At 41.6% G+C, this 71,534-nt stretch overlaps 2 protein-coding genes across 12 annotated transcripts; both read left to right on the top strand.

Annotated features, from left to right (window-relative positions):
- The first annotated feature begins 4,020 nt into the window (after positions 1-4,020).
- Positions 4,021-8,898, top strand: NTN3 (netrin 3). The gene is made up of 7 exons (XM_072597612.1): positions 4,021-4,316; positions 5,055-6,011; positions 6,390-6,578; positions 6,816-6,965; positions 7,340-7,390; positions 7,531-7,605; positions 8,166-8,898. Exons 2-7 carry the CDS (start codon positions 5,105-5,107, stop codon positions 8,504-8,506), a joined length of 1,713 nt encoding a protein of 570 aa, XP_072453713.1. The 5' UTR covers positions 4,021-4,316; positions 5,055-5,104; the 3' UTR covers positions 8,507-8,898.
- A 4,468-nt stretch (positions 8,899-13,366) lies between these two features.
- TBC1D24 (TBC1 domain family member 24) lies at positions 13,367-54,204 on the top strand. Of its 11 annotated transcripts, XM_072597641.1 has the most exons (12): positions 13,392-13,473; positions 19,198-19,296; positions 23,061-23,155; positions 38,373-38,487; positions 39,174-39,247; positions 44,924-45,937; positions 46,801-46,818; positions 49,208-49,366; positions 50,755-50,818; positions 51,614-51,709; positions 51,982-52,204; positions 53,155-54,204. In XM_072597641.1, exons 6-12 carry the CDS (start codon positions 44,973-44,975, stop codon positions 53,310-53,312), a joined length of 1,683 nt encoding a protein of 560 aa, XP_072453742.1. In that variant the 5' UTR covers positions 13,392-13,473; positions 19,198-19,296; positions 23,061-23,155; positions 38,373-38,487; positions 39,174-39,247; positions 44,924-44,972; the 3' UTR covers positions 53,313-54,204. The 11 variants fall into 11 exon arrangements, with proteins under 11 accessions (XP_072453726.1, XP_072453772.1, XP_072453742.1 ...); XM_072597649.1 differs by lacking the exon at positions 19,198-19,296 and having other exon boundaries at positions 13,397-13,473; positions 39,174-39,252; XM_072597660.1 differs by lacking the exon at positions 19,198-19,296 and having other exon boundaries at positions 13,402-13,473; positions 23,066-23,155.
- The last annotated feature ends 17,330 nt before the right edge of the window (positions 54,205-71,534 follow it).

Raw genomic sequence — 71,534 nt, forward strand, 5'->3', positions numbered from 1 at the left:
GATATTAGGAAGCTAGAGTCCATCTAGGAGGGCAGTGATGCACGGTGGTGGTGAGATCTGGGCAGTCTGACACATGAGGTTCAGCTGAAGAAATTGACAATAGTTAGCCTGGAGATAAGCAGACTTCATGGGGACATGACAGCTGCCTTCAAGTGTGTGAAGGAGAAATTACATTTGTTTTGCTTGGCTTTCAGATGGCAGAACTGGGGAAAATGAGTAGAAATTGCATAAGTAGAAAAGAAAAGCTCCCTAATATTTAGTTCCTTTCAAAATTAAAACAGGCTGCCTCCTGGAGTAGTGGATTCCCCCTTATTCAAGGTTCTTGACAAATGCCCAGTTACCACTTCCTTCCCATCTTTCCTGTCTCCAGTCAATCCTTCCTACAACTGCCAAAATAATCTTAAAGCTAAAGCCTATCATATCAGACATCTCAGGGATTAGAGATCTAATAGTGATTAGAGTGTTGGCCTTGGAGTCAGGAAGACCTGAGTTCAAATCTAGCCTCAGACACTTAACTAGCTGTGTGGACCTGAATATGTCACTTAATCTCTTTCAGTCTCAATTTCCTTATCTATAAAATAGGTCTAATAATAGCACTTGAACATATGTAAAGCACTTTGGAAATCTTAAAGAATCTTATAGCTGTACTAGGTATATGATTGTCCTCAGTAATCTTTACTAGCTCCTTATTGGCTTTAGCACAAAAGACAAACATCACAGCCTGGCACTGAAGGCCCTCTACAATGCCTCCAACCTACCTGTCCAATCTTATTTTATATTGTCTTTTCCACACACTCTAAATTCCAGTGAACTGGATTTCTAGTACTTCATTTTGCATCTGCCACCTGTTTCTATGCATTGAGAGGAATCACAGTAGAATGGAAGGAGTATTGTAATTAGAGCCCAAAATTCAAATCCTGACCTTACCACCTTATCCACCCTGCAAGACTGGGCAAATCACTTAACTTCTCTGTGTTTCAGTTTCTTCACTTGTAAAATGAGTTGGATCACATGCCCTCTAATATCCATAAGATCCTATGAATTTGTACAAGTTGATCTTCCTTCCTGGACTAGAGTCCTCTTCCATTCTACCTTTTTTAATACTGACATTAATTTGAGACTTGGCTAAAATGCTACTCCCCCATCAGCCTTCATCCCTCTGTTGTTACTGCTCTCCATCTCATCAAATAACCTTGTATTTTTTTTGTAATTTTAATACTCCTTTCTCCCTACAACGGCAATATGTGAGCTCCTTGAGAGTACCTCTATGTAATCTCCTCTAGCACAGTATTTTGCACCTAGTCAGCATTAAACCAATGTCTGTTAAATTGGATTGGATTCCTATCACAGCTATCTGAAAATGGAATGCCAAGGCTGGGATGTAGTGAGTACACTCTCACTAGAGGTCTTCAAGCAGAGGATGAATGACTTATCTTATGATGTTTGTAGAGGATATGGTCAGATATGGTTTGAATAAATTGGCCTTCAAAATCTCTTCCAATTCTGAGACTCTATGATTCTGTGTCAAGTAGAAAGAAGAGTTTTTGACCAGACTACACTAGTCCCATTCTAGTTACACCCAAATACCAAGCATTCTCTGGCCAATATCATAAGCTTCACCTCTCATGTATTCTCTACTATGATTCCTAGAGTGTAACTGGGGGAAGGTTGAAGGCTGAACCTGATGGGATTAGGAAGCAATATGCAGGGCTATAGCAACAAGGTCAAAACCACACAGATAGGGTAATAGGCCAACAGAACTAGGCATGAGGAGCTCTGGACATTTGTGGTACTGAGCAAATCAACAAAGCGCAATCTAGTGCTGCCTACTTTGTGCTAGGAACAGTATTAGGTCTAGAGGAAGATACAAAGTTGAAGAGGGAAATAAGCCCTACCCTCCAGTATTGGAATAAGACATGTGAACAGATAACTCTAATAGAAAATGATGGGGAACTTCAATGAAAAAGGCATCTTTGGGGGATCGAGGAGGGAGTCAAAGAAGACTATGAACCCTGATATGGACAAAGTAGCCCCTGAGCACGGCCTTGGTGGAAAAGAATTTTATTAAGTAGAGACTGGAGGTGGAGAGAGGACAGAGTCTATGCCAGGTGAGAGAATGTGATATACAAAGACATCATCAAAGATAGGACTGGATTTATGAACAGAAAATAGTTTGGCTGAAGAGCAGAATGTGTAAATATTAGTAGAGGAGTACATGAACTAGGCTGTAAAGGTGAGTTAAAGCTAGTTGGTGGAGAGCCTTGAACTGATATTTTATGCTGAAGATAGTGGGGAGCCATTAGATGCATTAGAGCAGAGGAGGGAAGTGATTAGGTAGCTGACTTTGTAAGTGATATGAAAGCTAGATTGCAGGGCAGAGAGAGGAGGCAGAGTCCAATTAGTAGGCAATACTAAGAATCCATTATGGTTGAACAAATTGGGATGGAGGGATGTTATGAAATATTCTTGTGCTATGAAGAGTGATGAATAAGAAGAAACTGGAGACACTTGGGAAGACTCCGATGAAGAGAGAGTAAAGATCCATGAGAACAATATACAAATTACTATAGTGTTAATATTGGAAGACAAGAAGTCTAGTAAAATACAATGGCCAATACAATTATCAAAGCTAGAAGACATATTCCTCCTTTTTGTTGACAGTCAAGGGATCGTTTGGGGGCAATTTGTAAGGCAGTTTCGGTGTTTTGAAGGGAAGTGTCCTACCAAAACAAAATATTTTAATATATTGGAAAGATTATAATATTCTAGAAGTAATTAGGGCATAAACTAGAGTAGTTGTAGTTGGAGTGGAAACTTCAAAGAACTAAACTGTTGAGTGTTGTTTTTTTTCCAACAAAACTCAACTTAGCCTTTTCACTTAAGGCTATCTAATCCTTCATGCCTGTAATATGTACATTTTCATCTACATGTCCAAATGCCTGGGTCTTCTTTCAATACTCAGCTCACATCTTTCAGGCCCCCACAAGTTTTCTATCATTTTTTGAATATTCCTAGAATGTCTTGCCTCTCCCTAGTCCCTTTGACTCCTAGCCTCTTATTGTATTATTATACTAATTTATGTCCCTCTCATGGCCTCTTCCTCCCCTCCATCCCCATGCTCATTTCTTATTTTTGCTTTCTCATCATGAAGAAAATTGCCCGGCACACTGTAGGATTTAAATGTTTGCTGAGTTTAAATCGGGTAAAGATGGAAAAGATATTTTAGGAGTAAAAATGAGTAGAACTTGACTGGGGATTAGATGTCGGGAGTTAGAAGATTTCTCTGAGTTGGCAGAGCCAGGATACACAGGGCACTGGACAGAAGCACCCTGAGATTAGTACCCAGGCATGTGGGGCTGAGCCATGAGGCTCCAGAATGGACTGAAGGAAACTGGATACATGAAGTTTGGACAGGGGAAGATCCCTTTGGAGTCAGGGATTAAAATCTCTAAGCGTGGGGTCAGGTGGGTAGGTGAGCTGGGACCACTCGGCCACTTTCCACCACTGAGATTTTCTCTTAATTTGTAGAGGAGTGAGCGTACAGGATTCCACCTCTGGCTTTACTAATGGATGGCAGGGACATTAGCAGCCCCACCTAAGCCCCTTCCCCCTCCCCAGTCTGTCTTCCGAACACCTGACCACCACCTCACTCCCCACTCCTTCCTGTCAAGCCGACCTTTCAGCCAGTCTTCTTCCCCCATCTCCCAGAGGATGCGCCCCCTTTCGCGCTCCCTCCACCCCCCCACCCCCGCTACCCAGCACCAGAGACACAGTTGCCCGGTGGCCTCCCCCTACGCAAAGGGGCTGGAGTCTGGGATGGAGAAGAGGAGGGGGACCGGGAGGGGCGGGGCGAGGGTTAAGGGCGGCGCGCACAGCCCCCTCCCTGGAGTCCTGAAATCTGCTTCTGATTTCCGCGGGGAGACTGCGGCCGCCCCTCCTCCTTCTCCCCCTCCCCTCCTCCCTACCCCCCTCCCTCAGCTCCCTGGTCCCCCTTCCCCGCCCCTCCTTTAGAAAGGGCTAAGCTCCCCGCCCCCTCCCCCACCTCCGAGGCTCCCCCTCTTCCCTAACCCCCTACTTCCCCCACTCCCCGCGCGGTTTCAGCTCCCCCCTCCCCCAGCTGCCCGCTTTCCCTCCCCGCCCTCTCCCGGCTCTTGAAGCAGCTGGGCTGGACTGGGCTGGGCTGGGCTGGGGAGGCTCGGAGGAGACTGCCGAGGGACCAGGCGGAGGGAGGGAGGAAGAAGGGTGCAAGCCCCAGACCCACTCTTGGGGGCTCAAGGGAGATCCGTTTTGACCCCCGCCCCTCCAACCTGCCTCTGGTGAGTCCGACTTGCGGCGGCAGCAGCAGCTGGCGTAAGAGGGGGTGGGGTGGGCGTGGGTGGTGGGGTTCTTGTCATCTCTTACCCTGCTCTCAGGCCGAGGCTAGGTGAAGAAAGTTTTCTTTTGCTTTGACCAGGGTGTGTCCCCTCAATCGTCTCCGGCCCCTCCCATTCTCTCCCCCCCACCCCCACCCCTACACACACACCTTTCTCCCGCTCCCGCCCATGTCTCGGTCTGTCTCCGGATCTCCGTTTGTCTCTTAGTGTCTCTGTCTTGCCGTGCCTCCGTTTTCCGGTTTCTGCCTTGCTGTGTCTCTGTCTCTCTCTGTGTTTCTGTTTCTCTCCTCTCCTTGGGTCTGTTTGTCTTGCTGTGTCTGCCTTTATCCCTGGGTTTCAGTCTTCTGTCTCCCGTTTGTCTCTGTTATCTCTCCGTTATCTCTCCTTGGTTTTGTCTCTGTATTAGTGTCTCTCCTTCCATATCTCTCTTGTCTGGCTGCATCTCTCTCCTTTTGCCTTTGGCTGTCTGTGTCTATATTTGTGTGTGTGTGTGCGCGCGCGCGCGCGCGTGTGTTTCTCTGTCTATATCTCTGTGTTTCTGTCCTTGTTTCCCTTGCCCCCCTCCCACTGTCTTGTCAATATGAACCTCCCATTCAGTTTCCACTTGCTGCAACCTAGGAGGGCATTCCTGATATAGGGACCCCTTCTTCTCTGACTTCACCCCTCTAACCTACCTCCTAGCCCTGACCACGTCCTGCCCACTCAGCCAGATCCCCTTAGGGACCAGGGCCATGCTGGGACAAATGCTGTGGCTCCTGCTGGCTGCCTGGATGCTGGCTCCAGTGCTGAGTGCTAGCCCACAGGTCCCAACAGACCCCTGCTATGATGAGGCAGGAGCCCCACAGCGCTGTATACCAGAATTTGTCAATGCAGCCCTGGGGCGTGAGGTGCAGGCTTCCAGCACAGACCCCCGGCAGACCCACCCTGCAGCCTTCCTGACAGATGCAAGTGCAGCAGCTGACCGTACCTGCTGGCGCTCAGAGACACTGACTCGGACTCCACTAAATGTGACATTGACACTACCACTGGGCAAGGCCTTTGAGGTGGTCTACGTGAGTCTACACTTCTGCTCAGCGAGGCCTGACTCTGCTGCTGTCTTCAAGTCCCAGGACCATGGCCGCAGCTGGTCACCACTGCGCTTCTTCTCCTCACAGTGTAACCGAGTATACGGTAGGCCAAGCCGGGCTATGGGACAGGCCCCTGCCCAGGCCTCTTTGGGCACCATAGTCCCTCGAGGCCCTGAAGCACTTTGTTCTGAGCCTCCACCAAGGACTGGTCCCCTCCTAGCCTTCAGCATGCAGGATGGCCTCCCACCTGGACAGGACTTGGATTCTAGTCCTGTACTACAGGACTGGGTCACAGCCACAGACATCCGTGTGGTGCTCACTCGGCCAGTGGGGCCAAGGGCTACAGAGGGTGGGGTTGTGGCACCATATGTTTACTCTGTGGGTGAACTCCAGGTGGGTGGGCGCTGCAAATGCAATGGACATGCATCTCGATGTGTGGTGGACACCCAGGGCCGCCTGGTGTGTGACTGTAGGCATGGCACCGAAGGCCCGGATTGTGAGCGCTGCAAGCCTTTCTACTGCGACCGGCCCTGGCAACGGGCCACAGCCCATGAGGCACACGCCTGTCTGGGTGAGGCAAACATGCCATGCCATGCATATCCAGCCCCAATTCCACCCCTGGGAGGGGGACCCTTAAAAGCATTCTGTGTTGGTCTGGGTCCCACAAGTTCCTGATTGCATGACTTCCTGATCCATTCTTTCTTTTATTGACTCATTTAACAAACTTTGGTGCTGGGCCCTGTGACCTCCTAACCTTGACCTTTCCCTCAGCCTTCCCAGAAAAAGTTTTATGGAGGTGAACAATAAAATGAGTCCCCATTGCCATTATATCCACATCCCCAACCTCCCAGCCTGCTCCTTCTGCCCAACCACTTGTCCTAATCCTAGTCTAATCCCCTATTCCTCAGTCTGAGGCTCCCCTTTTTTCCATGTCCCCTAATCCTTCTAGCCTGTTCCTGTAATGGTCATGCTCGTCGCTGCCGCTTCAACATGGAGTTGTACCGATTGTCCGGGAGGCGTAGTGGGGGTGTTTGCCTCAACTGCCGGCATAATACAGCAGGGCGGCACTGTCACTATTGTCGTGAGGGTTTCTACCGAGACCAGACCCGGGTTTTGAGCCACCGACGTGCCTGCAAAGGTAAGACCTCTCCCTAGTTCCTGACTGTACACTCTAAGTCTAAGCTATAACCATACCTCTCCACTCTAAGGCTCCAACTGCTGAAGCCCAGTACTGACCTCAGACTCCTACCCATGACCTCTAACCTTAACTAACCTTTGGCTCTAACCTCTAGCCCTGCCCCCTAATCCTGGCCCTGGGACCCCCAGGGGCTTCTGCCTGCAAGGGTGAGACCATCCCTCATTCCCCTATCTCCAGCCTGTGACTGTCACCCTGTGGGAGCTGCTGGCAAAACCTGCAATCAGACAACCGGTCAGTGCCCATGCAAGGATGGAGTGACAGGCCTTACCTGCAATCGCTGTGCTCCTGGCTTCCAGCAGAGTCGCTCACCTGTAGCTCCATGTGTCAGTGAGTGATCATCCACATACCTGCCGTGTAATTCCAAGGACCCAAGTTCCTAGAGTTCCCCTCAAATTCCTTTGCATCCTGCATCAGTGAGTGGCCCAGTCACCTATGCTCCTGAGGCCCCAAGTGGTGAACCTAAGTTTCCATATTTTGCCCCAAAGACTTGTCCCAAAGACTTCAGAGGTCACCTGTGGTAGTGAGTGGCACAGGTTCCCAGTCTCCCCAATCTCTCCCCAGACTTCAGAGATCCCTTGTGCCCTTGAGTTAGTAAGTGACCCCAGAGCATACAGAATCCCTAAGAACCCTCCTGCTCCCCAGTCTTCTTCAGGAGGTTCTGGAAATCTGCTCAAGCTCAGCTTCTTCCCTCCTTCCCATAGAAATTCCAGCTATGGTACCCACAGGAGTGACCAGCACGGTGGCCCCTGAGGGTGAGTGACAGAGAAGGGGTATAGAGGGGATTTGTGAGGGGAGGACATTTGCATGAGGTGGAGGTTCAAGGAAGGAGTGGGGAAGCACAGGGAAAAGCTATGAGATTTGGGGCTCTAAAATCTTCGTTCCTGGCCCCCAGATTGTGACTCTCATTGCAAACCAGCCAGAGGGAGCTACAGAATCAACCTGAAGAAATACTGTGGAAAAGACTATGGTACCAAACCCTTCCAACACCGAGTCCCCCTCACACACATGAATCAACTGCTATTCCTGGCACTGACAGGTCCCCAACACTAAGCCCTTCCTCAGCCCCGCCCATTCCACTCTCTGGACCCTTAAAACTCAGACTCCACCCCCAATTGTTGGCCCTGCCCATTCCTGACCCACCCTCAAAATTGGCCCCATTCCCAAGCACACATTCCCTTCCTTTCCTTTCTGATCTCTCCTCCCTGACTCCTCTCCCCTACGAATCCAACTCCAGTCTAGTTCCCTCCCATTTTAAAAATCTGCCCCAGTCCTCCTATTTCTTCCCCTACCCCCACATCTCTGCCCTGTTCCCTTCCCCTGCCGGGTCCCCAACCCTAGCCTTGCCCAGCCCCATCCACAGACCCCACCTCCTCCCCACCTAGCCCCGCCCCAGCCAGCACTAGCTCCTCCCTAGACCCATTTCTGGCCTTACCCCTCACTACCCTGGTCCAGTCCATACCCATCCCGGCTCTTCTCCCGACCCCTCTCCCACGTGATGTGACCCCCTCCTTCTCTCCCCCACCCCAGCGGTGCAGGTGGCTGTGGGCGCCGCTGAGGCGGTCGGTTCGTGGACGCGCTTCTCTGTGGCCGTGGTGTCCGTGTACAAGAGCCGTGAAGAGCGTGCGAGGCGTGGGGAGAGCGTCCTATGGGTTCCCGCACGGGACCTGGCGTGTCGCTGTCCACGAGTGCACCCGGGGCACAGTTACTTGATCCTGGGCGGGACAGGACCGGGAACCGGGGTCGGGGAGCGGGCGGGACTTACCGCCGGGCGGGGCAGTCTGGTTATCCCCTGGCGGGATGCTTGGGCTCGGAGGCTCCGGAAATTACAGCGGCGGGAGCGGCAGGGACGCTGTGGAGGGGCCGCGTGACGGGGAAGAAAAGGGAGGGCATCAAAGCAGGGACACGGGTGGGGAGGGGCGCCGCTTGGGAACGTGTGTAAGTGAGTAGGCGCGTGTGTAGGGGCACCCTGTGGCCACCGAATAGGAGAACGGGGCCGGAGAGGTCATGAGGATGCAGGGCCCTGAGAGTGGGCCAGGACCTTGGAGAGAGGGAGTCCTTGCCCGGAAACCCTGCCTGTAAATACTATAAATACCTCGACTGCCGGCGGTCTTGGTCCCGCTGTGTGGTCCTTATTGTATCTGTCCTTTGAGTCATTGTACTGAGCTCTGTATCATTGTATCAGTAGCTGTATCACTTTATGTATAGCTGTATTGCTGTATCCATTGCTGTACTGATCCCTGTATCGATGTATCCATCGCCATGTCGTTGTGTCTAGTGTCATCTGTATCGCCGCCATCCCTTCCAGATTCTACCTCTGTCCTCTCCCTTACAGAATCTTATAACCCCAGAGGAACCTCAGGGGCCATCTATCCCAACCTGTACTTCTGCAGCATCCCTGACCGTTCAAACTTGAAGACCTCCAGTGATAGCTTCCTACCCTGCTCATTCCATTTGAGGGCAGCTCTAGTTGCTAGGAAGTTTATCACTCTCTCCCCACCCCCTCCTTTTATACGGAGCTCAGATCTACCTCTTTAATTGACACTTTTTGATCTTAGGCGGTTTGGTAGCACAGTGCATAGAGCATTAGAGTCAGCAAGACCTGAGCTGAAATCCTGTTTCAGAACCCTTAAGACCTGTATAACCCTGGGAAAGTGGATCCATCTCTCTATAGCTCAATTTCTTCATCTGTAAAATGAGGCAAATAATAGCACCTGTCTGATAGCCTTATTGTGTGAAGAGTAAATGAATCAATTTATGTAAAGCAAAATTGTTACTCTCTCCTAGTTTAGGAGATTTAAAATTAGGAAGAAACAGAAGTAACCTAGTCCAAACCTCTCATTTTACAGATAAGAAAACTAAGGTTCAGAAAAGTGAAGTTTAATGAAATGGAGCCAGGATTTCAGTGATCTTTCCACTTCACCAAGCTGCCGAGATGTGAACCTAGGTCTTCTGAATCCAAACAAAACAAATTTCTTTAGATATTTCAGAGAACCTCAGAGTAGGAAGGGACCTCAAAGCCCATCTAGTCCAACTCATTCCTGAGCAAGAATCTCCTCTACAATATACCCAACAAGTGGTCATCCTGCATTTGCTCAGAGGCTCCACTGAGCCTCCCAGGGCCACTCATTCTACTCTTGGGTTGCTAAATTGTTACAATGTATTTGAAACCAATTGTCATGTCCTCTCTTCCCCACTGAATCTTCAGTCATTCAGGCTAAAGTACAAGTTATTAACATTGTTCTGGTTCCTCTCCAGCTAATTAACATCCCTCCTTAAATATGGCACCAATAACTGACCACAATATTCTGAATGTGGTCTGATGAGAAGAGTTTAATGGAACTATAACCTCTTGGACACTGTGCTTTTACCAAAGTAGCCTAAAATCACATGAGTTTTGGGGGCTACCTCATCACTGTTTTTTGCTAAACTTGCAGTTCACTAAAACCTCCAGGTCCTTTTCCAAACAATGATTGTATAGCCATGATGTCTAGACTCATCTTAAAACTTGTGCAGTTGATTGTTTTTAACCCAAATGGGATTACATTTAACCCAATTAAATTAAATCTTAATTCTATTCAGTCCATCTTTCCAACCTGTCAAGATCTCTTTGGATCCCATTTCTGCTATCAGCATATTATGTATCCTTTCCAGCTTCCTGTAATGCTCAGATTTGACAAGCATGCCATCTAGGCCTTCATCCAAGCCAATTTAAAAAAAAAAAAAACGGTTTATTAAAACAAGCTAAAGAAAGAGCAGTACTCCATTATAGACATACTTCCAGGTTGAGATCTACCCATTAGTCACCACTCTTTCAGCCAAGTTGTTCAACCAGATGTTTATCTATCTAACTATATTATCATTTAGTCTACATCTATCCATCTTGCTCACATGATTATCATGAGAAATTTTGTTTTGTCTAGCTGAAATTCAAATATATTGTGTCTAGGGAGTTCTAACAGTTCTAATCTTAAACTGAGACTATGACTTTGTCAGATTAGGGAAATCTCAATAAGGAATTCCCTCTAGTCAGGGAACTAACATTTATTAACTCACTACTATGTGAGAGGTCCTGTGCTAAGAGAGAGAGAGACAGAGAGAGACAGAAGGCAAAAGATACTTCTTGCTGCCAAGGAGCTTACAGCTTCTCCAATGGGAGAGAAAATGTTCAAACAACTCTGTAAAAACAAGATATATATATATATATATATATATATATATATAGGATAAGGTGGAGGTAATCATCAGAGGGAAGGCACTTGCATTAAGAAAAATTCAGAAAGGCTTCTTGCAGAAGGTGGGACTTTAGCTGAGGCTTGAAGGATAGCAGGGAAGTCAAAAGGAAGTGACAAAGGAGGAGAGCATCCCAGGTATGGGGAAAGGCCAGTGAAAATCCTCAGAATTAGGAAATAGAGTGTTCTGTTCCAGGAACAGCCAAGAGATGCCTATCAACAACTTGTAAAGTTATTGTTGATTGGGCACTTAGAGGTTAAATGTTTTGCCCAAGGTCACATAGCCAGTTGGACAGAACTTAAATCCATGTCTTACTGACTTTGAGGCCTGATCTCTATCCATTATACCATGCTACCTCTAGTATCTAATTTAGTAACCTTGTCAAAAAAAAGAAAGAAGTTAGATTGGCATGTTTTGTTCTTGATGAAGCTATGCTGGTTTTGTGATCATAGATTTAATTCCCAAATGCTAATAACAACAAAAGCAACAACACACACTTCTGTGTCCCTTGTCTCTGTCTCTGTGAGTTTTTAACAGAAGATACCCCTTACCAAACCAAGACTCATTCACATGTTCAATTATTCCATTAGACATAAAAACCCTTCATTCATGCTTCCACCACCATAATGATGATGAAGATTCTCTGAGCCTTCTCAGTAGACTCCCAATCCCATCCTCCCATGTCCTTCTCACAGTTAATCACCATTTCCCATCATGGTCCCCTCTTAGGGCAAGATCCTAGTCCATGAATCCTCTGGTCATTCTCTTGTTCTACTCTCCTTACTTTTGGAGAGATCCCCATCTCCTCCCATGACAATTCAGTGCTTAAAAAATGCTGAGCAGGACAAAGTCTGGGCACATCAAAAATTGCTATTTGGTGAAAGGGCAGGGGTACCATCTCCAGATGTTGGGCAGAGAGCATCCGGCCATGTCTTTCAGCCTATGTGCCCCACCCCAATAGGAAATTATAATTAAAGGAAGCAGAAAATTTTAAGCAAGTCCCCAACATACCCCTCCAATCTATTCTCCCTTTTTGCATCTCTATGTCTATTTCTGTGTCTTTATAAATCTATGTGTCTCTTCCTTCTTTGACATCTCTTTGTCCACATCATTCATTTTGTGATGAGAAGTGGCTCCCCACGAAGCAGCCTAACACTCCCTCACATGTCCAAGGTCACTCTGGTCTAAGAAGACCCTATAATTGCTGTGGGCACTTCAGAGCCTGTGATCACTGCAAACATAATAAGCATTATGGGCACTGTGGACACTGGGCACTGTGGTCATTACAAACACTCTCTTCTTGGTAGAAGTGGTCACCGCAGACACTGCCTACTTCAAACAAATGTTCCCTATGGACACTGGTCAGTGGTTATTTTCGGCCAGTTCCTTTATGATGATTAAGAAGGAAAAGCCAGAAAAGTACAAATGCCAGATCCTGGTCCTCCTCAAGCTGGCTTCAACATACCTTTCCAAACATCTCATATTTTTTCCTTTATCTGCTCTGGTCCAGGCAGATTTCCTGTCCCCTCTTCTAGTCCTGCTCATTCTGGGATCGTGCCTTTACTCACATAATATATGGTATTCCTATTCTTGGAATGGAGTCCCTTCACAATTTCATCTGATGAAATCCTTCTCCTCCTTTAACACGGAACTCAGGAAACATGTCCTTCATGAAGTCTTTCCTTAAACCACTAATCCCCAGTTGACTCTCCTCAAATTTCCTCTAGCACTTTACCTACACATTTCTTTTTGCACTTATCACACTCATCCTTGCACTATAATTGTGCGAATTTTGTTTCTTCTATTAATTAACATTTATTAAACATCTATTGTGTCCCGGGCATTACGCTAGACACTAAAAAGATAAAATCAAAACATAAGTTCCTTGAGGACAGATATGTCATTTTAAAAAATTAATAACTAATTCAATTATTTCCTTTTGTAATCCTATGTATTTTATGCTTTTTAAAAATTATTCTGAGGAGTCCATAGGCTTCATCAGATTCTCCAGTGGGGTCCATAACTCAAAAAAGGTGAAGCCACCTCATTTTGGGAGCTAACAGAAGACCAGAATGTAGTGACTTGCTGAAAGTCACGCGGCTGAAATGTAGCATACTCGGACTCAGGTTTTCCACGTTCCAGTGCAGGCTTCCCTACCACACAGTCTCTAGCTGGAGATTCAGAGCCCCATGCCAATTATCTTCAGGAACTTTTGGAGGAGAAAGGGGGGACAACTGTGTGATAGAGGGCTGTGTCCTCCCCACCCCCTTCCACCTGGGGTCTCCGAGGCCCCTCTCTGTTCGTCCCCCTCCCCACTCCCCAAAGCTTCCACTGCGTCTCCAACCACCACCCACCACGTCCCGGTGGCTGGCTCCCGCAGAGCCGCGCATGCTCTCTCCACGCAACAGCACCCTGGCGAAGGGAAGCATTCTAGTAATGCGCATGCTCGAGCCCAGGTAGTCAGGCTCGCTTTGTGAGAGCCCGTGGGCGGCGCGTGCGCGGCACGGGGCGGGGCGGGGGCGGGGCGAGTTTAAACGGCGCCTGCGCGTTCGGGCTGCCCGCTGTTGGTCCGGGAGCCGAGGTGAAAGCGGACCTTTGGAGCTGGGTGAGGCGCTGGGGGAGCGAGGGGATGGGGGTCTCGACAGTGGGGGTTTCAGGGCTCCAGGTGCCAGTGGGAAGGCAGAGAAGAGGCAAAAGGAGCCCTGATGGGTGGTAGATTGTGTAGGCGTGGCGACGCTTCAGGGGAGCTGGGGGCTTCAGGGGGTCCGAGGGGGGATGTGGAGGCCTTGAGAACTGTGAGGCAAGGAGGGGTTCACAGCAGAACGTTGGGGGGCACAGAGGGCAAGAGTGTTAGCGAGAGACGAGGGGGATATGGGGAGCATGTGGTGTGGGGTAGGCTTGAGAGAAGGTCGGGGCTTCGATGGGGAGAAACGTAGGTGACCAGGGAGCTCGGGTGGGGGTGGGGGTGGGGGAGTCGATGTCGATGCGGGTGGGGTGGGGGGAGGACCCCACGGAGCCGGGGGTTGGCACTGGAGAGGTCTTCTTCATCCGTGTGGGGCGGGACAGTGCCTGGCAGAACAGAGCAGAGCTGTCAGATGGGGCCAGACATCCACCAAATCCTGTGCCTGGCCAGGGTCTGTTGTGGAAACACGGGTGACAAGTGCGGGTTAATCCAAGGAGCTCTGTGTGAGTGTTATGAGTGTTTGTCCAATAGCCTGAAGGGGAAAAGAGGCTTTGAATCAACAGGCTTGAGCAGTTAAATAACTGCACAGTCAGATAACCTATCAGGTCAGGTCATTTGCAGTTTCCTCAAGACAGCAGCTTCTGGGTATTCACAGGACCCTGAAAACTTAGGTGTTGTCCCAAAAAAGCAAGGAATCTCTCGAAACCCTTGGAATCTTCCGAGTTGAGAGAGGCTGATTCAAGTATGAATGGTCAGACACTCGGCATGACCAGCTGCCCTTGATGAATTAGTCAGAGGGTAGGGCTTATTCTTGTGATGCCCTTAAAAGAGAAGATCAAATTCTTTAATTGCTGAGGTGGGGAAGCCCCTTGGATGGACAGGTGTCATATCTAATACCTGCTCCAAGGACCCCATCTAAAAGCAGTAGATCTCCTTCCTTAAATGAGACCAGTGTTCCCCTCAGTAATTGAGAACTGTTGTCAGTCATCTTCTGGTCCTTTTCAGAGCAGGTTTCCTTTTTCAAAAGTTCAGAAGGAGGGACTTATTGCTCTGGTTTCAGAAGTGGGGTAGGTGTTATCTTCCTTCCTGACTCTCCCCAGTGATTTATGTTTAGAGCCTCCAGAAAGAGATAAAAGGATAACCTGGGGCAGAGTGGGAGATTGAGGAAGCAGATGCCTTGATCTGGAGTACGGAAATGAGACCTGAAACAAGAATTAACCTGAAGGGTTAAAAAAAAACCAAAACCTAAGTGATTATGGGTAGGCCTTCCAAGGAAAGCTACTTGGGTAGACCAACAGCAGTGAAAGTTCCATCTCAGGCTGACACTGTGGGTGCTCAGTAGGACTGGAAGGCCTCAGGCATCAAGAGTTGCTCCTTGATTTAACTTCCACATTTTATTTTGGGTTTATTCTTTCCCCTGCCCTTTCAGTGGGGATAGATCTGGTGCTGGTCAGAGTAGATATGAGAATTTTGAGAACTCCATACTTAAATCAACAGTATCTCTGGATGGTAGAATCTAGAGAAATTTTCTTCCTGAGCAGATGGGCTTCTGTAAAACCAAGACTCACCGATACTAGGAAGCTTTGTTTCTATCCTTTATGTATTTACTATTAGCTGTTCCTGGATGTGGGCACAATGCCAGAAACTCATGGTAATCTTTGAGGACTTTGGACAAATTGAACAAATTAAACTGAAGCTCGAAAAGAGGAAACTGTACCTTAATCGGACTGTAAACTATACATACAACTCATACTGATCCTGTCATCCTTGCTAAAATAGAAACTACTTTGGAGACAGAGAGAGATCAACATGCTTTTGGCATTGAGTTTCCTATTCCTGCCCACCTCACCCTGAACTGACTCTCTTATCCTTGGGCTGACACTGATAAAGGCTAGTAGCTCGATAGATAATTGGCAGGTTTTTTTTTTTAAATCATTTTGGTGTGGTATGCCTATTAATGATGAGATTAGTTCCAGGAATGACTACTTTTTCTGACCAGCACAGGTCAGAGTAGGGGCTGGTAGTCAGGCTTTTTTTTGTCTTTATCTTTCATTCCTCTTGGGTCCTTTAACTTAGTCTTTTGAAATCTGTCTTATCAGGCCCTTATAGGACCTTTGCTTTGAGTTTTCAATTTCAGATCTAGAGAATATTCTTTATATGTTTCATTTGGTATCCAAACTCCTTACAATTAATATCTTTCTACAGATTTCACATGGAATTTGTGCATGTTAGCTAATCTCATATTGCTTCATAAAATCATACTTAAAAGAGACCTTAGAAAGCTATCTAATCTAACTCCTTGTCTGATGGATGAATCTTCCCTTTAAGATTTCTGTCAAGTAGTCATCCAGCCACTGCCCAAATTCCTGGAGTGTTGGAGAACTTATTACCTCCTGAGATAGTCCATTTCATTTTTAACAGCTCTAATTGTTAGGAAGTTCTTACCAGTTTGTAGCTGATATTCCTCTCAGTATTTCTACCTGTTGGACTAGGACAAGCAGAATAACACTAATTCCTTTTCTTTGTAATATTGCTTTCACTTGCTGTGTACTAAAATATTTAGATTGAGAGCCATCATTCAAAATTGTGAAGGGTTATCATGTCTCCATTAAATTTCCTCTTAAGTCAAACATTCTTAGTTCCTTAAATAGATACTCAGATAACATGGTTTTGAGTCACCTGCCTCTACTTTTTCATACTTTTTAAAATGTGGTGCCCAGAAATGAGCACAATTAGTTTGATCAGCATAGAGCACAGTGATACTGTCACCTCTCTTATTCTAGACACTATCTACTTGTATTATTGCAGCCCAAGGATCCATTTCCTTTTTTGGGGGGGACAGCAGTCACACTGATTGATATTAGCCTTAAAGTCCAGTAAGCTCACCAGTTTCATTTTACATAAATTGCTGCCTAGCTCCATCTTCAGCATTTTGTACTTGTGCAATGGGTGTTTTAAAACTGTATAAGAATTTACATTCATCCTTAAGAAGTTACCTCTGAAGTCTGTTTCATTGTTCTAGCCTGTCATATCTTTTGAATCCCTATTCTGTTATCTAAATATTAGCTGTCCTTCTCAACCTAATGCAGTATACACATTTTTAATATGTTATGTTTGTTTCTTAAGTCATTAATAAGCCCCAGAGACAGGCTAAGGATATAACTATTCACACATTACTAGAGACTGTCTTTCAAACTGACATTTTTGGGTTAGGTCTTTCAACCAATCTCAGATACATTGAATTGTAGTATCATAACCTTTTTTAAAAAATTTCAACCATGAGAGACTTTGTCAAATCCTCTGCTGAATCCATGTATACTATTGTCTTTGTCAGTTTCTAATAATTCTAATATTTCTGTCAAAAAAAGAGACCAGGTTAGTTTCGCATGACCCATGCTGTCTTATAATATGATTTTTGCTTCCTTAAGTTTGAAAATCATCCATTTGATCCTCTCTTATAAAATTTTGCTGAATGTGGATGTCAAACTAATCCATCCACCAAACTAACCCATCCAGTTGCAGAAGCTGAGATATTTGATTATCCGGATATTATTTGCTCATTTCCAGTTGTATGTTTAGAGACAGCATAGAGTAGTTTAGCAATTACCTTGGAAGTATAATTTGTCCAAGCTAGTGACTTGAATTTATTTAGAATAACTAGGTGGTGCTCTATTATCTCTTTACTTAAATTTCAATTTTCTCTTGACTTTTATTTTTCTGTCTTTTCCAGTCTGGAGATCATTCTCCTTGATAGATGAAACAAGAAAAATTGGAGTTGAGTAACTCTGCTTTCTCTCTGCCATCTGCTAAGATTGCCCCATCACAGGCCTATTCCTTCCTTGTTGCTCTTGTCCCCAGTGCAAGTAAAACATTTGCCCTTTAGCATTTTCTACAGGTCATATTTTGGACTTAAGTCTTCCTGACAGTTTTTTACAGATCCTTGCTTTTGTGCTTCATCTTGGTTTTATGTACACTCTTTCTGTCTCCTATAAAAGTTCTCTTTTAATCCATTCATCAGAGATTCTGTATAACACTACTGGATATTTTAATCCCCTGTCTGAGATGAAAGTCATCTTAACCTTAGTCCAAAACACTCTCTCTCTGTCTCTCTCTCTCTGTCTCTGTCTCTCTCTCTCTCTCTTCCTCACCCTCTGTCACCTGGATCTCTCTATCTTGCTCACACTTGAAGTGCACTCCTGGGTCCAATCCTAGTACTGATCATCATGGAAACTTTGACTCTTTAGTTTCTGACCTAAACCACTTCTCTCTTTAAGCAGCTTGGTGACTCCCTGCTCCTGAGGCCCACCATATTAATGCCAGACTGAGTGAAGATACCTGATCTGCTTTATCCAACTGCAGCTCAGAACCCTTGAACTCAAAAATCTACCAGCTTCAGCCTCCCTGATAGTAGTGATTAGGTATCTACCACCATGGCTGCAAACTCTCAGTTTCATAGAAGCTTGTCTGGTATCAATCTTGGGGGAATCTTTCATGTCTCATTTCCCTGTGTTGTTTTTCTTCCATGTTCAAGATTTTAAAAGATACCCTGATATTTTATTCCCAAGGAAGTATATGTTTTTCTAAGATCTTGTTTTTATCTTAGTTAGTGGAAAATTCCTCTGCCATGATGCCAAGCCAGCTCTTCTGAGATCTTCTGTATCCCAACTTTGTCTATACAGTCTTCCCCAGTTCCTCCGTTTTCCTGGTCTTGGCCTCTTGATCACTGTTGTACTGCCCAGTTGTGCTTCCATTTACTGCACCCCATCAATGTCAACCACACCATCACTGCTTCCTTTGAAAGACAGGTAGAAGGAAGAAAGTGGAATTTTAGGATTAGTTGGCTTTTGTTCTCCTTTGTCTTGCAGAAGCAGAACTATCTGTATGGAGATTGGATTATATCTATATCAAAATAAATTATGTAAGGATACGCCTTAGGATAGGATACATAAAATCATCCCTCTCTGCTTAGGCAGCTTGCTAAGAGCCTGGTAGAACTGATAAGTAAAGGGAGCCAAGCTGTTCCTGGTGCCTCACAGATGAGGCCGTGCTGGGCAATGGTTGAGACGCTAACTTGTGGACTAAGGATCAACCAAACTGACCACAGTGCCTGAATGAGTCAGATGTCTTACAGGTGGGAGAAAAGGCCTGTTATTTCCCCAACAGGTTTGTATTGCTTCAGAGCTCTCAACCTGTATCCCCACATTGCGGTCATAGATTGAAAAGGTGATAGCTGATGGTTTTGCTTCTTCCAACAGATGACTCGCATTCAACAGGAAGGATATTATCAAACTTTGGTATATGTCATGGTCTCCTTCCTCCAGAAGTTATGATTTAACTATATTGAGGCTTGAAAGAAAAGTTCTGTCTTTTAATAAATTAAATTCTAAAGGCAGACTCACATGCCAAACAGTATTTAAGAAGAGATTCTCAAAGGGATTTCATTGTCTTTCATTCTTAAGAATGTAGGGGAAAGGAGGCATGAAGCAAGATGGGTAGGATTTGGATGTGATATGAAAGCTAAGGAACTTTGATAATTCTTGCAATTATAGGATTATTTACTGGGAGCATTCTGTGTCCTTGAACAGAAACTAGTGAGTATTTGTTGAGTGCCTACTATGTGCCCTGTTCCTTGTTACTTGTCTGTAGGATCTCCAGAGGACCCAGAAGATTTTTCTTGCTTTTAACACCATGGGCTTGGGGCTCAGCCACTATTTCCAGTCTTGGATCCTGTGGACCAACCTACAGGTTTGGCTATTAGCTATGTCCTTCCCTTCGTATGAACTTCCTACCTGTGGCAGACCTGCATTTTCTGTGACTAACACCTCATTAGTGGTTATATGTATGTTGTACCTGGCATGTGGCCCTCATTGTCAGCTACCAGCAAAGGGCTGGGAATTGAGTTTCATGGTAATTAACTACCTGGTAGTTACTGTGGAATTCTAATCACTATTAATATTTGAAAAATTTCTATAGCTCATGCTGCAGCATTGAGCAGCATGTATTAATCTCATACATGTGAATATCAGGTTCCTCTTCACTGTTAGAACTTAGATACCTTTTAGTGACCTGGCTGTTGTTTCCTTTTGAGAGCAGCATTCTTTACTTTGGCATCTGCCGTAAGAAGTACCCTAGAGAAGGAAATTTTCCTCCTATACTAAAGTAGTTGACCAGGTCATACATAGTCTTTTGTGAGGTATCTAAGGCTTGCTTGGTTTGCTCTATACTTGACCATTCTGAATCTTTTGTCTTTGAAGATCCCTAACTACCCACAGCCTCTTTCACTGGAAGCTTTTTTATTCATTAACATGGAAGAGGATTGGGCATGAAGCAACTTTTCTGTTTCTTTCCTTGCTCCCAGCTTTTCTCATCTGAAATATCGATTCTTTATTGATAGAACCTCTTTATTGTGTAACAGTCTTCATTTATTTCTTATAAATGATCTCTCACAATTTAATCCTAAAATGGATTTTCTGTAGTAACTAATGGGATTGTCCCCCTTTTAAATTCTGAACTTAATAAGAACCAAGTAAAATGAGAACTTCCATATACATAGTAGAATAGAAAGACAGCCTTGCATGTGAAACTGCATATCTCTACGTATAGCTTTCCTTTTTCAGTTATATAATAAATGCAGCGTGTATCTCTCAAAGCTGTCTTATTTGTCCATTTCCTTCTGGCTTTCCTTCTTTTCTCTTCTGTGAATTTCAAAATTGTGTTTCAAAGATTTTTGATCTCCTTTTTTGGGCAATCTTATCCCTCGTTCCTCTTTATCTCCTCACCACCTACCCCTCCCAAACTGAGGAAAATGAAGAATAAAACCTTTGCAACTAATATGTCTAGTCAAGCAAAACAAATTTCCACATTAACTTAGGTCCAACAATGTATATTTCATTTTGCACCTTGAGCCCATCACCTCCCTGTCAGGTGGTGGATGCGTGCCTCATCATTGGTCTCTTCAAATTGCATTTAGCCATTACAGTGATCAGAGTTCTTAAGTCTTTCAAAGTTGTTTGCTTTTATAATGTGTTTTTATATAAACTGTTATCCTGGTTTTGTTCATTTCACTCTTTATTGGTTCTTCCCAGGTTTCTTGGAAGCCACCCCTTTTGTCCTTTCATATGGTACAAGAGTATTCCTTGACATTTTTATTACCATAATTTATTTGTTCAGCAGTTCCTCACTTGGTGGATATCCTCCCCCTCCCCCTACCTTAGCTTCTAGATCTTTGCTAAAAAAAAAAAAAAGAGAGAGAGAACTACTACAAATATTTTTATAGAAAAAAGTCCTTTTCCTCTTTCTGTGCTCTCTTTGGGGTATAGACCTCTATTAGTGGTATCACTGGGTCAAGGGCATGTACAGTTTGGTAACTTTTGGACACAGTTACAAATTGCTTTCCAGAATATCTGGACTAATTCACAGCTTTATCAACAGTGCATGTGTTCCTGTTTTCCTGACTTCCCTTAACAGTTGCCACTTTCCTTTATCTTAATCTTTTAAAAATTAATCTACAGTTTCTAATTTTTAGTGAGGTGGAGTATTTTTCCATATTCTTGTTGATACGATTTATTTCTTTGAAAACAGCCTGAACAAATTCTTCTCCAGTCTTCTCCCGCTTTAGTGACTACTGATTCTTTGCCTTGTGCCTTTAAATGTATGTAGGTATTTTATTACCTTGGAAAATGCTTTTTGAAAAAAAACAACACTATAGTACCATGCCTCCTCCTACCTTTTGAGGCTAAGTTTATCAAATAAAGTTTCCTATATGTGTTATGTGTGTTGCCTCCTTCCTTCCTTTCTTCATTTTTTTCTTTCTTTCACAAAATTCCATCTTAATTCAAAACTGAGTATAAATTTGCTCCCCTCTCACCTCAATCTGACCTCTTTTCCCATCAGTCTATTAAATCTCTTTTCTTTAAAGGTTACCAGTGACCTCCTCCTTGGCATCTATTGATCTTTCCTTGATTATCAGTCTCCTTGTCCTCTTTCTAGCATTTGACAGCATAGTGCTTGGCTCTTAATAGATATATAATGAATGCTTATTGGTCCTTAACCTCCTTCTAATTCTAATTCTGTGACTTTTTTTGACTTTATGCTGTAGTATAAAGTAGGTGATGCAGTGGATAGAATACTGAACCTGGAGTGAGGAAGACCTGAGTTCAGATTTAATGTCAGATATGTGCTAGTTGTGTGACCCTGGGCAAGTCATTTCCCTTCTGTTTACCTCAGTTTCCTTATGTGTAAAATGGGGGTAATAATAGCACCTACCTCCCAGAGTTGTTATGAGGATTAAATGAAATAATGATTGTTAAGTGCTCAGCACAGTATCTGGCATATAATAAGCACTATATAAATGTTAACCATCATCATCATCATTATACTTTTCAAGATTCCTTCTCTCTCCAGCTATTCATTCTGTACCTTCTTCAGTGGCACTTATTATATCTTTCTTAGTCTTCGGTTCCCCTCTTATACCTGGGCATCTTCTTAGCTGATTTCTTTCCTTTAGCCAGTCTCTTCTCTTCCATATCATCCTACATATTGCTGTGAAAGTAATCTTACTAACATACTGTTTTCTATCCTGTTATTCCCCTCCTCAGAATTCATTTTGGACTTTGCCTAAAGAATGCTTTCCAGACTTCCTTGCCTGGTATTTGAGGCTCTTATCTATTATGCTACTATATTACTATCATGTATCTGGGTATTGTGTGGTAGGCAGTGTGGTACAATGGAAAGAGCATTGGATTTGCATTCAGAAGGTATGGGTGCAAATACCAACTCTGCTACTTACTACCAGTGTGACCTTTGCCAAGGCATTGAACTGGTTGTGGGGCATTGATTTCCTCAACTGTAAAATGAGGGGTTGGATTTGTTGACATTCAAAGTTTCTTCAAGTTCTAAATCTGTAATCCTTTTATTTTTTTACTCTGTTCTCTTCCCTTCTTCTCCCACCCCTACCCCTTACCAATCCTCAACTCATCTCTTCTCTCATTCAACATTCACTGCATTAAAATTTGACTGGATCCAATAGACCTTCTCATACTAATCTTACCCACTTTTATCACCTTCTCTGCTTCATTCATTAAGTACCTACTGTGTATAAATATTATGCTAGATATTGAGAGATATATAAGATTTAGATAAGCCACAATTGAAATTAAGGTAAACAGAGGCATAAAGTTCCACACATGTCCAGTTTATTGGTAAGGCTAGCACTTAGGTCCTCAGCAAGCAAGAAGACCTTGAATAAAGTCAGAAAGATCGTTTTTATGGACAAAAGGAGGAACATCCAAGAGCTAGGAAGGAGCATCATAGAAGGGAAAACAATATGATTGGTTACAAAGCTTGTAGCATCATAGATAGAGGAAACAATGTTATTAGTTACACAATCTGAAACATCACAGGCATTAGATACAGTATGATTGTCTGGAAGTTAGGAATGAGGGGCCAATTACAGCCTCTCCTTCCAACCTGTCACTAAGAAATCTTCATTGTTTGAATCCACCTTCAAGGACAGCTTAGCCACAGTGGACAGCACAGCCGTGGATAGCAGAGCAGACTCCGTGGCATCCACTTGCATCCTTCAAGGAAAACAGATTTCCTTAAGGTAAGAAAAGAAGAGTGATTAGCAGGAGAACCAAACTTCTAAAACTAACTCAGAGGCAGTGAGTAGTTTATAGGAAAGATGAATTTCCAAACTTAACTCCAAGACAAATGAAATATGATTTAAGCTATTACAAAAATGTCAGTGATGATACGGAATGAAATCAATAAGAAAATAGAATAAATTGATTTTCCCAATTTTCACTTGGTTTCATGGAGTTGGAGAGACTGATGATGTGAATTCTCTAACCAATTTAGATTTTAAAACAGAAGTGTACTTTACAAAGACAAAGAACTTTGAAAGATTTAAGAACAAAGAGCAGCCATGATTCCAGTGGTTGAATTCCAGTAATGAAGCGTACTACCCACCTCTTGATAGAGGTGATAGGCTTGGGGTGCAGAATGAGATGTGTATTTTCTGGACATGGCCATTGTGGGAATTTGTTTTGCTTGACTATGAATATATGTTACAAGGATTTGTTTTTCTTTCTTTTTAATGGGGTGAAGGTAAAAATGGAGAGAAAAATAGATTTTCTTCACTTTTAAAAATTAAGTTAATTTTTTAAAAAGAAATGTACACAAGATAGAAGCAAGAGAACAGAAGATGGAAGACAGAGTAAAAAAGTAGCATGGTCCTATAAAAAGTATCAGGATTATTAAACCTCAGAATGATTTTAAGCTGGTGAGGGAGACTAATGACAACGAAGGGGGCTTTTAAAGTTATATTAGAAAAAGGAGGATCAAAGAAGCGATATGACCTTTACTTCAGATCTGGGCATTTTCTCTAGCTGTCCCCATGCCTAAAATGTTCCCTATCTTCCTTTCAACATCCTGACTTCCCTGGCTTCCTTCAAGTTCCAGCTAAAATCCTACCTCTACAGCCCTTCCCAATTTCCCTTAACAATAGTGCCTTCCTCCTGTTAATTATTTTCTAATTATCCTGTGTATAATTTGTTTATGCATGATTGTTTGCTTGTTGTCTCCTCCGTTAGATTATAAACTCCTTGAGGGGAGGGACCATCTTTTACCTTTCTTTGTATTTCCAGCACTTAGCACAGTGCCTGCCACATAGTAGGCACTTAGTAAATTTTTGACTGACTGACTGACTAGATAGACACTGATCACTAACAGCAGAAAGAAGGTGGATCTGCTCAGTTCTTATTTTGTTTGTTTTCTTTGCCAAGGAGAATGATTTTTGTGCTGGAGATGTTACTCTTTTATACTCATCTTCTGTTCAACAGGGAATTGATAACAAAATAAATAAAAAGATAATAAGAGAGCCCTTAGTTACCCTTGATGAATTTCAGTCACCTGCCTCAGAAGAACCACATCCTCATGTCCTAAAAAAAAGCTGGCAGATGTGATTGCAGAGCCATTATCAATGTTATTTGAAAGATCATGGAAAATGGGGAGCCTACTACAACAATGGAGAAGAGCAAATGTCTTAATTTTCAAAAAAGGGAAGAGGACAGAGTCTGCAAACTATAGGCCAGTGAGCTTGACTTCTCTTCCTGGGAATATTCTCAAAAAGATCCTATGTGAGTGCAGTGAATATCTTGAAAAGGAACAAAGAACCATAGAGGCTTCATCAGGAACAAATCATGTTAGAATAACGTCGTCTTTTTTGATAGGATTACTAAACTAGTTGATAAAGGGAATGCTGTGGACATATGTATTTACCTAGAATTTAGCAAAACTTGTGATAACGTATCTCATGCTGTTCTTTTGGAGAAGATGAAAAGATATGGATCAGATGATAGTATAATCTGATGGATTCAGAGCAGTTTGGTTAACAGTACTCCAAGAGTAGTTGTTAATAGTTCAGTTTCAACGTAAAAGGAGATCTTCAGTGAAGTTCCCTAGGGATCACTACTTGAATCCTGTCTTGTTTTTAACATTTTTATCAATGACTTGGATAAAAGCATGGATGATATGTTCATAAAATTTGTAGGTGACACAAAGCTGAAAGAAGACAACTAGCACACTGAATGACAAAGGCAGATTCCGGAAGGATCTTGACAGGCTAGAGAAGCGATATCAAAATCAAATAGAAAAGGATCCCTGAAGACCACATACTGTCTTAGAAAAAAACACAAATTGACATTATATATGTTATATTGTATTTTTATTTTGTTAAACATTTCCTAATTACATTTTAATCTGGTGTGACCTGGTGGAGTTAGTTTGATGCCTCTAGGCTAGAGCATTGGGTTGATTCTAATGAGAGGAAAGTCACTAGAGAAAATGTAAAGTCTAGCCAGTAATTAACTCCATAGGTATAAGATGGGGGAGGCATAGGTAAGCAGCAGTTCTGAAAAGTTACTGGAGCTTTTAGTGGATTGTAAATCATCAGTATGATGTGACAGCCCAAAAAGCTAATGCAATCTTGGGTTGCATTAGGAAGGGCATAGATTCCAAAAACAGAGAAGTGATAATCCCCCTGTACTCAGCACTTGTCTTATGCCATCTGGAAGATTGTGTGCAGTTTTCAATGCCATAGTTTAAGCTTGAGAATATCCAGAAGAGAGCAGCTGGAATGGTGAAGGACTTTGAGTCCATGACATAGGAACTGGACATGTTTAGTCTGTAGAAAAGAAAGCTCAGAGGTGACTTGATTGCTGTGTTTAGGCATTTGAAGAGCTAGATAAAGGGTTAGATTTGTTCAGTTTATTCCAGAGGGCAGAACCATAAGCAACGGAAGTGGGTGGAAGCTGTAAAGAAACCAGTTTAGATGTGATGTCAGAAAAAACTTCCTGATTATTAAAGTTGTCCAGAAGTGGAATGCAACTGCCTCAGGAGATGGCGGATTTCCCCTTCTTGGAAATCTTCAAGTAGAAGCTGTACAACCACTTACCAAATTTGTCATAGCAGAGATTCTTTCATGTATAGGTTGAACTGGCTGAAATCTCTTCCAGTTCTCAAATTTGGTGATTTTGGGATAAGTTATCAGCACACATAATTATAATGGGGGAAGGAAAGGGAACAAATATTAAGCACCTACTATGTGCTAGGCACTGTGCCAAGTGCTTCACAAATATTATCTCATAATGTTATGTTAGTGAGTACACTAGATGATAACCAAATGTCATGGGAGAGCCTGGGCGGAAAGTCATTATCAGCCAGGCATGTGTGACCAGGGCAGCTGGAAGAAATAAGATTTGAGTTAGGTTTTAAAACTTGGTTAGGAATTTGGCCAGCAAAGGAGAGCAAGGGAATTCCAGGCATAGGGAACAGTCTGAACAATAGCATGGAGCTATGAAGGTGCATGTCATTTTCCAAGAATAGACAATTTAATGAAGCATATTGCTTATGTAAAGGAGGTAATATGAGGTTTAGAAAGGGACCAGACTGTAGAGTGCCTTGGATGGCAGTCAAAGAACACTGAACTTTGGTGAGGCAGTAGAGAGCTATGATTTTTTGTAGTGTCCAGAAGACCTAGTAGGAAGTTATGGCTCTCATTTAGTTGGGTGGTAATAAGGGACTGTACTAGAGTAGGAGCAGTGGGCATAAAGAATAAATGCAAGTGGTAAAAGTAGATGAGATGGTTATTAGTTTGACAAAGTGTGACCAGCAGGAAAAATGGTTCTCATACAGAAGGCACATTTGGCCTTACAGAGATCACTAATTTTTGGTAGGATATGCCCCTGACTGCAGTGTAGCCCTGAGAGTGTATCTTTTTTTGAAATAAACAAGATAGGTAAAAGATGAGGAACAGCATTATATGCACAGTGTATGTTTTCATGTGAAGAAAACTTAAGAACCAGAAATGGGAAAAAAAATTTTTCCTTTGCTGAAATTCAGTTCAATTTCACATTTATTAAGCACCTTATAGATATCAGGGATGCAAAGACAAAAATAAAACAGTCCCGGCCATCAAGGAGTTTATGTTCTACTGAAAGGAAACCATATATACATAGATAAGTAAATACAAAATATACACAAAGTAATTTGAAGAAGGGGACTCTAACAATTAAGAGAGTCAAAGAAATCCTCTTGGAGGGAGAGGGCAGAACTTGCATTGAAACTTGAAGGAAGCATTGGATGGAAATGAGGAGGCGAGATCATTATAGGCATGGGATTGGGACATATAATGTTGTGTAATAGAAGCATTAAGCGGACCAGTTTGTTTTGAATGTACAGTGGATGAGGGGGGAATAATGTGAAATCAGCCAGGAAATATATAGACTGAAGGCAGTATTATGAGGGGCTTTAAATGCCAAATGGAGACAGTTATATTTTATTCTAGAGGAAAAGAGAGCTATAGATCTATTTGTGCAGAGAAATGACATAATCAGATTTATATTTCAGGAATATCAATTTGATAGCTATGTGAAAGATAGTTTGGAGATGGAAGAGACAAGTCAGAAAGAACAATTGGGACACTTTTGCAGTGGCCTAGGTGAGAGATGGTACAGGTCTAAATTAGGGTGGTTGTGGTATGAATGAAAAGTCATGGAAGTAGGATTGACAAAGTTTGGCAAGTGATTGGATGTATGGCATGAGACTAAAGAATCTAGGGTGACTCCTACCTTGCAAACCTGGGTGACTGGAAGAATGGTGGTGTCCTTAATAGCAGAGAAGTTAAGAGAAAGAGTGACTGTAAGAAAAAAAAGTTGAGTTCAGTTTTAAACACATCTGAAATATCTGTGTGACATCTAACTGAAAAATGTCCAATAGGCAGTTGGACAGGCAGAGAGACTGGAGCTCAGGAAGGAAGTGAGGGCTGGACCTGTATATTTGGGATATGCAAGGAGTTTGAACCCATGGGAGATGGTGAGATCACTGAGATAAAGTGGAGAACGAGAAGGTAAGAGGACTCAAGAGAAGACTCCTAGTATTCACTTCACGCATAGGAATGGCTGATGAATGATGATATAGTAAAGGAGATTGAGGAGTGGTCAGATAGGTAGAAGAAGAACCAGATGAGGACAGTGTCATGAAAACCCAGGAAGGAGAGAGTATCTAGAAGGAGAGAGTGGTCAGCAGTGTCAGTACTGAGCAGAAGTCATTGGATTTAGCAATAAAAAGATCATTGCTGACCTTGGAGAAAGTAAAATAGGTCATGCCACACTACTTTCCCTTCTCAGACTTTTTGATTAGGAATATGTAGATGGGTGGATGCAGAGATTTAGGCTAGACAATAGGAAATTAGATGAATTCAGAACTTACTGAACGACTGAACCCCAAGGTTCATTAATGGTTCAGTGTCAGCTTGAGGGTGTTCAGTGGAATTCCCTAGGCATCTATGTGTGACCCTATGTTGTTTAACATTTTTATCAGTGACTTGGATAATGAAATAGATGAAATGCATCAAATCTGCAGGTGACACAAAGCTATCACAGTGAAGCACTTTATTAGGAAAGGGCACTGGCCAAATCTATTAAGACAAAATTTATGTTCTGGTTCAAAGAATTTAGGAGTACAAAATGGGGGAGGCATGGCTACACAGAAATTCATCTGAAATGCTCTTGGCTTAGGGGACTGCAAACTTGTTATGAGTCAGTGGTGTGATGTGGCAGCCACAAAAGCTCATGTGATCTTGAACATCATTAAGAGACCTAGTTTCTAAGAAAAAAGGAGATGTTAGTTTAGTTCCAACATATTCCACTTTGGTCAGATGGTATTTGGAATATTATGTTCAATTCTGGGCATCAGACAAGTTGAGGGAGAACAACTGGATACTGAAAGGCCTAGAGTTCATGCTATATGAAGACTGGTTGAAGGAACTGGGGTTGTTTTTCCTAGAGAAGAGAAGTTTTAGCAGGGATATGATATCTTTCTTCAAGTATCTGAAGGGCTGTCATATGGGAGAGAGATTAGACTTGTTCATCTTGGCCTCAGAGACTAGAAATTGGATAGACGTTGCAGAGAGGCAAATTTAGGCTTAAAATTTTTATGATAGAGCTAGATAAAAAAGTAAAATGGATTGCCTCAGGAGATAGTAGGTTGTCCCTCATTGTAAACCTTCAGTTAAAAGCTAGATGAGCACCTGCCATATATGTTGTAGAGAAGATTCTTGTTCCGGTTTAGATTGGACTAGATGGCCTCTGAGGTCCCTTCTCTTTTGGAAGTTCTGTCAATCAGAAGGACCTAGCAGATATCAATGAGTTGTCATACTCATACATATTCTTTTGTTTTGCTTGTTTTGGTATGCCTTTTTTTCCCCAGCAAGTCAGTGAAGAGATTTCTTTCATACCTCATAGCATCCATCTGCTACATTCTGTGTCCTAATGATGGGTACTTTGAATGATTAGAGCATATTTGTGGGAGTAAGTTGAATCTGGTTCTCAGAATACCATCCAACAACGATTCAGTCAACAAGCATTTCTTAAGTGCCTACTATGTGCCAGGCACTTGTGCAGAGTGCTTGAGATGCAAATCCAAAAAACAAAAAAAGACTGCAGAATGGAGGATAACAGCACACAAAAGGAAACTGAAAAGCATGTGGGGGAGAGGGAGTTGGGAAAAGAGAAGGAGGAAGGAACATAATGAAGAGTCCAAAAGTAAGGTGGTGAGAAAGAGATGAGGCATGAGTACAAGACTGTTTTGACCTTGTAGGATAATGAGATTTCCCAGTGAGAGGGTTTCTGATGGCCTGATGAAGAAGTCCCAAAGAGTTCAGCTGAATGGGAAATGAAGAAAGAAAAAATGTTTCCTGTCCTATTCTCATGACTCGCCTCTACCAATTATTTTCTATTTTTCCTACATTTAATTTGCGTATGTGTGTGTGTGTGTTTGTTTATATTTGTTTTCTTCCCCATTAGATTGTAGTTTCTTGAGGGCAGGAACTATCTTTTTTTGTATCCCCAGTGCCTAGCACATAATAGGTGCTTAATAAATGTTTACTGATTAATTGATACTATGAGAGATGAAGGACCAGGATTACTTCTCTTATGTCCTCCTTGTTATTTTCTTATTAATTAACTTGTTCCAGTCTCAGTTTCATAGTCACCAAATCTTAGAGTTGGAAGGGCATTTACAGGTCATCCAATCCAGCATCCCTATCAGAGGGTTCATCTAGCCTCTACCTACTTTAAATGTTGGAGAGTTTACTGCCTCACAATTAAGTCAGTTTCTGCTCTTTCTTCATCTGTGCCTCTCAATACCTAGAATGCCCTTCATCTCTGACTTTTGGAATCCTTCTGTGATAATAACTAGTATTTGTATAGCACTTTAAAGTTTGCAACATACTCTACTGATACCTCATTGTATCCTCACAAAAAACCTGAAAGGTAAGTGTTGGAGGTAGGATTTGAATTCACGTCTTCCTGATGCTAGCTAGCTCCAGCACTCTGTCATGCTGCCTAGCTCAGATGCCTTGTCCTCCATTTATTTTTGGTGCCATATTTTAGGAAGGACATTGATAACCTGGAGAGAATCCAGAGAAGGATAATCTCAAATTCTGAGAGTAGAAAGGGACCTCAGCAGCCATGTAGTCCAACTTATATGCAAAATGAGGCCCCACTATGATATGCCTGACAGGCAGTTGCCCAGGTTCTGCTTGAAAAATTCCAAGGTGAGGCAATCCATAACTCACTTGTCTAGCAATGTGCTAAGCTTTATAGATAGAAAGAAAGACAAAAAACAGTCTCTCTGCTTCCAAGGAACTTACAACCTTAAGGTGGGAGACAACATGTAAGTAACTGTGTACAGCCATATATACAGGATAAATTGGAAGTGGTCTCAGAGGTAAGGCAGAAGGCAGGACTTTAGCTGAGACTTGAAAGAAGTTAGGGAAACTAGGAGATGGAGATGAAGAGGGAGGGCATTCCCGGTATGGGCCAGTAAAGACAACATGATGTTATATGACATATGTCTCTACTGGAAATTTGGAATGAAATTCAGGTTCCTGGGGGCTATGTGGGGCTACTGGAAACCCTGGCGTTAAGTGAGGAAAGAGCTGAACCTAGGTAGCGTATACATAATGGTAGCACAAGAGGTCTCACAGGTCCTTAGAATAGAGCTATCAGGAGTTTTCCTTTCTAGTGACTATGTTGATAAAATTCAAACTCATATGTTTAGAAAGGATGAAGTTTTGGGTAAGATGGTACTTGGCTCCCACAACTTGTAGAGTCTTTTTGTGTTTTCAGTTTCTACAGCTGAGTGTGGGGGTGGGGCATGGTGGAGCCAAGATGGTAGAATAAGGCAGGAACTTGTCTGAACTCTCCCAAATTCACCTCCAAATAACTATAAAATAATGCCTCAAAATGAATTCTGGAGTGGTAGAGCTAACAAAAAAATGAAGTAAAACAGTTTTTCATCCCAAGACAGCTTATTAGGTTAGGTTAGTCTGTCTGACTTGGGTAAAAGAGGAAAACAGCCCAGTGCAGGTGGTGTCTAAGCAAGCCAGCAAGAAGTCTCTGTCCCCAGCACAGGTCAGTACTGAGGCCCTGCAGCCCCAATGCAGCAGGCAAGTGGCCAGACCCCAGTGCAGTGAGTTTGGGATAGTGCCCCCTGTACCTCAGGGGCAGAGCTCAACTTTAAAAGTGACAAAAATAAACACCCCAAACACCTGATTATAGAAAGTTACTACGGTGATACGAAAGATCAGATGGGGACAACAATATCAAACACCTACATGTGAAGCCTCAAAGAAAAATGTGAATTGGTTTCAGGTCCAAAAAGAACTGGAAGAGTTTAAAGAGGATTTTAAAAATCAAATTAGAGGTAGAAGAAAAATTGGGAATAGAAATGAGAATTATGCAAGAAAATTATGAAAAAAGAGTCAATAGCTTGGTAAAGGAAGCACAAAAAATGTGAAAAGATGTACAAAGATTCACTAAAGAAAACAACTCCTTAAAAAGTAGAATTGGCCAAATGGAAAAGGAAGTACGGAAGCTAAATGAAGAAAAGAATTCCTTAAAATTAGAATTGGGAAAGTGGGAGCTAATGGCTCCATGAAACACTGAATCAATCAAACAAAATCAAAACATTGAAAAAAATAGAAGAAAATGTGGACTATCTCACTGGAAAAGCAACTGACCTGAAAAAATCTCTCCTGGGAGAAATAATTTAAGAATTTTTGGACTACTTGAAATCCATGATCAAAAAAAAAAGAGCCTGGACATCATATTTCAAGAAATTGTCAAGGAAAGTTGCCCTAATATCCTAGAACCAGAGGATGAAATAGAAATTGAAAGATTCTACCAATCATCTCCTGAAAGAGATCCCAAAATAAAAACTCCCAGAAAAATTATAGGCAAATTCCAGAACTCCCAGGTCAAGGAGAAAATACCAGAAAGAAACAATTCCAGTCAGGATTACACAGGATTTAGCATTTTCTACATTAAAGGATTAGAAGGTTTGGAATATCATATTCTGGAATGCAAAGGAGCTAGTTTTACAACTAAGTATCACCTACCCAGCAAAACTTTAGGGGAGAAATTGGATATTCAATGAAATAGATGACTTTCAAGCATTCCTGACGAAAAGACTATAGATGAAAAGAAAATACAAGACTCAGGAAAAGCATAAAAAAAATAAACAGGAAAGAGAAAACATAAAGGATTCAATATGGCTAAACTGTTTACATCCCTATATGGGAAGAGACTTGTAACTTTTAAGAACTTTATCACTATTAGGACAGTTAGGAGGAGTATCTACATAGACAGACAGAGGGTGTGGTTATGAGTTGACAGTTTTTGCAGCTGGGGATGAACTGTGAAAATACCAGTAGTTGTCTGTGAAAGGGAAAGATGATAGAGAAATCTGAAGAAAATTTGCTTATGACACTTGACTTCCACAGCATCTAAGGAGAAATTTGCTCATTGTTGTCCAAGACTTTACCTGAGAGACAAAAATATAGGGAAGTTCCTTGTACCTATCCCTGCTGTATGCTGCTGAGTTGTCACATTGACCTTTGGTCTCCAGAATCTTGTTGGCTGCAAGGACTAAATTGGCTCTTCCATGTTGCAGCATTATCTTGAGCTCCGATTGGGGTGACATGTAGAAAAATTGCTAGGTTCTTAAACTCTGGTCCAAATTCTTATCAGTGAAGAACTGTCTCATACAGAGAACCTTATAAAGAAGGTTCTCATAGCCACTAAATAAGAAATCCCCTAAGTAAGAGTGGAGAAATTTAAGCATTAAAGGCTGCAAGCTAATCAAAGAGATGTACATTTCATCCTTTTTAGACAGACACATTAATTTTACTATTTCACTAATATTTATATTTTTTATCTTTAGTTATGAACCTGATAGATCTGGAGACTGACAATCAGCTCAGCATAGTCTAGGGCCCCTAAGTTGTTCCTGCACCATGAGTAATCAATTTGTGGGGGGTATTCAGGGCTTGAACACAGGGGTGTTCTGGGGGAGGAAAGGGAAGAGAATTTGCTTTATTTGACAAAATCATAGCTAAAAATGTGCTTTTTTTCCCTCCTTTTTTTGTTTTCTTTTAAGTAATGGGGCAGGAATAGGGTTAGACTGTTTAAGGAAGGGTCAGGGTGGGGATGACCAGCCAGTATAGTATGGTCATAGATCTAGGACTGGAAAAGACTTCAGACAATTTAGTCCAATCTCATTTTATTGTTCAGCCCTTTCAGTTTGTGTCCCAAGTCTTTGTGACCCATTTGGGATTTTCTTGTCAAAGCTACTGAAATGTTTTGCTATTTCCTTTTCCAACTCATTTTTCAGAAGAGGAAATTGAGGTAAGACAGGGTTAAGTGACTTGCCCAGGGTCTTACAGCTAGTAAATGTCTGAGGCTGAATTTGAACTCAGATAGATATCTTTCTGACTCCAGGCACTGCATTCTATCTGCTGTGCCACCAACCCATTTTATTGTTGAGAGAACTGAGACCCAGGGAGATCAAATGTTTTGCCCAGGGTCACAAAGGCAGTAAGCAGTAGGAGTAGAATTTGAATCCAGATTCCTTTGACTTCAAATCTAATGCTTTTTCCATTCCACGTCTCTCTTGTCTTTTGTGCCAGATTTAGGTCACTTTACCAGTTTGTGTGCTTGTATTATTAAAATACTAAGTAAAATTCCACCAAATGTTGAAACTACACTTAGGTTTGTTAGAAAGACCAGTATTGCCTTCTGGAAGAAGAATAATATGGAAAATAAACAAGAGCTAGAATTTTCTTTTCAGCCATCTCTAGATGATTATATTAAGTTGTTTGAACACTGTGTGTGTGTGTGTGTGTGTGTGTGTGTGCGCACACGTGTGCACGTGTGAGAGAGAGAGAGAGTGAGAGATTTATATTCAAGCAAAACAAATTCCTATATTGGCCATGTCCAAAAAAATATTTGTCTTGATCTTTATCCTGAATCTGTTCCCTCCTGGTCAGGAGGTAGGTAGCATATTTCATCATGGAATTCCAGAGGCCTCTGGAATCTGGCTGGTCATTGCATGAATCAGTATTCTTAAGTTTTTCAAAGTTGTTTGTCTTTCTAATGTTGTTGTTTGTAATCTGTTGGTTCTGCTTATTTCATTCTGCATCAGTTCAATCAAGTTTTCCCAGGTTGCTCTGAAGCCATCTCATTCCTCATTTATTATTATACTACAATAGTATTCCATCACATTCATATACCATAATCTGTTCAGCGATTCCCCAAATGAAGGACAAACCCTTAATTTCCTGTTCTTAGCCACCACAAAAAGCTAGGATAATTTCCCTCTTCCAGATGACTTGTCCACTAATAGCATTTCTCTGTGACCTCAGGCTTTCCCGCCTTCTTTTTTTTCCTCTTCATAAAAACCACAATGAATCTAAAATCTGATGCCCCTGCCTGCCTAAAGAAAATACCCTGGATAGCAGGGCAAAGTCTAGGATAGCAAGAAGCCTTTGGATAACTCCTCCATGCCCTTTGCAAGTTTTCACCTTCCTAACAGGTTACCTGACCTTCCTATACTTTGGCAAGCACAGCTCTAGCTCTGCTTCTTCCAGTCAGTCCTTTTTAAAGGAGACTTCCAAGGGATGATAAATAGCTTTGGAGTTTCTAGTTTAATATTCAACCTGAATCTGGGGAGAGCTGGGTGAAGGTTAGTACTCCTCTGGCTAGTGCCTGTCTTGTTTATAAACATGTTTGCCATTATGAAGAATAATTGGTGGGGTGAGGGTGAGAAGAGAATGGAAGCAATAAAGTTAAAATAAAACTATTAAGCTGTACTGAGACTTCTTATAAATGGAGAAAAAAGATAGGCCTAGACTTCACAGAGAATAGTCAGTTCTACCAAGTTGTTCCAACATATAGCCCAATAGTCTCCAAACTTTTTTGATCATGCCCTCCATCAGTAACAAATTTTTTAACATGTATCTTCCTATGTGTATATATATATATTTACTTATAAATTATATAATTCATTATTATACTAATAATTGTGTACATTATAAAACTTATGAGAAGCAACATGGTCTAGTGTAGCAGCTCTCAAAATGTGGTCCAGGGACCCCTTAGAGTCCCTGAAGTTAAAAATTTTCATAATGCTAGTATACCTTAATTTCTGACATAGTAAGTATCAATAGATGTAATCCACATAAACAAGAATTGTTTGAGGGGTTTTCAATTTTTAAGAATGTAAAGAGGGCTTGAATCCAAAACATGTTAGAACCACTGGTATGGTGGATACAGATCTGGCCTCAGAGCCAGGAAGTCCTGGGTTTATACCTCTGCCACATATATGTGACCTTGGGCAAGTCACTTAACTTCTCTGTACTCTGAGTAGCTCCTTAATACTGGTATTTGAGCTTTGGAAGAGTAGTCAGTAAGAACCCTTTCCTCTCATCCCCCATCTTAATTTCTCCACTCCCCTATTTTTTGTTTTGGATGGAACCAAATGAGTCACTCAGCATCAGCAGGCATGGATGGGCTGTGATTGTCATTACAGATCTCATATTATCTGTTGCTCTCCCCTCTTCCAGCCCACTTCCCTCTTCCAAATTCTCCTCTTTCTGTTAGGATATCACCAGCATCCTTCCAGTTACCCAGGTAACTGTAGAGAAGGTGCCAGCCTTTATTGGTAGAAGAGTTTGTTTGTCAGAAAGTTTCCTATGGCAATAAAAGCAGTTTAGTCCCTATCCCAATAAAACTTACACACACACACTCACACTCACACTCACACTCAAAAAGAATGAGGTAAAGACAATGATATTTGATACTGGAGCAAATAGAGAGCCACTGGAGGGATATGGTCAGATTTATAGTTTAACAATTAAAATTCGGCAGCTGAGTAGAGGATGGATTGCAGTGGAGGAGAACAAGGGAACTGATCAGGAAGCAGTTGGTAATAGCCCTGGCAAAGGTGATGAGGGCCCAAATGAAGATGGTGGCTCTGTGAGTGGAGATGGCTATGAGAAATATGGAGGTAGAAATGACACATTTAGCTGATTTGATACTTGTGGTGAAGGAAAATGAGTAGTTAAGAATGATACAAAGTTTCAAAACCTGGGTAACTGGAAGGATGCTGGTGATATCCTAACAGAAAGAGGAGAATTTGGAAGAGGGAAGTGGGCTGGAAGAGGGGAGAGCAACAGATAATATGAGATCTGTAATGACAATCACAGCCCATCCATGCCTGCTGATGCTGAGTGACTCATTTGGTTCCATCCAAAACAAAAAATAGGGGAGTGGAGAAATTAAGATGGGGGATGAGAGGAAAGGGTTCTTACTGACTACTCTTCCAAAGCTCAAAGCTTGCCATTTGAGGGGGGTCCCTGAACCAGTCATGTGAATTGAGGGCCAGGATATGGTAATACTGGATACAGAATGGGATATTTTGCCTGCAGCAAAGCAGCTGGTGTAGATGAGTAGGGTTAGAAGTAGAAGGAACTAGAGCTGGGAAGTATTGAGGTGGACGGGGGCAAAGTAGGGGAGTGGTGAGTGATAATAGAAAAGAGAGTGGTTATGTGGGAGACAAGCCCCATGGTAGATTATCAAAGGGAAGGTGGGAAATGATCATTTTCTCATACTCGCACTATCTCATGCTTTGGTCCCCACTCTGGAGACCACCATAGCCACCAGTACCTCAACAATCTAGTTTAGGCTTCCGTCATCTAGAGTACCTTGACTGTCTGACTAGAGAGAATAGCTAGAGTTGGTCACTAGGTTACCCCTACATTTAACAAAGATCTGGGAGGAAGAAAATCTCAGCCTGATTTTATCCCAAACACAGATACATAAAAGAAACGTATACTGACGACTTTCACAGCTCTTTCTCTGTGGGCCAGATAGGTCTTGTCCTAGTATCAAGCCTAGGCAAATTTGCTAGACTTCTTTCAGAAGGGCTTTGAGATAAATTAACTTAGGTCTGTATCCAAAGAGTTCATAAAAAAGGGAAAAGGACCCACATATACAAAAATATTTATAGCAGCTCTTTCTGTGGTGGCCAAGAATTTGAAATTGAGGGGATGTCCATCAACTGGGGAAGGGCTGAACAAGCTGTGGTACATAAATGTAAGTAATGGAATACGGTTGTTCCATAAGAAATGGTGAGCAGGCAGACTTCAGAAAAACCTAAAAAGATTTGCATGAATGGATGTTGAGTGAAGTGAGCAGAGCCAGAACACTGCACATAGTAACAGCAACATTGTGCCGTGACCAACTTTGAGCAATGCGATGATCTAAGACTATTCGAGAAGACTCATAATGGGAAATGCTATCCACATCTGGAGAAACAACTGTGGGGTCAGAATGCAGATCAAAGCATATAATTTTCTCTTTCTTTCCTTGTTTTTTGTTTTTTCTTTCTCTTGGTTTTCCCTTTCTGTTCGGATTTGTCTTTCACAACATGTGAAAATATGTTTAATGTGATCATGCATGTATAGTCTATATAAAATTGGAGGCCTTTTTGGGGAGGTTTCCCCTTTTGTTTGGATTCTTCTTTCACAACATGACAATGTGAAAAATATGTTTAATATGATCATGTATGTATAGTCCATATCAAATTACATGCCTTCTTGGGGAGGAATGGAGAGGAGGAGTGGAGGGAGGGGGGGAATTTAGAACTCAAAATTTTATAAAAGCAAATATTGAAAAGTAAAAATTAATAATTTTTAAAAAGACAAATTGATTTTAAATCACTTATTCAATCACTAGTCAGCGTACCTCAATTTTAGTAAACATTTTTTATAAAAGGTACTTTCTTGAATTTCATATAACCATGATACATCATCTTCTGAGATCAGAAGGAGGTTCTGTGGGAGGAAAGGGAAGAGATGTTGGCTCCATTTTTAGAAGGCAAACATTTTAAAGCAGTAAATGACTTTTATGCTTTTTCAGATGAATTTCCCAGATGCATCAGAAATCTGAGAAATGACCTGGTTATTTACCAAAGCTAACTGAAGCTGCTATTTATAGCACCACTGGACCAAGTTAATAATCTCCGATTCAAAAGGTCAGTCGCATAGGTTTGTAAAATGTTAAAGCTGGAAAAGGGACCTTAGAGACCTTTTGTTTCATAGTCATGAATGTGTTATAGAATATTTTATGTCAAAGAATCACTTGGTGGCCAATCTCTGAATGAACCTCTCCATGCTTAGCTGAGCTGGTGCTCAGTGTCTGACATGCAGATGATGTCCAAACCCTTTTCAGTTATTCAGACTAGCTGAAGCTTTCATTCTGTTGGAATAGACAACTTTCCCGAATTCAGGTCATTCATGGCTAATGTGGGAATTTGTTTTGCATGACTATATATATTTATAACAGGTTTTGTTTTTCTTACCTTTTCAATGAGTGTGGAAGAGGAAAGAGGATAGGAGAGAATTCAGAACTGGAAATAAAATAAAGTTGAATTTTAAAAAAAGAATTCAGGTCATTCCCATGCCATGATAAAACAACAGAATAAGGCAAAATATGACACAGATAAAACTACAAAGTGGTGCATGGGTCTCTGAAGCTCCCTACAATGACAATGGGAAAGACAGGAACACAAGATACTAAGAATCTGTTTTTAATCATTCATAAGTATTAACTGGTACTTTAAATGTAAAATTCTTATCCAATGACCAGTTGAGTTGATAGATTATTGAAGGAACTAAGCCACATCTACATTGACATTCTCACTATAAATTTCAAATGCAGTGATATAAAGAAGTTACAGAAATGGAAGAATGTCTCACAACTGTTTTCTCCTCAGAAGATGAATAAAGAAATTGGTGAGGTTGGTTTCTTGCACCTGTCGTGAACAAAAAATGCCATTTCTTGACTTTCATGAAGTTGGTTGTGTCTTATGTAGTAACATCTGTTGCAAAGCATTGGGTAATTGATAAATTTAGCAAAGAACTTGCTGAGAGCCTCCAAACCAGGTCAGTATATACCTTGACATTTAGTGACTTCAGTGTGAAGAAGGACAAATGTGAAGAATAGTAAAAATGTATTGTTTAAAAATGTATGGTTTAAAATTAAGAAATGAAAGAGGCCAAAGGTTTGTGGATAACTCAGAAATCTCCATCTATAGATTTGATTACATACATACATATGTCTGAATATACTGGACGCTTTCTTTAGTAAGAGAATTGGAACCATTTCCAACTTGATAAAAGTTTTCAAAAGAATTTAAAATTATCCACAATTATGTAGAAAGTTGCTCCTAATCATGAATAAGAAAATGCAAATTAAAATGATTCTGAGATTTCATCTCAAACCCAGCAAATAAGCATTGATATCGAGACAAATAATATTGGAGGAGCCATGGGAGAAGGATACACTGGAGTTGTGAATTAGCCCAATCATTCCGGAAAACAGTTTGAGTTTTGTGAGAAAAATCATAAATTAGTCATACCCTTTGTCCCGAGCTCCTTATTGTTATTCAGTCATTTTCAGTCACATCCAACTCTTCATGACCCTTTTTGGGGTTTTTCTTGGCAAAGATACTGGAGTGGTTTGCCATTTCCTTCTCCAGCTCATTTTACAGATAAAGAAACTGAGGCAAAAAACTTGCCCAGGGTCCCATAGCCAGTAAGTGTCCGAGGCCAGATTTAAACTCAAGTCTTACTGACTCCAAGTTCAGCACTCTATCCACTGTGCCACCTAACTGCCCCACACCTCCTACTACTTGACCTATAACCCTACAAGGAGGTAAAAGTCAGGAAAAGGTATCCTCATATGTGCGTGTGTGTGTGTGTGTGTATGTATGTGCGTGTGTGTGTATAGATAGAGATATAGACATCTATATCGCTATCTATATATATAGATATATATATATACCAAAATGTTCAGAACAGCCACTTTTGTGGTAGGAAAAAAACTAGAAGTAAAGTGAGTGCCCATCAATTGAAAAGTCATTGAATAAATTATAGTATATTAAATATAATGAAATATTATTTCGTTATAAAATTAAATGTGAGGAATTCAGAATAACATGGGACTCATATGAACTGATACAGAATAAAGCTAGCAGAAACAAAAGAACATTCCATATGATGAATACAATAATGTAAATGGAAACAACACTAAAAGCCAAATGCTGAGTAGTTATTATGACCAGTTTTGGCTTCCTGAAAAGAGGTGAGGTAAGTACCTCCTTCCTTTTAGTAGAGAAGTGGAGGAGGAGGACTACAGATGCACAATATTTAATACACTGGTGGGTATAATTCATGTGTCTTTTGTGTTGCTAAGCTATTTTTTAGTTTATTCCCTGAAAGAGCTCATTTTATATATTATATCCAGAAATAAGTGGTGATGGAACAAAATTAGTATTTATAAGTTGAAAGGTGTCTAGATCTGGAGAGTGTAAATACACACACACACACACACACACACACACACACACACACACACACACACACACACACACACACCCACACACACACCAAAAACCCTGAAACGGACATCTTAACCAATAGGAAAATGACTTTTATGAAGGCCATTTCAGAATCAGTCTGGAGTCAGATCATTGATTAAAACAAAGGTCAAAATTAATAAATTGGAAAAAAAAAAAAGATAAAAATGAGTTACGACTACATGGCTCCAAATCTGTTTTGGCAATGTTGCCTCTGAAATGGGAAATGGATAAAAGTAAAAATCATTTTTTTTATTATGACTATTATTTAGAGGTTTAACCAATATAACAAATTTACTTTCAGTCAACAAATACTGGATTGTGTTTCCATGCAGAGAGACATGGCAGCCCATTGTAATGCCAGAATACTAGCTCGTTTGCAAGCTATTAAAGAGGAAGATAATTGGATGGGGGAAGGGGAAATGTTACAGGAGAACTATCATTTTATAAAACAGGTTAAAAAAATGAGGAATCTTCAGAAAACTTGGCTTGAGACTCAACTAAACCAGATCATTCCAGGAGCATTTGCAGATAAAGCTGGAAAGAAGACAACAAATAAATGTGAAATGGAACCAGTCTTGCAGAATTTCACTAGTGATCTATTCTCTTAATCTGGGAGAGTACAACCATAATATTTGGATGCCACCACCTTGGTACCTCTTAAGTATAGAGGTGGTTTAGGTAATAAAAATAGCACTGAAGAAAATGAAGAATTAGAAGTGGCACTATAGAAAATTAAATTAGGAATTATGGCTGGACCTGATCAAATAACATATAGAAGAAATCTGTTTTTGGAGGCAGTGCAATTTTAAAGATACTCAAGGATTTTTCCTTAATGATATCTAAAGAGAAAAGTCCAAAGGAATAGAAAAGATCATAGACAATCCCTTTTTTGAAAAGTGACTAAGAAGGCGTTGTTATCTACAAATTCATATACCTATTTTCTCATCTAAGATCTGTATAAGAATGGTCTGTTTATGCATCAAAGTTATCCTTGATGGAAAATATGAACAGGGAGGGAATAGGCATACTGTAGCAGAAGATTCTTCTTAGTAGATCATATCATCAGTCATACAAATGATTTGGTATGGCTAATACAAAATCCTATTCTATATATATTTTTTGTTTGCAAAAAATATTTGACTCAATAGGAAAAAACCCACCCTTAAAGACTCTCCCACAAGGTATTGTCTCATGCATATGTTAAGGTTATTCAAGATTCTTTGATGGCTGTAACCACCAAGACAATTTTTATTCAGTTATCCTCTGGCAGTATCTAGTGACTATCAAAATAGACCTGTTCTCCACAAAGTTGTTCACCAGTGCCAGGAAAGATGTCCTGTTCAAAGCCCAAATGGAGGAGGGAATCTCTGTAGATAGTGAGGTGGTCCATATATTCCTGTTTATAGATGTCATTGTGCAGATTGCAGAGAACCTCATAATTCTACAGGACCTCCTCCAAGGGATCCAGGGTCACCCTGAAGAAATTTTCCTTCCCACACAGGAAAAACATGTATTGCCCAGGTTTATGGAATTAGATGAGCAACTCTATTCATTGAATAGGTGCTACCAGATGGATGATGAGCTGGGCCTAGAATTGAATAGGAGAATGTGCATAGAATGGAAGCCTGTTGAAGGCTGGGACTGTTTTAGATTTTATCTGTATCCCCTTTGCCAACCAGCACCTGCCTTAAATGTAATAGAAACTTAATAAATTCGTGTTGAATAAATGAGAAAGAGCTAGATCCTGCTTAGGAAATTTCACAGCGCCATTTGCAGAGCGCACCAGGTCCCTGCTGCTAACGCACATTTTTGAACTCCATAATGATATATGATAACAAATCAAGGAATAACACCACCACATGAATAATTAGTTATACTCCATCTGAAAAACAACATAAAGCCACACGATCGGTGTTAATGCCCTGAGGCATGCTGCCAATATTGCTTACAAGCAAGGAGTGTCAAAGGCACCCGGAATGTGTGTGATTAAAAAGAACAAGGAGTTGTTAATGTTTGAAGAGCGTCAGATAAACGGTCTGAAAGTTACATCGGTGTCTATGAAATATTAAAAGACAGCACTGGGTGGATCTTTTACGGAGGACTCGGGAGAGAACACACCCAAGAACTGCAGGGTAAGAAGACATAGATGGCTTGTAATCTGTATCTGCTGAGAGCCATCCAAATAACCTTGTTAGGACAGGCAGCATGGCATAATGGAAGGAGTGTCAGAGAGGCTGTCAGGAAGACCTGAGTTCAGATCCTGTGTCTGACATTTACTAGCTAAATAACCAGCGGCAAGTCACTTAAGCTTTCTGATTCTGATTTTCGTTATATCTAAATGAGAACGATAACCTAACTCGAGGTTGTGATGAGACCCAAATGAGATGATAATGTCTGTAAGACACTTAGATGACATTTATATGGAACTTAAAATTTTGCTAATAATCATGAGAATATTAACCTGCAACCAAAACAGATTTTAAAAATTTCATTTTAGAAGTGCTAGGTTTCAGGTATCATGATGTCCAGATGGAGATAACTAGAATGCATTTGGAGATATAGGACCTAAACTCCAGGTAGAGGGCAGACTGAATATATACATTTAGGAGTTGTCTGCTTCAAGGTCATAACTTAAGCTATAGGAGCAGATGAGATTGCCTTTGGAGAAAAGTTAAGGTAACAGGGCTGAGGACAGAGTTTTGAGGCATACCTATGCTTAATAGGCAAGAAAAAACCAATGAGGGAAACCAAGAAGGAATAATCAGAGGAAAGAAGAGACCTAGCGAGACAGTGTCACAGGTTCCGAGGATGAAGAAAGAGTATTAAGAAAGACTCAAAGAAAAAGACTCAATAGTGTCATGCTCCAGGAAGGTTAAGAAGTATGAGGAGGTGGAGAAGAAACTATTAGATCTGGTCATTAAAGAGATTATTGGTGATTTTGAAGAGAACAGTGTCACCTGAGTGGTGGGAACAGAAACCAGATTACTTGGGATTAAGGAAGGAGTAGTGGTGACTGTCTATCTCCTACTTGAAACTTACCTTTTAGAGATAAAGGATAAAGGTCACTTGTCATCACTATACAATCTAGCAAGTTATATCTAGCCACATATTTGTCAGTTTGGGAACTGACACTAATAATCTCTATTTTTGTTTTGTTTTACTCCTACAGCCCCTTCCAACTCTAAGAGATGTGATAAACCAAAACTAACTGCTTGACTATTCATAGGAGTAGAGCTTGTGAATAGAACCAAGTATGATAAAAGTTAAACAATGGTCATTTGATCAGTCCAAGTTGAAATCAGTCTATATGCCAAAGTTCAGTATACTTTAATTAATGTTCCACATCTAGATGTTATGTACTCAATTGGTTGGATGCTAAATAAGTTATTCCCACAGCACACTGATTTAACTTGATAGGCATCTTTTTGTCTAATGAAATATTTTATGCTAAATCAAGTAGCAGTATTTTCTTTGGTTTTCCTAAATTACCTGTAGAAGAGATTGTTGCAACCTGTTCCTAGCACTTTTTAGAAAATTTTTCATAAATATGAGAGATGGTGTGGTATAGTAGAGAACTAGACTTGAAGCTGGGAAGATCTGAGCTTTAGGCTTTCTTCTGTCAAATACTGACTTATAACCCTTAGCAAGCCATGTAACTTCTCAATGTGGTAGGCAACTCTCTAAGACTAAGTTGCAGAGAAGATATTGACTTGAACTGGTAAAGAGAGTTTCCTCACTTGGGAGTTCTTTATACCAATAAAGTTATAGTTCCAGTTCTTCCAGTTCCTATTTTATCCAAATATACTGTCTCAAATACTCTATGACTTAGTAGTTATCCATAAGGAGATCTATGAGTTTTAGCATCTCAATTTAAAGTCATCTTTATTTTTTTTAACTTGATAAACATCTCACTCATTTAAATTGACAGACCCTATTTTCAAGACTTTTTAAAAATTCCTCCCAAATATGTGGACTCTACAGTGGGGCAAAAAGAAGAAAAACCTCTAAGATGGGTGAAGTTTTAGAGCCATTGTTTTTTCTTCTCCAGGTGCAAAGCTGTGCTACTAAAATAAGGCCATTCCCCCCATTACTGCATCATGGATACTCCAGAGTACAACCGCTTTGTGGATCCAGAAAAGATGGAAGCTATGATCCCGGACCAAGGACCCAAAGAGATGATAAGCACAGACTTCCAGGAGATAAAACAGTTAGCACGCCAGGGTTACTGGGCCCGAAACTACACTCTTAGGGGAAAGGTTTACCAAAGGCTGATTGAGGACATTCCATGTCGAACAGTCACACCAGATGCCAGTGTGTACAGTGACATTGTAGGAAAGCTTGTGGGCAAACACAGTAGCACTAACTTCCCTTTGCCTGAGTTTGTAGATGATAGTATGGTCCCAACCTACTGCCTGAATCCACAGGGAGAAGAAGCTGTCCGAAAGATCCTCCTGTGTATTGCTAACCAGTTCCCCGACATTTCCTTTTGTCCAACACTCCCAGCAATTGTTGCCATACTTCTTCACTATAGCATTGATGAAGCAGAGTGTTTTGAGAAAACATGTCATATCTTGGCTTGCAATGACCCTAATAAGAGGTTTATTGACCAGAGCTTCCTCGCCTTTGAATCTTCTTGTATGACATTTGGGGACCTTGTTAACAAATACTGCCAGGCAGCCCACAGAATGGTGGTAGAATTGTCAGAGGATGTATTACAGGTCTACTGTGACTGGCATCGGTGGCTCTTTGGGGATCTGCCATTCCATTACTTTGCCCGAGTGTTTGATGTATTCCTGGTTGAAGGTTACAAGGTGCTCTACAGGGTTGCTTTGGCAATTCTCAAGTTCTATTATAAGGTGAAAGGTGGGCAGCCCCTGGCATCAGACAATGTGAAGCAGGATATCCGTATGTTTGTCAGAGACATCGAAAAGTCAGTATCACCTGAGAAGCTGCTAGACAAATCCTTTGCCATCCGTCTCTTCTCCCGGAAGGAGATCCAGCTCTTGCATTTGGCCAATGAGACAGCTCTGAAGCAGAAAGGCATCACAGTCCACAATAAGAGGTGAGGTAGTTGATTTGGTCCTCAGTCCACACCTCAAATCCAAGGACAGCCTTTCCCGTCCTCTCCCTTTTCCTCTCAAATAAGGGTAGGTTGACATTTGGGGGACTGTGAGACCAGTGTCTGTGTACTGAACACAGGAAGCTTGTGCTTGTAAGAAGAGTAGACATGTATAAAATGATTTTGTATGTACATGTGGGGTATGAGTTTATCTCTTAGGGAGCCTGAAGACTATTGGGTATTTTCCCATTCACTCCCAAGGGCCTTCTAAATAAAAATCACTACAGTTTATCATTTTTATGAAAGTGATGACCCAGAGGTCATATATCCCATCTGTGGGAGGATGGTGGGGGTGAGGAAAAAGAAGACTGTGGACAGCCTTTGGCCTATCCCCAAGTCTGGGAACTTGAAGTTAATCTGGGCCTGTGAGATGGGACTGGTTTCAAGGGAAAGTCCAAGGTACCTTCAGTCATTGTGAGACTGAACTTCCTCTCAGGCTAGTCAGAAGTGATGCAGTTGATAGAGTGCATTAGTGGCCTTCAAACTCTGGCTCCTACTACTGTACTCCCTGTTGTGTCTTAACCAAACCATGCTTCTCCCTGCAGAACAATCCCTTAATGATACTGGCTGGAAAGTCCACATTGCTGTGCTTGTAGGTATCCTAGAGTTAAACTCCTACACTGTAGAGGGCCATCTTTGTCTGTGACTATGGGACTGTCTTTGTTCAAGAAGTAATATGTTTACATCTTTCTCTTTAGGCTTATGCAAAGAGCTTACTGTGGATCCTAGGGACTTATTGTTAATCTTTTCCTATCTGTCTCATTTTTTCTTTAATTCCATGTCCACTGCCTCCTCCTGTTTTTTAGTGTTTCATCTTCTCAAAGGTAGGTTTGAAAACTGAATCTTCCTGCTTCTCGTCTGTCTTTTTTCTGCCAGTTTTTGGACCCTGCCTCACTAGTCCTGTCTGCCAGCTGTGTGTGTGTGTGTGTGTGTGTGTGTGTCTGTCTGTCTGTCTGTCTGTCTGTCCTGTGCTTGGCTGACTCTCCATATTCTGTCTCACTGGTGCTATCTGCCTGTCTGTGCTTGGCTTACTCTGGGTCCTTGCCTTATTGATGCGTCTGCCTGTCTGTCTAACCTGTGCTTGCCTGAATCGTAGACCCTGCCTTGCTGGTGTGGGGACTGGTTCATGGGAGTTGGGGAAAGCAGCCCAGGGAACCTGTAAATATGGTCCAAAGGGTGAAAACTTCAACACAAGCTAGGGTCACCTTGATGCCCCCAGATCTGCTTTGTATAAAATGAAAACACTCCAGGTTTGTGGGGGAGAGCATATGAAGTAACAGACAAAATGGGCAGGCATGTGGAAAGAGTGAACCATTGCACAGAATGTGACTTCCCATCAAGATCTTTGGAAATATCAGAGCACTAAATTTTCCCTCCTCTGAGGTTACATGTGACCTCAAATTCCTGTCCCCAAAGCACCAAAGAATGTACTATGAAAACAATACAAGCTTTAATTGCCAGAAGCATAAATCCAGATGAGAACCTTTGTTTGAAATGTGGATCCTTATTAATTGGGGAAGGAAAGAGGGGAGCCTGTGATTAGTCCCATAAGCCTAGGGTATCAACAGCCTGGTCATACATAGTACTGGCTATTTGATCTATAAGTGACAGATATCATTACCATAGTTCTCTGTTCTAGAGTAAAATATTAGGAAGTTTTGTGGAACAAAGAAGGTGAACTGATGTGTGAGTCAGAGAGAAGCCCCACTTGTTTTACTTTTTGGAAATAGCAAATTCTTGATATAAAATGCAGTGTCACCAGTACAAAGGAATAAGTGACTGAAGATTGGTTAAATATATCAAGCTAAAGTGAGATTGTGGCTAGCCTAGAGGAGCACAAATGGGTCCCAGACCAAACTGGACTGAAAACATTCCCTCAGCCAAAGCCTGAGTGGGTGGAACTGGGCTATCCATGCCTTCCTTGACAACTTTTGAGTTTCAGCATTCCCTCCCTCTCAGTGAGGCAAACCCAGTGTTCTAGATTGTGAAGGAGAGTAAGTGTGGGGACAGTCCCAGAGGTCTCAGGTGAAAGACACAATAGAGGGAGAACAGAGTCCAGGTCTTGATTGCCTTTTCTTTGGGATTGCATTTGGTCCAGGGACAAGGATTTCAGATTTCAGACCTTTTGCCAGAATTAAGAGACTTGAGGAGCTTCCCTACTTACTCATTAGGGATTTTGTTGACCTTTCAATCCTCTTTCCCTCACTGTTGTTCTCCTGGTGCTTTTTCCTCTTGGGTTGTGCATATCTTAGCCCTGGTTCTTTACGTATCTTCCTACTGAGCCTGTTCCTTTTAGAGGTTTCATTTTCTAAGCCAGGAAAATTAGCATTCGTGGAGATTACCTGTCCTTCCCTGAACTGACAGAATGGTTGGGATCACTTGTCTCAATAGTCAGTACTCACTGAAGTTTTGTTGATTCTTGGATAAGTGGAAAAGTAAGGTTTCTTATCTTCATTTTTCACATTAAAGCTGTCAGAGCAATAGATGCCACATTGGAGAGGTTCCTAGAAGGGAAGAACTTCAAGTCTGGGAAGTCAAGCATGTTGAGGGTTCTTCAGATTGGTTTCCAAGTGGAAACTACAGCTGTAGTCTTGAAGGAGCAGTCCATTTTGAAAGAAATCTGAGATGTGTGTGCCTGGGAAGTCAGCTTTGTCCCTGAACACAGTGGCATGGAGGGTTTTTTTGCTTAAATTTGAAGGTCTTAATTCAATAATGCCTCATAATGAGCCAGGCACTATGCAGAGTGCTTGAAATACAAAAAACCAAATAATCCCTGCCTTCAAGGAACTTAATTCTACCAGTAGTTTACTCTTCTGTATTCCCATAGAGCTACTATATGAACAGGAAGGATAATAGAACCTAGAGAAACTGAGGGACTGGCCTCCTGAATATATATGTGACTTGACAGAACTCCTGGTTGCTCTTGCCTTGAGACTTTAAGGGAAAGAAGGACTCTGTCTTGTACATAGGCTGAATTCTTTCACAAGTAAGGGAATAGTGCCTTTGGAATTGAGGTTGCCTGCATGGGCTATAGCACTGGCTGCCACTTTTCTCCATCTCTTTCTTCCCATGCAGACTGAGAACCCCCATAATGGGAGTCTCATTCAAGCCTGGTCCCAAAATGCCACTCTTCTTTCCTTGTTTTGGCTGTCTGGGAAGCTTCATGATATGTAGCCGCCTTGGAATTCTAAACTCATCTCCCACCTCCCCCAGGCAGTTCGTGCACTTGGCTGTTCATGCTGAGAATTTCCAGTCAGAGATTGTCACTGTGAAGGAGATGCGAGACATCTGGTCATGGCTCCCTGAACGGTTTGCTCTCTGCCAGCCTCTGCTGATTTTCTCCACTACACAGCATGGATATAGCCTGGCAAGGTAACTTTATCCAACCATGCCCTGCTTATATTCATATAGGATCCCTGAACTAAGGATCTGAATGGCTCCTTTCTCTTTTGGCTCTTCTATAGACAACATGAAAAGGGAAATAATGGAGGGGAAATTGGGGCCCTGGGCTTGACACCTCCATACTTTCCTGACTGGGTAAACTAAATGGTAATTAGTTCTACTGAAAGGGTTGAAGCTCATTTCCATGCTGCCTGAGGCCCTAATTCCCTGGGGTGTGGCCTTCATACCGGTGGTCATAGAAATCTCCGAAGCTTCTTATCCAGGATCAACATGTCCTTCCCTTCTTTGGTTTTAGGCTTTACTTCCCTAAAGTGATTAAGCTCAAATAAATATTATTCTTGAATACCTATTATACCTTTCTCTGGACCAGAAATCTTAGGAGATAAAGAAGACATGGTTGGGCCTTGCCCTTGAGAAACTTATTGATTAATTTGTAAAAATGAAAATAACATTCAAACAGCAAGGCATAACTGATTCAACCCCTTTCCTTTTGACCAGGAACCTGAGGGAGCCAGATGCTGGGTTATGTATGTTAGCTGCTGATATCTCTTGAACAAAAGGCTCCTCCAACCCCAGCTACTCCCTTTTGCCCCAGGCTATGGGAGGGATATACTGATAAGGTCTTCTACTTATCTCAGGTCACTGCCAGCTACTAGACTGGAATCTGTCAGGTAGAGAGGGGACTGTAGTGTCAGTGCTATTGCTTGGCCTTTCCAAAGTAGTGGTTGACACTAGTAAGTCATAAGTGTTCTAGGAAGGGAGATGCCAACAGTCTGCTTTGGTGAACTCCCACAGGCAGCATCTGCCAGCCCCAGCTCAGACACCAAGCAGCCTGAACCACATTTCTTAGTCCTTTTCAACCACTGCAGAACAGCACGTGCCAGGCTTGTCCTCTAAGAAGATTCCAGCCCGAGGCCTCAGGAAGGGTGGAGGGGAGACATAGTTGGCACCAGTTCAGTCTGCACCTGTTTTCTTTCTTTCCTGCAGTGTAATTTTTTCTCCCCACATATGCTGTTTCCTCAAGCATAGTGCAAGTTTTTCCTAGGCAAGGATCAAGTGTCCTGTTTCTTTTGTGTCCTTTATGGCACCTATTTAGTTTTGTCTACAGTAGGAATGCTGCCGAGGAACTTGACCCGAGCGGGTGTGCGCTCTGCTTTGGCAGAGCTGTTGTTCTGCCATGGTAGTACTCCTCAGCCACTTTGACCTGAAGTGTGAGACAGAAGAACTGGACCTCCCCACCTCCCTTTCCCCCACTCTGAGCTCCCAACCAACCAAGAGAGTCTGCCTTCTTTATCCCTTTTGGAATATCATGATGGTGCCCATAACTACTGCTGCTGACATATCATTTCTGCCTGCAGGCTTTATTACCACTGTGAGGGACATGAGCCAACTCTCCTTCTCCTCAAGACAACAACAAAAGAGGTAAGTAAGGCTAGATACCTGAGACTTCAGATAGTTTTGTTTCCGACATTTCTAAACTTAGCTCCTCATGATCTTATTATGGCTCTGAGTAATGAGGGGATTGGGAGAAATGGGGGAGGTTGAACAAAGCATGGAGCCCCTTGGTGAAAGGACGCCGCCTCTAGAGTATACATGTGGGGGGATGTTTCAGACTAAGAACCTGAGTTTAGAAAAAGAATATTTGTGGAAAGAATAACTTAAACAATGGGACTTATTTTATGTTAGTATTTCAAATGCTTTGACAGGTAAACTGGAGGTGGGGGATTGTGAGGGAGGGGGGAAGAAGTCCTAGAGATCACGTTGCATCAGTCCAGCCTGATTAGGAATTGTCTTCGACTTTGAGGACACTTAAACTCAAGGGGTTCTGGAGCAGGGAGAAAGGTATTCTTTCCTTGTCACCGTGGGACCCTGACCACTGGGGTCTGAAGAATGTTGTGCCTCTGGCACTAATATCCTTTATTCTTTGTGTCTAAGTTGGGAGCAGGTGCCCAGAGCCCCTGTCTCTGTCCCCTTCCATTTTAGAGAGCTCTGAAAAATAACCGTTTATGGGTACTGGTAGGAGATCTAGGTATTTCCACCCTGAGGGAAAATGGGAGCTCAGACCCCTTTGGGTAGAGTCCAGACTGGTTCTTTAGCTCCTTGGATAGTCATGAGCCTCCATTCTTCTACTTGAAGAATAACCAGTATGGAAATGGTTGGGCTTTGATTGTTGGGAGGCTAATATGAAGGTTGGAGTTTCACATTCTCTTATTCTAGGTTTGTGGTGCTTACCTGTCGACAGATTGGAGGGATCGAAATAAATTTGGAGGCAAGCTGAGCTTCTTTGGGACTGGGGAGTGCTTTGTGTTTAGGGTGAGTGGGCCTTAGTATGAAGGAGCAGGACACTGATGATAAATAAGCATGAAACCTTTAGGGGGGAGTTCCCTCTCTTGGGGAATGTGTGTGCTGATTGGTCACCGAGTTCTCTTACCTGTGCCCCGCCCCCAGAGAGATGTAAGCTCTAAGGATGGTGGGTCATGACTTTGCGGGGAGTGAGCATTTTAGCCCTTCTGACTCCCCTTCCCTTGTCCCGGCCCCTCATTCAGTCGTCAGACTCTGATCCTTTTGTTCCCTCATCCCTACAGCTGAAGCCAAAAGTTCAGCGATATGTCTGGGTTGTGATCAAACACCCAGAGCTGGCCAAGAGTTCAGCCTCAGAACCCACAACATCAGGTCTCCAGCTCAGCCACACAGCCTCCACGGACCCCTCGAAACGGCTCTCGCCTTTTTTGGCTGCTCGGCACTTCAGTCTTCCTTCAAAAGCTGAATCTATGTTCATGGCTGGATCCAATGATTGTATCATCATAGGTAAGAGGCTGCCCTGCCTACCATATCGTCCCCTACCATTCCAACCTTGATTCTCCCATATTTTTCCCTTCTTCCTACCTCCTCCCAAAACCTTGACCTTTTCCCTGCTATTCTCTTTCCTTTCCTTTCCCCAAGCCATACAATATATGTGTGCCTACATATCTGCCTTGAGCATTCTTCCCTCCAAGTTTAGTCTAGTATCATATATATATTATTAATATGTATATATATTAGAGCTATATTTAGGTCCTCTGAGGTCATCTAACCCAAGCCCATCATTTTACTATAAGGAAACTGAAGCCAAGAGAAGGTGAGTGAATTGCCCAAGATCACAGGTTAAAGAAATGGCAAAGCAGGTTTCCTTTCTATCCACTCCTATACTTTCCTACCCTCCCAAGGTCAGTTAGCCCAGATTTCCTTCCAGATTTTTACCACCCTGCTGGCTGATGCTGGTTTCCTTTCTGGGTATGACCAAAGCACAGGGGCTTGAGGGAGGGAGAGTGATGGTATTTAGGGGAACCTCAAGTGTAGGACTGTTCCACTTTTGGTCTTCCAATAGTCTTTCGCCCATGCCAACTGAGCTCCTCCATCCTCAGCCTTGAGCTCAACAGTGTAGGGTAGGGAAGAGTGAGGAGACATAAGCCTTGCCTATGTCTAGGGAAGCTGGTAGTGGTAGAAACAATTCTTTTACATGGTAACAAGAAATAATATAATCTATTGTACCCTAGGCCCTAAGTATTGGAAGTTCAGAAGTAGGCTCGAAAAATCAGATTTGCTATGAAAACCATGCTGACTTTTCAAGTGAGGAGTTCTCGTTGGCAGTTGGAAATGTCCTAAGGCTTAAGTTAGACTTTATGCATATCACTCCCAAAGTGATGGTGATAGTTTGAATTCATATGGATACATTTGCTAAGTACTAGCTATAGCTACTGACCTTTTTATCTCCACAGGTGGTGGAGGTGGCCAGGCTCTGTACATTGATGGGGACCTGAACCGAGGCCACACAGGACATTGTGAAACCTTTAACAATGAGCCTCTGTGCTCTGAAAACTTCCTCATCTCCTCCTTAGAGGTGTGGGGCTTCTGGAACGCTGACATCCAAGAGTAGAAAGAGCCTTGCTCACCAGTCCCTTCAAGGAAGACAAAGACATTCAGGGGTTCCCAGCACAGGAGGAAAGCTACTCCAGGATGGACTTCCCCATTTTCAGGTCCTGAACCTGGATATTTCTATCCACAAGGCCCTGTGATCCTTTAGGGGGTCTCTTTTCATCCCAGCTTTCTATGATGGCTACTGACCCCTCTGAAAAGTCAGCCTGTACTCAAGACTTCCAGAAACTTCCCTTCATCCCCCAGGGAATGGGTTAGTTTGAGCTGGAGCCTGTTATGGAGATCAAATCATCTCTGGAGACAGACTCAAGCCTTGCCCCATCTGCTTAGAGACTTTGGTGTAATCCACAGTCCTGTCTCCTCTTGGGACAGAGCCCATGGATGGTGCTGGAAGACAGATAAATATAGCAAAGATGACGCTAGGCGAACCAATTCCAAGGTCATGCCTAGGCCCTCTGGCTGTTCCTGAAGGTTGGGCTGGGGGAAGGCTAAGGGTAATCCAGGGTGCAGGTGAACAAAGCCCCTTGCATGAAGCCCTCTACTGTTGCCCAGAGGGTCACTAGGCTTCCCCAGATATAGCCCTTGGGGCCACCCTTTTCCTCTCTCAAATCTTAGACTCGGATGTGGACAAACAATCCTCCCAATAGGCACCTTAACTTTCTGGGTTTTGAAAAGGCTCAAGTCCAAGAGACAGAAGTCCTCAGAGGGGATGGAATTAACGCTGGATGCTGGAATTAGCACTCTACACAAATCCCTCATGCCATCATAGCTGTCTGAGCCCCCATCCACTTTCCTCCCTTGTCTAGGTATCTTGGTCCCTTTATACCCTAAAAAAAAAATCTCATTGTGTGTATATATGTCTCTTCCTGTAACACTGAATCTGGTTTTCTGTGCCTGGGTGCTTGTCCTGTTCTTTTTCTTTGGAGTTTCTGAGGTTACTGTCTACAAATATCAGGTACTGGGTGGGACCTGAAGAATAGTGGTTCTACTGCCTCATCAGGGCTTATGCTCTATTGCCCTGCTACTCCTAGGACTTTGGTGCCCCCATGTGGTGAGAAAGAAGGTGACCTCTGGTGACTGATCCTTCTCCTTGGGGTATATAAGAGATCTTATCTCCTTTGGTTGGGTAGCCTTGTCCCAAGCTGCCTCTTGTTCAGGATTCCGAAAAGCCAGCAGAACAACGCTATGGAAAAGGAAAAAGTTACAGAGGTGCTTTTGAGGTAATTTCCAAGCCAAGAGTATGTCAAAGCTGGTGCAGACTTCCCTCTGGATGTCTCCATCAAGAGCCTTGATTCTTTCCTCTGCCTTCCCATCTCCTACTCTGGGCTTTTCTCTAGGAAGGGGGAAGGCGCCATGGCATGTAGTCTTATCCAATCATCCAATGAAAGCTTGCTCAGAATCAATTACTTATGGTTCAGGACAAGGAGGCAAAGGATACTGAGGCAGCATGAGCTGGAGGCATGCCCTTGGAAACTGCCACATCTGACTGAGTTCCCACTAACTAAACTTTGTTCTTTTGCTTGCCTACTCTCTTGGGGCCCGCTACCCACTACAGCTCCAAATGTACCGCAGGTTTGATTGACATTTTGTCCTTTTATTTGCCAACACTTTAGAACTAAGCAGGTTGTTTTTTCTTTTCCCAGAGAACTCTGTATCTGATTAATTTGTTTTAAACCTTAAAGCCCATAGTAACAGTTATTTTCCAGGAATTTTTGCAGAATGAAGGAAATCTTTACAGTTTTCAAATGAGGCCTGAATAAATTGAGATCAGATTTAAAAGCTAAAATCTAGTTACATTTACATATGAGTGCCCTTTACAGAGAGGAGTTTGGGAGTTGGGCCATTTCATTTCAGTTCGACATTTATTAAGTTACAAAGCATTATCCTAGGCACTAAGGATAGAACTAAATGAAACAGTTTCTGATCCTCCAGCTTGTAATAATACATAACAGCAAGCATTTATAAAGTGTTTATTCTGGGCCAGGCACGAGGCTAAGTAAGCACTGAACATAGAAAGTCAGCCTTTCAATGTCTGTGCCTTTAAGAAGTTCACATTCTAATGGAGGGACAGCATGTGACTATGTAAGTACAAGGTCCATAGAGAATATTGGAAGGTAATCTCAGACAGAAGGAACTGGGATGGGGAAGACCAATATAGAAGGTACTGCAGAAGGTTAGCTTTAAGTGATGCCTGGCTGTTTCTTGCACATCACATTCCATCTCCCAGCACCCATACCTGGAATGCTCCCCTTTCTCATCTCCATCTCCTAGTTTCCCTGACTTCCTTCATATATCAGCTAAAGCCCCACTTTCTGCAAGAAGCCCTTCCCTAGCCTCATTAATCTTATTGCTTCCTGAAATTATCTCCAACTTACCCAAGCTGTCCCCAAAGTCTTAGTGCAGTTTTAAACTTTAGTAACCCCAAGTGCACTTTAGTAGCTTAATACTGCACTGAGACTTTTGGGACATCCTGTGTATCCATTCTGCACATAACTGTTTATTTATATGTTGTCCCTCCTCTTAAAAATTGTGAGCTTGAGAGCAGGGGCTGCCTTTTGCCTCTTTTCTTCTAAGCACAGTGCCTGCCACATGATAGATGCATTAAATGATAGCTTACTGACTGACTAGGAAAATCTCCAGCAGCTGAAGGGGAAGGACGAATCAAGGGGAGCCATTTAAGGCAGGGAGAGCAACCAGAAGGCTAGTGCAGTGATCCAGGTGAGATGTGCATGGACTTGGGTAATGGCTAAGGGAGGAGCACTTTCTACTAAAGAAGTAGAAATAAGATTTAGCAGCTGATTAGCTCTGAGGAAAATTGCAGAGTTGAATATATTACCAAGTCTGTGAACCTAGGTGACTTAAAAGTCACATCAATAGGAAAGTTCAAAAGAAGAGTGAATTGAGAAGGAGGAAAGATACTGAATTCCACTTTGGACCTGTTGAATATGAAGTGGTAGTGGGAATACTGTCCAAAAGGCAGTTGGAAATATGTATCTAGATATCAGGAGAAATGTGGGGGCTAGAGATACAGAGATGAAAATCAACCACATAGAGAAGTTAATTTGAAATAGTGGAAATGGATTAGTTCAACTAGGCAGAGTCAAGACTTCAAGAACCATTTCCATTGAAGGGTCTGGTTGAGGGGAACTCTTGGTTGTTGGTTTAGACACAATTTTTGGATATGTCTAATGTGAATGATTTTTTTTGACTGTTAAAAAGGAGAGGAAAAGGAATAGTGACAGATTTGAAAAAGGAAGAAAAAGGATTTAAAGGACAATATACAGAAGAGATCAAAGGAGGTTGAAGGCAACAGATAAGTGAGATAGCTTTGGAACTAACATGCCAAGTTGAATTTATACTTAAACTATTGGTAATAAGTCTGAGTTTCCATTAGAATCTTTTTTCTCTTGTTTGTATAGGGAAATATTTTTTTATTCGTCAATTTCAGAATAACATCAAGAAATATTTTAAAGAGATACCATTTTTACCTCTTTCTAGGGATCTAGCTTTGACTTCACAAGCTTCAAGTTCCTCCTCTGATACATGGTGGCTATGTCACTCTTAGTAGCCTCTTAGTGTTCTAGGTGATTCTCTTAAGAATAAGTTGCAGAGGTGTTGTGTGCATTTGTAAAAGAGTTTCCTCAGCCTATACAAAATCACAACTCTTGTTCTAATCCTTAACAAAGTATTTGAGGCTTCTGTCAGGTATGCTTATTTAAACTGATCATAGGTCTGGAGAAAAGTTGGTGGAGGAAAATGAATCAAGAGAGCTTAAAGGAGAAACAGAGTAGTCACAGAGGCCAATGGAAAGGAGAATACCAAGAAGGAAGGCTTGTCAACAGTATTTTTAAAAAAACTCTGGAGAGGTTAGATGATGAAGACTGAGAAAAATCTATTTGGATTTGGTGATAAATTTATTAGTGACCTTAGAGTAGTTTCAGTTAAAAATCGTGAAGACTTAAGCCAGATAGAGGGAAGAAATTGAAGAATGAAGAGGTAGAAAGGAATATAATCTTCAGATATAGAAGTCTCCTCTTTGTAGAAGTGTCAGTAAAATGCAGGATAGAAAAGCCAGTAGTTCAAAGACAGTATGTATATGTGTGTGTCTGTGTATGTCTGTGTGTGTGTGTGTGTATCAAGACAAGGGAGACACCATGTCTGTAATTGAAAGGACACTGCAATAAAGGGAGAAGATTGAAGATGGAATAGAGAGAAAGGATAACTGATGGAGGTCCCTGAGTGGACAAAGAGGGTCAAGAGTACATGGAGATGTTATTGCTAATAAGGGGGTAAGGATGCCTAATTCTCAAGGGTAAGAGGAAAAGAGGGTGGGTGAAGATGACAAGCCTGGAGACATTGGGTAACTCACCAAAGATCACATAGAAAGTGGCAAAGTCAAAATTTGAACCCATTTTTGAAAAAATTGTAGAGAATGAATGGGAGGCATTGAGGAATCAGTAAAAAAGATTACCGAGGAACAGTAAAGGCCTATCCAAGATCATACAGAATAAGTGTGTAGCAGATAATCAGTATGAATTTTGAGGCTTTTCTCATCTGTGCTTAGTAGTGCAGAAGCATAGCAATCAGATAAGGAGAGTTAACCTAGGGTTGAGAATGGAGTGGGAATTAAAAGGGCAGAAGTGATGAAAAATTCTAGGATATCAGTTAATCCGTTGTTGAAATGGTTGGCCAAGGGTTCTAGATCAAATTAGAAAGTATCAAGAGTCAAGGTCACCATGTGGGTAAAGAGTAGGTTTCTGGTACATGAGGGGAACTAGAGAAGCAGAAGGATACAAAACTATGTTAGAGTAGGGTTTTATTGTTTAGGACATTGGAGGTGGTGATAATGTCCAAAGTAGCTATGCCTGTGTGTGATTATAGATCATGGGATATTATAGAGTAAGAAAAGGGACCTGAGAGTTCATGAAAGTTGTAGGAGTTAAGGAGGTTGAGGAAATAGGAGGTCAGGATGTGGGGTTATCTGCATGAAGTTTAAAGTCACCAGTTGAGAGCACTAGACAAAAGAGAAAGACAATGACCCTAGTGCTGAAGGTAAGTAAATAATATGGAGATTAACAAATTCTGGCAGCACTATCCTTCTAGAAACCCTGGTTTGTAAACTTGAAAACACTCTTGCCCACCTTCCCTCTTCTTGCCTCCCAGTCCCATCGGTTACCAAGTTCTGGTATGTCTACCATCTACCTATGAAATTTTTCTGCTCCTTTTCATTTTTCATTCACACAGCCAACACCTAGTTCAGGATCTTACCATTTCTTGCTTGAAACATTGCAATAGCCTTCTAATTAGAGGTCTGCTTGAGTCTAGTCTGTCTTCTTTCACACAACTCGCAAAGTAATCTTCCTAAAGCGCAGTCTGACTTGTCACTCCCCTGCTTGAAAGTCTTCAGTGATTCCATAGTATCTCTTGTATCACTCATATTCTTTTCCCACTGTCTCTTCCTTTCCCCCTGTCTGACACTTTTCCCACCTCAAGTGATCCCTTTCTTCTCTTCTCCTCCAACAGGTGGCCCCCTCGGTCATTCCTATTTTGCCGTTCATTTTCAGTCTCTCCCTCTCTCCTGGCTCATTTCCTGCTACCCCTTTCTTGAGTGGGGGAACTTGATTCTTCTGTCTGCTAACGATCATCCTGTGCCACTTCTGCCTTTTGTGGCTAAACTCCTTGAAAAGGCCAACTACAATAGATGTCTCTACTTTTTCTCCTCACTTTTTTTTTTTAACCTCCTTATAATCTGGCTTCTAACTTTATCATTCCACCAAAACTGCTCTCTAGTCTGCAGCTCCCAGTGATCTCTTAGTTTCCAAATCAAATGCCTTTTCTCCATCCTCATTCTCCTTGACCTCTCTGCAGCTTGTGACACTTGTTCATGCTCTGTTCCTTAATATTCTCTCCTCTCTAGGTTTTCAGGACGCCACTGTCTCCTGGCTTTCCTCCTACCTATCTGGACTGCTCTTTCTTAAGTCTTTATTGCTGGATCCTCATCCCGGTCATGCCCTCTTATCATAGGTCTCTCACCAAGCTCTGTCCTAGGTCCCCTTTTCTTCCCCATCTACGCTCCTTCTCTTGGTGATCTCATCAGCTATATGTTGGTGATTCTCAAATCTACCTAGCATGCCATAACCCCTCTTCTGGCCTCCAATCTTGCATCTCCAACTGCCTTTCAGATATTTTGAATTGGATGTCCAGCGGACATCCTAAACTCAAGCACATCCAAAACTGAGCTTATTATATTTCCCTCTAAACCCTACTCCCCCTCCAAACTTCCCTATTACTGGAGAGGACATTGCTATCCACCCAGTCTGTCAGGCTAGAAACCTAAGAGTCATCCTTGACTCCTCACTGCCCCTCACCCCACAGCATCTCCTCTCTTCTTACCTGGCTGCACTGCGTTCCCCCCTACACACACATCTCTCATCATTTCCTTTTGTGTTGTCTTCCCCCATTCATTTGTAAGCTCCTTACTGTTGTGCCTGGCACACAGTGGACATTTAATAAATATTGACTGGTTGGTTGAGTCTCTTCTCCAGCTTCCCACAGCTCCCTCTTTTCCCACTCTTCTCAGCTCATGGCTTTGCCTTATCCTGCATTGAAAAAATTGAGGCTGTTTTAAGAAAGGAAAATTTAACCTTCAGTTCTTAATTCTCTCTTTCCCTCTTCCCCTTGCCTCTCCTATTGAGAATACCCATTATAGGTGTGAAATCTTACAAAACATAGTTCCATATTAGCCATGTTTGAGGAAGGGGGAACAGGGAGAAGGCAAGAAAAATAAAGTGAAAGAAAATATGCTTTGAAATATGCTTCATTTCTCTCTGGAGGTAGTTAGTGTTTTTTATCATGAGTCCTTTGGAGTTGTCATGGATCCTTGTATAGATCAGAAGAGCTAAGTCCTTCACAGTTGTTTATCATTATAATACTGCTATTACAGTGTACAATGGTCACTTCACTTTACATCAGCTCATGTAAGTCCTCCCAGATTTTTCTGAAACCATCCCCTTCATCATTTCTTACAGTACAATTGTATTCTATCACAATCATATACCACATCTTGTTCAACCATTTCCCAATTAATGGGCATCCCTCATTGTCCAATTCTTTGCTACCACTAAAAGAACTTATCAACTGCGCCAGACCGGAACCGCCCTCTAACCTGTTGGTGGCTAGAGCTATACAAATAGCAGGCTAGACACTGGAAAGCCCCGACGCAAACAGAAGTTTAATTCATTTCTGAATGAAGAAAGTTACATATGCACACAGAGCCTTCCCTCCTAAGAAGGAGGGCTTACCATGCTAGACTAAAGATAGATCTTATATACATCCTGAGCTAGACCATGACATAATCACTTTTAGATCTTGAGTTACTGTTCCCACGGGCCCAGTGGGAACAGTATTATCTCAAATCTTGGGGGTTGTGCTCATCTTTCAGGGCACCAAACTAGAGTTCTGTGATGGGAACAGGAGTGTAATACCTATCATTGACAAGGAACAGGGATTGTGAATATATGATGGATGGCCCTAGGAAATAGGGGGAGCTAAATCCCTCAGTGAACACCTGTTGCTGATCCAAGCAATATACTTTGTCAAAGGGTGATAATCTTGAGCGCAAAATATTATTGTTATACCAAGCTCAGGACAAAGCTTACTTGCTGGGCCCTGGCTCTGGGAAACAGGGTATCTCCAAAATATTTGACAAATTGCTGTAAAAATTTTTGTACGAATTGGTCCTTTTCCCTTTCTATGATCTCTTTGAGATACAGTCCTAGTAGTAGAGTGCGTGTGTTGGTCCTTTTTGCCGAAGAAGACCATATCATAAGAGAAATAATGACATGACTTGTACTTGACTTTGTTTTGAGTGAGGGAGGGCTGTGCAGGTCACCAGCCTTACTTCTCCTCCAGAGCCATCTGAATCCAGTGACCAGATATTCCTCAGGATGACTGGAGATGACCTAGGATGAGGCAATTGGGGTTAAGTGACTTGGCCAAGGTCACACAGCTAGTTAGTGTCAAGTGTCTGAGGTGAGATTTGAACTCAGGTCCTCCTGACTCCTGCACTAGTACTCTATCCACTGCACCACCTAACTGCTCCCACAGTAGTAGTATTAATTAGGTCAAATGATATACATGGTTTTTACAGCCTTTGGGGCAAAATTCCAAATTATTCTCCAGAATAGTTGGATAAATTCACAACTCACCAATAATGCATTAGTGTACCTCTTTTAATACATCCCCTCCAGCAATTGCCATTTTCCTTTTCTGTCATGTTAGCCAATCTGATAGATAGGTGTGAAGTGGTATTTCAGAGCTGTTTTAGTTTGCATTTCTTTTAGTGATTTAAAGCATTTTTTGATATGACTATAGAAAGCTTTGACTTCTTCTTCTAAAAACTGCTTTTTCATATCCCTTGACCATTTATCATTTGGGGAATGACTCTTATTTTCTTTTATAAATTTGGCTCAGTTCCCTAAATATTTGAGAAATGAGGCGCTTCTATCAGAGAAACTTGCTATAATATTTCCCCCAAGTTTCTTGCTTTCCTTCTAATTTTGGCTGCATTGGTTTTGTTTGTACAAAACCTTTTTAACATAATCAAAATTATCTATTTTACCTCTCATGGTCCTCTCTATCTCTTGTTTGATAATGAACTCTTGCCTTATCCATAGATTTGACAGGTAATTTTTTCCATATTTTCTTAATATGCTTATGATATTACTGTTTATATCTTAAATCATTTTGAGCTTATCTTGGTTTATGGTGTGAGATGTTGGTCTATGCCTTGATTCTGCCAAACTACTCTCTAGTTTTCCCAGCAATTTTTGTCAAAATGATGAGTTCTTTCCCCAATAGCCTGTATCTCTGGGGTTATCAAACACTAGGTCACTGTAGTCATTTACCTCTGTATATCATGTGCCTAATCTGTTCCGCTGACCAACCACTATTTCTTATCCAGTACCAGATTGCTTTTAATAGTATTTTATTTTTTCCAATTATGGGTAAAGATAATTTTCATTTTTACAAAAATTTGAGTTCCAAATTTTTCTCCTTCTCTCTCTCCCCTCCCCTCTTCCTAAAGTGGGAAACAATATGATATAGATTACATTGGGCAGTCATATAAAATAAATTTCCATATTAGTCATGTTGTGAAAAAAGAAGCAGCAAAGGGAAACACACATGTGTACATGCACAAACGTGAAAATAGTATGTTCTGAATCCTTTGGAATTGTCTTGGATCATTGTATTGCTGAGAGAACAAGGTCATTCATAATTGGTTATCACACAGCATTGCTGTTACTGTGTACAATGTTCTGCTTCTGCTCATTTCACCTTGCATGAGTTCATGTAAATCTTTCCAAGTTTTTCTGAAATCTGCCTGCTCATCCTTTCTTATAGCACAGTAGTATTCTATTATTCATATACCAGAGCTTGCTCAGCTGTTTCCCAATTTGATGGGAATCCCCCCAATTTCCAATTTTTTTTTGCCACCACAAAAAGAGCTGCTATAAATATTTTTGTGCATATAGGTCTTTCTCCCTTTTTCATGATCTCTTTGAGATACAGACCTCAGAGTGGTATTGCTAGATTAAAGGCTATGTACAATTTGATTGCCCTTTGGGCATTCCAAATTGCTCTCCAGAATGGTTACTAGATTGATGATTACCACTTTGGAGTATAGTTTGAGACTTGATACTGCGATTTCACTGTTTTTTTTCATTGTTTCCCTAGGTAGTCCTGATGCTTTCTTCACCCAGATGAATTTTATTATTTTTCCCTAGCTCTATAAAACAATTCTTGGGTAGTTTGATATGGTGCTGAATGGGGAAATTAATTTAGATAGTAATATCATTTTTGTTATGTTGACTTGGCCTACCCGTGAACAATTAATATTTCTCCAGTTGTTCAGATCTGTCTTTATTTGTATAAAAAGTGTTTGTAATTGTGTTCATATAGTTCCTCTCTGTGTCTTGGCAGGAAGACTCCCAAGTATTTTATACTGTCTGCAATTATCTTAAATGGAATTTCTCTTCCTATTTCTTCCTGCTGGGTTTTGTCAGTAATATATAGATATATGATCTATGTGTTTATTTTATATCCTGCAGCTTTGCCAAAGTTTTTTATTGGTTTGACAAGTTGTTTTTTTTTTTTACTCTGTAGGATTCTCTAAGCATATCATCGTATGATCTGCAAAAAGTGTTCTTTTTCTTTCCTTGTTGCCTGTTCTTATTCTTTCCATTTTTTTTCATGCCTTATTTCTATAGCTAGCATTTTTTGTACAATATTAAACAGTAATGGTGATGCTGACTACCATTGCTTCATCCCTGTTCAAAATGGGAAGACTTCTAGTTTATCTCCATTACAGATAATGCTTGCTGCTCTTGGTTTTAGATAGATATGACTTACAATTTTAAGAAAAGCTTCATTTATTCCTATTCTAGTATCTTTAATAGGAATAGGTGTTATATTTGGCGACATTTCTGCATCTATTGATATAATCATTATTTGGGGTTTTTTTTTTTAGTTGACATGGTTAATTATGCTTATAGTTTTCCTATATGCAGCTAGGGACAACTAGGTACTACAATGGGTAGAGAGTCAGACCTGGAGTCAGGAAGACCTGAGTTCAAATCTGGCCTCAGACACTTAGTAGCTGTGTGACTCTGGGCAAGTCACTAAACCCTGTTTGCTTCAGTTTCCTCATTTGTAAAATGAGCTGGAGAAATGACAAAGCACTTCACTCTCTCTGCCAGGAAAATCCCAAATGGGGTCACAACGAGGCAAATATGATTAAAATAACTGGACAACAAAAACAGCAATAATACACTAACTCTATATTTCTGGCATAAATTCCACTTAGTCATAATGTATGATCTTTGTAATATATCACTGCAATCTTCTTGCTAGTATTTTATTTTAAATTTTTGCATCAGTATCCATTAGGGAAATTGGTTTATAGTTTTCTTTCTGTTCTTGTTCTCCTTGATTTAGATGTTAAAACGATATTCATGTCATAGAAGGAATTTGGTAGGATTCCTTCTTTAACCATTTTTCCAAACAGTTTACATAATATTGGAATTAACTGGTTTTTGTTTGGTAGAACTCACTTATTAATTCATCTGTTCTTGAGGCTTTTTCTCACCACTTTTATGCCTTGCTCAATTTCTTTTTCTTTTTTTTTTTTAAATTTGTTTATTTATTTAACTTTTAACATTCATTTTCACAAAATTTTGGGTTCCAAATTTTCTCCCCTTTTGTCCCCTCCCCCCACCCCAAAACCCCAATCGTTCTAATTGCCCCTGTCTGCCAATCTGCCCTCCCTCCCTCCCCACCCCTTCCCTTTGGAAGGCAAGCAATTCAATATAGGCCAAATCTGTGTAGTTTTGCAAATGACTTCCATAATTGTAGTGTTGTGTAAGAACTAATTATATTTCCCTCCATCCTATCCTGTCCCCCATTACTTCTGTTCTCTCTTTTGATCCTGTCCCTCCCCATGAGTGTTGACCTCAAATTGCTCCCTCCTCCCCATGCTCTCCCTTCCATCATTCCCCCCACCCTGCTTATCCCCTTATCCCCCACTTTCCTGTATTGTAAGATAGGTTTTCATACCAAAATGAGTGTGCATTTTATTCCTTCCTTTAGTGGAATGTGATGAGAGTAAACTTCATGTTTTTCTCTCACCTCCCCTCTTTATCCCTCCACTAATAAGTCTTTTGCTTGCCTCTTTTATGAGAGATAATTTGCCCCATTCAATTCTCCCTTTCTCCTCCCAATGTATTTCTCTCTCACTGCTTGATTTCATTTTTTTAAGATATGATCCCATCCTATTCAATTCACTCTGTGCACTCTGTCTCTATGTGTGTGTGCATGTGTGTGTGTGTAATCCCACCCAGTACCCAGATACTGAATAGTTTCAAGAGTTACAAATATTGTCTTTCCATGTAGGAATGTAAACAGTTCAACTTTAGTAAAGTCCCTTATGACTTCTCTTTGCTATTAACTTTTTCATGCTTCTCTTCATTCTTGTGTTTGAAAGTCAAATTTTCTTTTCATCTCTGGTCTTTTCATCAAGAATGCTTGAAAGTCCTCAATTTCATTGAAAGACCAATTTTTCCTCTGAAGTATTATACTCAGTTTTGCTGGGTAGGTGATTCTTCGTTTTAGTCCTAGTTCCTTTGACTTCTGGAATATCCTATTCCATGCCCTTCGATCCCTTAATGTGGAAGCTGCTAGATCTTGTGTTATCCTGATTGTATTTCCACAATACTTGAATTGTTTCTTTCTAGCTGCTTGCAATATTTTCTCCTTGACCTGGGAACTCTGGAATTTGGCCACAATGTTCCTAGGAGTTTCTCTTTTTGGATCTCTTTCAGGCGGTGATCTGTGGATTCCTTGAATACTTATTTTGCCCTCTGGTTCTAGAATCTCAGGGCAGTTTTCCTTGATAATTTCATGAAAGATGATGTCTAGGCTCTTTTTTTGATCATGGCTTTCAGGTAGGCCCATAATTTTTAAATTGTCTCTCCTGGATCTATTCTCCAGGTCAGTTGTTTTTCCAATGAGATATTTCACATTATCTTCCATTTTTTCATTCTTTTGGTTTTGTTTTGTGATTTCTTGGTTTCTCATAAAGTCATTAGCCTCCATCTGTTCCATTTTAATTTTGAAAGAACTATTTTCTTCAGTGAGCTTTTGAATCTCCTTTTCCATTTGGCTAATTCTGCTTTTGAAAGCATTCTTCTCCTCATTGGCTTTTTGAACATCTTTTGCCAATTGAGTTAGCCTATTTTTCAAGGTGTTATTTTCTTCAGCATTTTTTTGGGTCTCCTTTAGCAGGGTGTTTACTTGTTTTTCATGCTTTGCTTGCATGTCACTCAATTCTCTTCCCAGTTTTTCCTTCACCTCTCTAACTTGATTTTCAAAATCCTTTTTGAGCTCTTCCATGACCTGAGCCCATTGGGTGGGCTGGGATACAGAAGCCTTGACTTCTGCGTTTTTTCCTGATGGTGAGCATTGTTCTTCCTCATCAGAAAGGAAGGGAGGAAATGCCTGTTCACCAAGAAAGTAACCTTCTATAGTCTTATTTTTTTTCCCTTTTCTGGGCATTTTCCCAGGCAGTGACTTGACTTCTGAGTGTCCTCTCCACCCCCACCTCGCCTCCAGATCCTCCCAGCCAGCACTTGGGGTCTGAGAATCAAATGCTGCTTCCCAGCCTCAGGGCTTTGGGCAGGGGCAGGGCTGCTGTTCAGTGTGAGATTAAGTTTAGGTGCTCAGGTCAGGGCATGGCCGCCTCACGGGCTCCATTCCCTCAGGGGGTTTATGCAGAGACCTTCAACAATGGATCCAGGGTCCTGCCTGCTTGGGGAGCCCTGGTCTGCTCCCGCCTCCGCTGCTGCCCCCCGAGGGGGCCCGAGTCATGGAGGCACCCCACTCCCCTCTCGACCCACCAAAGAGACCCTCTCACAGACCCCTGTCACCTGTGGGTGGAGGGACCCGTGTGGCTGCTGGAGATTCCGTCCCTGAAGCCTGCTCGGATCTTCTCCCCTCGGCGCTGGGCTGCTGAGGCAGGGCTGGGCTCTGCTCCGGTCCGGGGCACGAGGGACCCTCTGCGAGACGTTTTCCAGTTCTCTGGAGCAGAAATCTCGTCTGCTCCGTTCTGTAGCTTCTGTTGCTCCAGAATTCGCCAGTGGTTCTTTTCTTCACAGGTATTTTATGGGCAGTGGGTTCGGAGCTACCATACATGTATCTTTCTACTTTGCCATCTTGGCTCCGCCCCCTCAATTTATTTTTCTAAGAGAGGGTGATTTAAGTATTCTACTTCCTCTTCTCTTAATCTAGACAATTTATATTTTTCTAAGTATTCATCCATTTCATCCAGATTGTCAGTGTCGTTATTGTTGTGTAGTTGGGCAAAATAATTTTATCTCCTAATAATTGCTTTAATTTCATCTTCATCGATTGTGTTTCCCCTTTTCATTTGTGATACTGGTGATTTGGTTTTCTTTTTAAAAATCAAGTTAGCCTGCAGTTTTCCTATTTTATTGATTTTTCCATAAAAGTCTTATTTATTATTAGGTCAATAGTTTTTTAACTTCAACTTTATTAGTCTCTCCTTTGATTTTTCAGGATTTCTGTTTTGCTGTTTAATTATGGAGGGGGGTTAATTTGTTGTTTTTCTAGGTTTGTTTGGGGGTTTTTTGTATACCAAATTCACTGATCTGTTCTCTTTTTTTATTGATTTAAACATTTAGAGATATAAATTTTCCCCTGAGTACTGCTTTGGCCAAATCCAAAAAGTTTTGGTATGTTTTCTCATTGTTGTCATTATCTCTAGTGAAATTATTATTTCTGTGATTTGTTCTTTGACCCACTCATTCTTTAGGATTAGATTATTTAGTTTCCAATTAAATTTTAATCTATGGGGGAGGAGCCAAGATGGCGGAGTAGAAAGATACATGTATGGTAGCTCCAAACCCACAGCCCATAAAATACCTGTAAAGAAGAACTCCCAACAAATTCTGGAGCAGCAGAAGCCACAGAACAATGGAGCAGAGGAGATTTCTGTTCCAGAGAGCTCTGAAAAACTGACATGAAAGGTCCATCATGCACCGGACCCGGAGCAGAGCCCAGCCCTGCCTTAGCCATACGGCACCGAGGGGAAATCTGAGCAGGCTTCAGGGACGGAATCTCCAGTGGCTTTGCAGGTCCCTCCACCCACAATCGCCAAAGGTCAGTGAGAGGGTCTCTTTGGCTAGCTGAGAGGGGAGTGGGGTGTCCCCCGATAACTCAGGCCCCCTCAGGAGGCAGCAGCGGACAGGGGCTCCCAAAGCAGGCAGGAGCTCGGATCCATCGTTGAGGGTCTCCACATGGGCCCCCGGGGGAGCTGAGCCCCTTGTGGCAGCCCTGCCCCCACCCCAGCACCTGAACTTAATCTCACACTGAATAACAGCCCCGCCCCTGCCCGAAGCCCTGAGGCTGGGGAGCAGCATTTGAATCTCAGCCCCTAAGCGCTGGCTGGGCAGATCTGGAGGCAAGGTGGGTGTGGAAAAGAAATCCAGAAGTCAAATAACTGGCTGGGAAAATGCCCAGAAAAGGGGAAAAAAAATAAGACCATAGAAGGTTACTTTCTTGGTGAACAGGTGTCTCCCTTCCTTTTGGATGAGGAAGAACAATGCTTACCATCAGGGAAAGACATAAACGTCAAGGCTTCTGTATCCCAAACATCCAAAATAAATGTTCAATAGGCTCAGGCCATGGAAGAACTCAAAAAGGTTTTTGAAAATCGGGTTGGAGAGGTGGAGGAAGGACTGGGAAGAGAAGTGGGAGAGATACAGGAGAGGCATGAGGAGCAGGTCAACACCTTTCTGGGGGGGACCCAGGAAAATGCTGAAGAGGGTAACACCTTGAGGAGTGGGCTAGCTCAATTGCCAGGGGAGGTTCAGGAGGCCAGTGAGAAGAGGAATGCTTTAGGGGGCAGAATTGGCCAGGTGGAGGGGGAGGTCCAGAGGCTCACTGAAGAAAATAGTTCTTTCAGGGTTGGAGTGGAGCAGATGGAGGCTAATGACTTTGTGAGAGGCCAAGAAATCACAGAGCAGGACCAAGGGAATGAAAGAATGGAGGGTGATGTGGGATATCTCATTGGAGGGGCAGCTGACCTGGAGGGTGGATCCAGGAGAGACAATTTGGAGGTTGTGGGACTGCCTGAGAGCCATGATCAGGGAGGGAGCCTAGACATCATCTTTTGTGAAGTTGTCAGGGAGAACTGCCCTGATATACTGGAAACAGAGGGCAAAATGAGTATTCAGAGAATCCACCAATCACTGCCTGGAGGAGGTCCAGGGGGAGAAACTCCTAGGAACATTGTGGCCGGGTTCCAGAGTTCCCTGGTCAAGGAGAAAATACTGCAAGCAGCTAGAAAGAAACAATTCAAGTATTGTGGAAATACAATCAGGATAACACAAGATCTAGCAGCTTCTACATTAAGGGATCGAAGGGCATGGAATAGGATATTCCAGAAGTCAAAGAAACTAGGACTAAAACGAAGAATCACCTACCCAGCAAAACTGAGTATAATACTTCAGGGGAAAAATTGGTCTTTCAATGAAATTGAGGACTTTCAAGCATTCTTGATGAAAAGACCAGAGCTGAAAAGAAAATTTGACTTTCAAACACAAGAATGAATAGAAGCATGAAAAGGTGAACAGCAAAGAGAAGTCATAAGAGACTTTACTAAAGTTGAACTGTTTACATTCCTACATGGAAAGACAATATTTGTAACTCTTGAAACTTTTCAGTATCTGGGTAGTTGGTGGGATTACATACGCGCACACACACACACACACACGCACACTCACACAGAGACAGAGAGCACAGAGTGAATGGAATAGGATGTGATCATATCTTAAAAAATAAATTTTAATCTATGTTTCAAAGACCCTTTATCAAATATAATTTTTATTGCATTATAGTCTGAAAAGGCTACAAAACACTAATATATGTGTATGTGCATATATATGTACATATATATACACACACATACACATATATGTAAAACCATACTGTATTTACTTTTATCAGTTCTGTCTCTACAGGTGGAAAGCATCTTCTTTCATGGGTCCTTTGCAGCATTTATGATATTCAAAATGAATGTCATTCAAAATTGTTCTTAGGACAATAGCTCTGTTCTGTACATCATTCTCTTGGTACTGCTCATTTTACTTTTCATTATTTCATGGAAATTTTTCCATGTTTTTCTAAAATCAACCAGATTATCACTTCTTATAGCACAGTAGGATTCCATCATAATCATACACCACAATTTGTTTAGCCATTCCCCACTTGAAGGGCATCTGTCATTTTAGCCAATCGGATAGGTCTAAGATGATATCTTAAAGTTGTTTTGATTTGCATTTCTCTAGCCAATAATGATTTAGAGCATTATTTTCCTATCACTATATATAGTTTTGATTTCTTTATCAAAAAACTGCCTGTTCACATCCTTCAAGCATTTGTCAATTAGAGAATGACTCATATTCTTATAAATTTGACAAAAATCTTTATCTAGTTGAGAAATGAAACCTTTGTCTGAGACTATGAAAATTTTTTCCCCAATTTTCTACTTTCCTTCTAATCTTTACTACATTGGTTTTATTTGTATTGTATTTATTTTAAATTTAATATAACTAAAATTATTCATTTCACACCTCATAATGTTCTCTCTTTCTTTCTCTTTCTCTTTTTCTCTCTTTTTCATTTACTCATAAATTGTTCCATTATCCCTGAGTCCAATAGGTATTATGTTCTATGTTCTTCTAATTTTGCAGTGATATCTCCCTTTATATCTAGGTCATGTATTCATCTTGACCTTATCTTGGTATATGTTTTAAGATATTAATCTATGCCCAATTTCTGCCAGATTCCTTTCCAACTTTCCCAACAATATTTACTAAATAATGAATTCTTATCCCCAAAACTTAAATCTTTACATTTGTCAAACATAAGGTTACTATAATCCTTTACTACTACTATGTATTGTATGTCTACTCTGTTCCCACTGATCTATCTTTCTGTTTCTTAACCAGTACCAGATAGTTTTTAGATTTATAAAATAGTTTGTAGTGCGGTACTGCTGAACCTTCTTCCTTTACATTTTTTCATTAATTTCTTTGAAATCCTTGACCTTTTGTTCTTCCAAATGAATTTTGTTCATATTTTTTCTAAAAAAATTTTTAAGTAATTTAATTGGGATGGCATTGAATAAATAGTTAGGTAAAATTGTCATTTTTATGATATTGGCTTTGTCTACTCATGAACAATTAATATTTCTCTAGTTATTTACATCTGACTTTATTTGTATAATGAGGGTTTTATAATTATGTTCATGCAGTTCCTAGATCTATTTTGGCAGGTATACCCTCAGGTATTTTATACTGTCTACATTTATTCTGAATGGGGTGTCTCTTGCTATCTCTTCTTGCAGGGTTTTGTTGATGGTATATAAAAATACTGATGATTTGTATGGGTTTATTTTACATCCTACTACTTTGCTAAAATTATTTTTTCAACTAATTTTAGTTGAATCTTTAGGATTTTCCAAATATATCATCGTATTATCTGCAAAAAGATATAGTTTATTACCTCATTTCTCATTCTGATTCCTTTGATTTCTTTTTCTTATTGCTATAACTAGCATTTCTAAAACAAGAGTAAGTAATATCTC

This window comes from Notamacropus eugenii, chromosome 1, assembly GCF_028372415.1.
Source record: "Notamacropus eugenii isolate mMacEug1 chromosome 1, mMacEug1.pri_v2, whole genome shotgun sequence".
Taxonomy (NCBI): Eukaryota; Metazoa; Chordata; class Mammalia; order Diprotodontia; family Macropodidae; genus Notamacropus; species Notamacropus eugenii.

What these genes read in the sequence shown, in the direction of transcription:
- NTN3 (XM_072597612.1), top strand. Translation starts at nt 5,105, where the DNA reads ATGCTGGGACAAATGCTGTGGCTCCTGCTGGCTGCCTGGATGCTGGCT. An exon ending in TGAGGCACACGCCTGTCTGG is followed by an intron (nt 6,012 to 6,389) that starts GTGAGGCAAACA and finishes TAATCCTTCTAG; the next exon opens with CCTGTTCCTGTAATGGTCAT. An exon ending in ACCTGTAGCTCCATGTGTCA is followed by an intron (nt 6,966 to 7,339) that starts GTGAGTGATCAT and finishes TCCTTCCCATAG; the next exon opens with AAATTCCAGCTATGGTACCC.
- TBC1D24 (XM_072597625.1), top strand. Translation starts at nt 44,973, where the DNA reads ATGGATACTCCAGAGTACAACCGCTTTGTGGATCCAGAAAAGATGGAA. An exon ending in GGGAGTGCTTTGTGTTTAGG is followed by an intron (nt 51,710 to 51,981) that starts GTGAGTGGGCCT and finishes TCATCCCTACAG; the next exon opens with CTGAAGCCAAAAGTTCAGCG. An exon ending in CAATGATTGTATCATCATAG is followed by an intron (nt 52,205 to 53,154) that starts GTAAGAGGCTGC and finishes TTATCTCCACAG; the next exon opens with GTGGTGGAGGTGGCCAGGCT.